Consider the following 67138-nt stretch of genomic DNA (forward strand, 5'->3'; position numbering starts at 1 on the left):
ACTATCATAGTGATTCTGTCCGTGCATACAGTTAGGTCTAAGAATTAACCTGATTTAGGACAAACTTTGATCAGTGTAAATATAGCAGTTATCATAATAGACATTTAGTTTTAAACACGTAAATTTTGGCATGGCCCGAGGCCTCAGGTGGGAAAGTCTAAATAATTAATACAAGTAGATCGTCCATCATTAACATCGACGCTCTGGGGTTTCTTGTGACAGCCCAGATCACGGTATATATAATTTTTTTCAATGCTGGACTTGGCGTCCTTTCCGTATTATAAATATTTGTTTGGCTGGCTCGAAGTCCGTCGTTTTTTATTAAAGGAAAAAAAAAAAACAAATTTGTTTAAATATTCACCAATATATTTCGGCTGTACTTAGGCAACCGTTTTCAGGGCACCAACACAAAAACAAAAACCAATTAACATGAAGATAAATTAAATTAAACAATTACTTCAAAATATTAAAACACATTGTTTTACACATCTGTGCTCTTTGAGGTAAAGGTTCATACTAACTAGTGCAAAAGAGGCATGGCCAACTGATTCGCTCCGCCAGCGATTGACGATTCATTTTAGTATATTAATAAAAAGTTGACGTCTGCCTTTAAATAATCAACGAAATTATTTGTTTATTTCGTGTTTCGTAAACTTAGACAAAGGGAGCGGAATAATTAATAAAAAATAACCCCTGGTTTACAGAACCGTGAAAAAATATCATCTACAATCGTTTATCGATCAGTAGAATAATTTCAATCGCACAACTAGCAAAATAAATTCTAACTTATAAAATGTATTTCCATATCCATGCGTCCAACAAACAACAAATTTTTTAAAAGTTTCATTCATTTTTATTCATAAAAATATCTTTGTCTGAAAAAACTAAATTCTTTATAGTTGTATTTAGGTACGGACGACTAACCCATTCGGTATCAACAGCTTTAATATTTTCTAATGTTCCGAGTTTAATCTGATAAAGTTTAAGTTGAAATCTGGGTCCGATTTCCGTTAATTTTATTTCCTTGTTTATATATTTATATTGATGATGTCTGAATGATATTTTGTCCTCATTGTTAATAAATGAAATTATTCTTTCAGATTTTTCTTTTGGTACAGGAAACAAATGTTTTAAAATGTTTACGGTTCTTAGACCAATGTTGCTCTTAAAATTACTGAAAATTAAGTGCGGTTTCTGCTCACTCATGGTCCCAATATCAGGAATATCATGCCGCATTGTTACGTCTGTTATATTAAAAAAAGCAGTTGGTCCAAAAGGCAAATGACATATCACGAGACTATCAGGTATGCCACGATGCTCATGTACTATTATAAAGTCTGTAACATTATTAGCTCGACAGGCTTGCATTAATGTGTTTAATTGATATTTGCCTCTATTCATTTGTTGGGCATTAGGAAATATTAGTCTAAGCTCTTTCATAAATATTTTTAGACGTGACGACGGCTCATGTGACGTAGTTAACATGATTTTCGGGTCCTGGCAACCAGCATATTTGTATTCATCAATGTGAGACAAAGTTTCGCCTTCAATATCTAAATTATACAAGAAATAAAATATATGTATATGTATTTTTTAATTAAGTAGAATTTAGCTTAATTTAATCTAATGAAGTGGTGATAAACTTCAATCTTTCGAGAGCTTTTACTAATGCTATAGGGGGAATATTGTATAGAGGTGGAGCTGAGGCCGTCTATGTCGCTTCATCAGCCAATACTTTGAAGGTGAAGCTTTTCCCCTTGCATGACTTTCCACTGATTTTTGTTAAAAATCATATATTTGATTGTCCTGCTGAACATCTCTTTGTGCCATGGAGATTTTAATCATTTCATGCAATTTTTGTTTGTATACAGAAAATTTGGATTAAATAGTTGCCCGATTTAATGGTATAATTTTCATAGTCATCTGTCCGTCTGTCTGTCCGCCGTCCGTATGTATGCTCTCAGGGATCTGACATCCTTAACGGCTAGTCTTTAAATGTAGGTCTTTCGATAAAAATAGATATCGAAATCCTGTTTTTTGAGCAGATTAGGGGTATTTGGAATTAAATAATTATTAAAAATTAACATGCCGCAAACGTTAATAAAAATAATTTGTTTGCTTGCACAAATAGCTAATAAACGTATAAAATAAGAAGACTTATTAAATTTCGGACGGTATATCGGACAAAATCGACAATAAAACTAGATATTAAGATATAGCTTTATGGACTTCACGTCGATAGTGACTACCAGTTTACATATGGACTCTATGGGTTGAAGACGCCTGTAGTAAACCATGAAAAAATAAAAAAAAACTTATTTGTTTACTTATTTCCTTTGGGATAGACCAAGAACTGAGCGTCTCCATTAATTAGTAGGACCAAACGGCCCTTACATACATATACATATACACAAATAGAATAGTGTGTTTATGTATACCATACCTGGATAATATTTAAGAGAATTATACATGTTAATGCCGTCTAATATATTAGAGGACCCAAACGATGTTTTATCTTTTAAGTTTTCATTTATGATCTTCATATTCTTTTTTTTTGTTAAGACCCGTTCATTTATTGACTTGTTATATAGGAATTCTCTTCGTTGTCTAGCTTGTTTTCTTAACATTGTAAAGTCTTTTTTTCTTAACTCAGCCACGTGAATTCTAAGACGATATTTAGGTAGTTGTAATAATATTAAAAAGTTCGAGTGAACAGGTTATTCAAATCAACTGATGAACTAATTCAGTGATTCGTGAATGTGTGTCAAGTTAGCGTCCGTTACTTAGAGACGATTTTTGGAACATGGTTATGAAACATAATTCATATATTTACCTATTTGAGTTATTAAAAACATAAAAAAACACATTTTAATTGAATAATTGTGAAATAAATAAAGATATTTACCGCCTATACTTAATAAGTTATGTATTTCAGCTTTTAATATGGCACAACCAGGGCCGTTTGATATAGGCTAGAAACCATTCTTTAAATAAATCAAATTAGGGATAAAGCCTTTCATTAAACTTAGACAACTTTTAAACTTTGGTCCAAAGCGTGTGTAAAGTGTTGAGACTTAAAAAAAAATCCATCGACCTGACGGCAAGAGCCATACATATTGACCATATAAAAGCAATTAAAGCCTAATAGCCTCTTTCCACTGGTTTAGGAAATGTCACATTGTCAAATTTCACATATTACCGTTCCACCGGTTGTTGGTAACGTTTGAGTGGCAAACTTTCCGCTTCTTTAAATAAACAGCTGATCGAGTTTCTTTAATTTACTTAAGCGCCGTAAAGTTCTTCTTCCAATTTTTGCGCTTTTGCAGTACGGACTCAATTTTACTCTTTACTCTTTTCGAGATTTCGGCATGTTCAAATTCTAAAAACTGGGATTATTCTAATTTTAAATTTCCTTTTTAAGGTTGCCGATTGCCTTCGTTGATATATCAGCTGTTTATGTTAGCGATACTTTACCATTTTGCACAACATCGAGAGAAATCTCGATAAATCATTGCAAAATATGGATAGGGCAGCTAGCACAAATTCCAAGAATTTCTGTACACATGTACACACACACATTCATGCGCGTCTGCTTCGAATTCTATCAACAGCATTGCAATTGTGATTGTTTTTACTTCGTTAATGGACCTAAATGCACCGGAGTTTAACATATAGGCCGAGAATTATTAAACGTGTTGCTTTTCACATGAAGAAAATCTTCTTGGCAATATGTATTTAAGATTTTTATTGATTTAAATTGTAAGGAATTTCCTGTTCGGGGTACAATACTCGGTCCTTCGGCGTTCGATGAAAAACGCAGCGGTTCCTGTCGGAGCTCGTTTCAACACACACGTAAACTACTGCTAGGATCGTTCTCAGGAACGACGTAATAAAGTCTCGTCTCTCGATACACTACGCTCTTAGTAAGGGAAAGGGGGTTAGCCACGGTCCACTACCCTGCTCGGGGACCTGGTAGAAATTGGTTATTCGGGTTTACCTCCAAACGGTGCGAAGCGGCGGTGGTGCAACAGTTCCACAGATTCGTCCTCCGTTACTGGTTCGTAAGCCGCCGAGGGTTCCGGCGCCGGCTGGTCCATTTCCTCGAAAGGCCCCGAACTGTTCCGGAGCTGCTCGGCTACTGGGGTGTCGCACGCTGCCTCCGACGGTGACGACTCGACTTCCTGGGCTGACGGAAGAATTCCCGGATTTTTGCATTGACGGCGTGTGCTCGTCCGTCTCGAGTGGTAGAAGTTCCTCCTCGTTCACTTGAAGGTCCACCTCGTCGCTTTCTGTTCCGCGTATGGTGGCGACTTCCTATTTTCACAGCGCAGCTCACATTTTTCTAATCCTATGCTAGCTACGCTACTAGTGCAAGTCTAATCTAACTTTAGTACAAGGGTTACGTTAGGCGACGAGTGTCACTATCACTTTTCGCCTACTCGTAGGCGTCCATGGGTCATGGTCTCTCTTCCTTGTCATCAGCTATCTGTTGGTGGAATGGCTTCAGCTGCGAAATATTGACCACTCTCTTCCTTTGCTCGCCTGGCTTCGCTAGGCTCACGATGTTGGGAGATATGAACGTGACGACCCGATAGGGGCCGTCAAATTTGGGTGCCAGTGCTATTGCGCTATTATGGTTTTCACGGTCCTGTTGCTCCTCTGGGTATGGTTCTCGTTCGAACAGTACGGGGCGGTGTACTGGTCCTCTACACTCAGGGACTCCGGAAAAGCCTTGAATATACGGCTTGTAAATTGTTCCCCGTTGGCGCACTTAGGCACCCCGAACCTACTCAAAATCCTCTCGGAACGGTGTCTGCAGGTGTGTCACCGTGGCCCTCCTGAGGATGACCAATTCCATTCACTTCGAAAAGACATCAGTAACAATCTACTGCCATATTGCCATTTTAACCGTGGAAAGCGTCTGACAAAATCTGCGCAAATACTGCCATCGACTCCGCTACCTGTCTCTTCAGCCGGTTTGACTTGCTCGGTCTTGAATTTCTGGCAGATTTCGGAGCACTTCACGTACTTGGCGGCGTCGCGGAGCATACCCGGCTAGTAGTATCTCTGGGCCAACCTCGAAACGGCTTTCCTCACCCCTTGATGTCCTACCGTGGGAGCATCATGTCGTTCTTGCAAGACCCTTTGTCGCTGACCACTAAACAAACAAAGCTTCCAGGGAATATAATCCTCAGACAGAAATTTAGCTGGCTCTTCGGCGATTCTAACGCGGATACTCGGAACCCATTTGAAGGGGGCCTCAACCACCTCTGCTTGCTGACAGGTCTCTAGAGGATGCCTTAAGAGTGCATCCGCCATGATATTGAGCGTTCCAAGACGGTAGTCAACGTCAAATTGCAACTGTTGCAGTTCTAGTGCCCATCGCGTGATCCTTCCTGAAAAGCTCTCGATCGAGTTGAGCCATTTGAGTGCAAGATGATCCGTTATCACGTCCAACCGTCAATCGTCTGCGTCAGCCCTGCGCCGAGGCCATACTCACTCGCGTCAGTCTGCAAAACGAATTTTTCAGAAGAGTCCGGGCAAGCCAACAGAGGGCAGTCGTTTAGCTATCCTTCAATTGTCGCAATGTCCTGTTCTTGTTGTAATGCCCATTCCCGTCCATTCTTTAAGAGCGCCGTTAGAGGCTGTACTTGAGTCGCGAGATTGGGAATGAAGCGCCTGTACCATGACGCCATCCGAAACACTGCCGCAACTCCTGACAATTAGACGGGGCCCTAAGGTTACGTATCGCTTCCACCTTCTCTAGATCGATCGGTACGCCCTCCTCACAAATGACATTTTCCAGATAGACCAATCTTTCTCTGAAGAAGCTGCATTTGTTCCTATTTAGCCTGAGATTGTCCGCCCTTAACCGGCAGCATACCTCCCTTAAACCTCTTCCTGGGACTGTGAATGCCGTGCATTCGCGACTATCGGTTGCCATCGGTATTTGCCAGTACCCGTGCTTCAAATTCAGAGCGGAGATGAACGGAGATATTTTGTCTCGTCGATGCTGGGCTCACCTTGTGCACCATTCCAACTGCAGGTACAGCTGCATGATCGCTCCGCTCTGGCGACTGCTCCTGACCTCCTGCGTTCGTGTGAATTCTGGCCATTGCGCCTTATCCCTCCGTTCGCCGTGCCGCCTCTATGACCACCGTAGACTTTCCTCTGCAGCGCTACACGCCGCCTTTTGGGCTCCTTTAGTTTTTGGTTCAATCCCGAGTGAGGCCCCTTCTTCGTTCCCTTCTCCTTGTCTTTTTCCGTAAGTTGCCGAGAAAGCACTCCCGTTCCCTGCCACGGGAGGCCTTCTTTCGACTTCTCTATACTCTGTTGCCGAGCAGGTCCTCCCTTTTCCTGACCTGCAAGGCCTTCCTTCGGTTCCTTATTAGTATCCTCTTTATTTTGATGTTGACAAGCAGGTGCTCCCCTTCCATGACGTAGGAGGCCTTAATTCGGCTCCTCGCTCGTATCCTTTTTTCGTTGGTTTCCGAGCGGGCACTCCCGCTTCTTGACGCGTGAGGCCTTCTTTAGGATCTTTCCTTGTCCCAGGCCCGCGACCGGTGCTGTCACTGACTCTAGGACCTACTTCGAGACCCATCTACCAGCCAAATGCGTGACTGTACGTCCTCCGCTCTTCCCCGAATCGCCCACTTGCGGTTCCCACAAACCCACCCGTATAAGACGGACGTGTTTGGACATTCCCTGGCAAAGTGCCCTTCCTGTGCGCACCTACAACACGTTCGTCGCGGATCATACCCGGCTCGGGCCTCTTGGTTCATCATCTGGGCTACTTCCGCAGGGGCCGTTGCCGGCGGGGTGGAGACCCGTATATCCACAACGGTAGCTGTGGATCCGATGGGAGTAGATCGGAATGGTTTGAGGTACCGTCTTCGAGGGATGTACCGTTATCGCCCAGTCTGTGCTACGCGAACTTGTGACCACCTGACACCCTGATCGGCTTCCCGAGAATTCCTCTCTCTGTGTCATCACCGTCACGTACTCCACAGCCAGTTGCGGCAAGGTGGAGAGATATTGCCGTCGTACGTAAAGCTTGTATTGGGGGGCGGCATTCTCATATATCCGGTGCAACTGCTGCGCCGGCCCATATGTGGGACCGGATTTCGTCCTTCAGCCACTCGAAATGGCGCGGTGGCATAAGGAACTCAAGGAAGTTCCTCCTATGATGCGCGCTAGAGGTTGCTGTGGGCGATATAGAAGATTTCCTTCAACTTATTCACCTTCGTCCTAGGGTCGAACGCAATAGTTACGGACCCCGGAGTCACCTGATCGTACAGAGCGGCGGTCAAATGCGGATCCCTACTCTGCATCTGAAAAGCTGGCCTGAATGCTGTCGAGTCCGCCACACTTGTGTTGACCGCTAGAAGGAAAGAGCTTCCATAAACGCTGATGGCCTTCGACAAATTGCGCTATCATGGTCTTCACGGTTTTTTCGGTCGTCTTGGTAGGATTCTTTTGCGAACAGTACGAGCCGGCATACTGGATCTCTACACCCAGGGACTCCAGTAAACTGTACCCTGTAGCACACAAACGTGCGGGGCACCCCGAACCTAGACTAGAACCCCCCTCTTTGAGAAGACAACATGGAACGCCAGTAACTTTGTGTTGCCATCTCGACCATGGAAGGGGCCCGACGAAATGGGAATGTAGTCCTTGTCGTTGTTCTCGTTTTCTTAGTCGTTGACTGGCTCTTCGGCGATCCTGGCACGCATACTTGCGACCCATTTGCAGGGGGATCAGGCACTCCCGTTCACAGTCGTGCGAGAATTTCTTTCGGTTTTTCTGTATTCTGTTGTCGAGGCGATGCTCCCTTTTTCTAACATGGAAGGCCTTCCTTCCGATCTTCTCTCCGCCTAGGCTTTCTTGTATATCCGTTGCAACTCCTATGCCGGCTTCTATATGGCGTAATGCATTAGAGCCCTCAGCGTATTGTACAAAACGCATTCGCCTTCTCCTTGTCCAATCAAAGTTAAAGGACAAGGTGATCAATGATCGGAGAGGTAAAAATGGTGCTGCAAGGCTGCGACAACAACAACTGCAACAAATCAGCTACTAATGCTTGTCAAGGAGATGATTATCTTATATATGAAGAGGAGAGACCAAAAGTAAGTGCGCAGAGACCTCTTGGGTCTTCTACTGACTGCTAGGGGCAGCAATTGTCATTTTGGGCTTTTTCTAACGGCCAACGTCCGGTTGTCAAGGGCTTCCAAATATAAAAATTGGGGCACTGCATGTGGCTCCTCATGCAGGCTGCCATCACTAAGTCATTGCGTCGCATGACCAATGTGGGCTGGTTCATTCTATCTGTCTGGCTACGCTACTTTACAGACCCACACGGTGGAATTCCCTGAAACCACCACATTAAAATTACCGATGTGGCCCGGGAAACGCTGGGTAATTTCTTCTTCTCTTAGATAACATAGTATTTGATTTAAAGCATTTTTTGTTGTATATTTATATTCATGTAAGCCACTAAATTTTAAAATCATTTGAACACATTTATGTTTATAGTTTATTGTTTAATACATTGACCTATAAATATATACACTTATTGCTAATAATTCATTTTGTAGAGGATTTTGGAAACTTTTATTTATTTTTTTATAACTTATGTTTTATTGATAGTATATAAGCAAAAATTTCATTTTATGAAACTGAAATTAAATTGAACAACTTTTTTTAATTTCTGTTGTCAGTAAATTTACATATAACTGAATTGAGTACGTTTCTACAGAACCGAAAGAATGTCATGATAAAGGTGATTTTACCATGCTCTACCTTGCAATGGCAAATAACCTCCACACTGTTGCTGATGACCATTCGATATAAAATTATTTTGATTTCGATAAGCCATAGCTAAGCTATTTGACATAAGAGCATTATTGCAGGGTTGTTGTAACATAGAAGCATTGGAACCTCCAACTGTCCCACCGTAACTTGCTATTAGAGATGAAGATGTATCAGGTGAGTGAGAGTTAGGTGTATCTCCAGGGATCAAATTTAGTACACTCGGTACATTGGCTGTAACTGCAGCTGTTCCAGTTACACCATTTGCATTCCCATTGCTATTATTGCTGTTGTTACCAGAAGTTGTTGAGCTATTATTAAGCGTTTGTGGTTGTGCTGCATTATTTGCTCCAGGGCACGGCTTACCATCCTTTACCAAAACTGGAACAGCGACGCGTCTTGGCGAGCTTGCAGACTGAAAATAAAAAATTAAAACAGAATATGTTTATATGTATGTCCATTTCACTCTTCCATACTCTGAACCCAGATAAATTTACAAACATTCTCGCTTCCTTTTATAATTAGATATACAATACACATACACGCACGAAGGCTGCGCAGTTTAAACAGTTGCTATATTACTTCATATCTTAGCCATCCGCAATGCATTTCTTCCCTGAATAGCTGTGGTGTTTATTGCTCGATTTTTATGAAAGTAATCAGCGCATGATACCTATTTATTTAGTTATTTTTTTAATGTTAAACAAAAAAGTGTCTGCCTAATTATTTAATACATAAAAATATGAAAGTTAAATGCTAAAAGCCTAAATAATAATGCACATATTTCTACTGGAATCACCGACACGATGAACGCATTTTAGTTGTGTGGCCTGATCGATAACGCGCATAATAGCACGGTAAGGCGCGAAAACCGCTATAAAGATCGAGTAGCTCGGTCAAACATTGAAAATTCAAACTATATCGAACTATCAAAAAAAAAAATAACTGAAAGAAATGTCGACAAAATAGCAAGTTTGTTACTAAAATCCGCAAAAAATAGTAAGTGAGAAGCTCTATTCGGGATTACCGACTAGGAGACACCCTGAACCCTCTTCTACCAACACTGCGCTAAGAGATCGTTTGTTTTTGCTCTAATTAAAATAAATAAAAAAAAGTTCCCCCAAAATGGAATCTAAACCAAATCAAATTTGCTCTAGCTCATAACTCATAAGGATTTGCTCAAAAATAGGATTTTGATTTCGATTTTTATCTTTGCTTGCGAAAAGGGCAAGTTATATGATCTGAGATTAATGGGTTCATACATATGGACGGACCCACGGATATGGATCCATTTTTGATGCCGATAAATAAAATAAGTAAATAAAATACTTAATAAAATTCGTTTTTCTCGTCTTATATATATTCACAAAACTATGAAAATACTTAGAGCCTTCTTGTTATGAGCTTTAACAGAGCACACAAGCTCGAATGAAATACATAAGATATCTGTATATTAAGAGTCCACATGCCAAGTTAGGTGTGTCTAGCACCTATAGGTTCTGATAGACAGATGTTAATGCTGATTAAGAATATTCATATATAACTTGTGTATATATATGTAAGGCACAAATAATCATCATCGGCATACTTTATTACTAGAGAGTAAGACAAGGCTTAAGGTTATTACCTGATTGTGTTGATTTTGTTCGGCCATTGCCTTTTCCTTGGCTTGTCGCTTGCACTTATACCGATGGTTTTGAAACCATATTTTTACCTGAAAATATGAAAGCCAATTTAGTTAATTATCAAATGATTGGGTTTATTTAGATTGTTAAATAAGTGTATTAAATAAATAGGTGTAATTGAGGCAAGAAGCCTGACAAGTATTTAATTTCTTTGGATTAGTAACGAGAAGTTTTTGATCGAGATACTTGCTAAAAGAGAAAGTCAGTGAGTGAACGAGTATAAATAGTGAATTGTTAAAAAACGTAATAATTTCGAATTAGACTATCTCGTCGTTCAATCTAACCTACAACTAACCTAACAGTGCCGTGCTAATCTGTTTTAGCTAAACGAGGCCATGTCCCGTCGTCCGTGAGATAAGCCCGGCATTTGTTGTTTGTGCTCGACTATCCCTAGATTATTGACGTCACGGGTAGCCAAAGAGAGTCGAAGGTAAACTCGAGCAGCTCTTATTTATACGTTACGTTTTGCTTATCGTGTCTACCTGTGTATTGGACGTAACCTAACGGTAGCTATAGAGGGTCGGGTGTCATCCCGAGTTGCTCTTATGTTACGACCAGCCTATCACCTTTTATTTTGAAGGCAATGGAACGGCTTTTACTTAGTTATGCATCGAAAAAGCGCCTTTACATTCTCTCACTTTTTAATTACTTTGATGAAATTTTTATAGTACTGAAATTTACCAGGTAAAAGGTAAAAAAATGTAATTTGTACAGCTTGGGCAATCGAACAAATAGCACATATATTAATGAATGCATTTATGTGTTGATCTATTTTAATTATGCCCTGAAACCATTGGGAACACATAAGGTGACGACCTGTATGTCTATATTGTTTTTTTTTTGTTATTTAGATTGCCACACGTGTCCAATGTAGGGTTATTTGGCCGCCCACCTTACGGCGGAAAATGCCAAGTCAGAAATTTTACGTGATTTTGTTTTATAAGGTGAGAAATTAGAAATTGTATTCCTATATGTTGGTGTGTCTGGTTAGTGATGGAAATTTTTGTCGATTGGCTGTCTGTTGCTGCAGCTGAAAATTATGTGCGAGGCTTTATCGATCGCATGTTTCACATTGTTGTCAGGGTAGATGATTAGATTGAATGTTAAGCCTGAGAATTATCATTAGTCATTCCTCGATAATAGGGAGATCTGATATACATCAAGATCTGTTTGGCTTCTGCTTATAAAGTCATTAAGCTCCAAAATAAAGTTCCTAAGTGTTACATTTTCTTGATTGCTGCTAATCGTTCTGCACTGCGGACGTTGAGCTTTTTTTTTTCTAATCGTGTGCTCAGAGCTGCTTGTCGTCCTCCACGAGCAACAACAGACTTTTCTGAAGGAGACCGGCGTTTGAAAGGGTTCTTTGCCGTCTTATTAGCGTGTTGGACCTTGCTGGACCCCGAACCACTCTGAAGAAGAAAGTAGTGCTCGGAGATCGACCCCTTCCTTGCGGACGGATTGGAGGAAAGGTGACCCTATTGAGCAGGTTTGGCGTTTGGTTTTCAAATAGAATGGGATACCTAAGCCTGAATTCAGATCTGAGAGGTTCCCAATGATCATGCAACTATAAAAAGGAAACGTTTTTTTGCGGGCGTTGCATTGCGGATAAGTGACAACATGATCCTCCTTGCAATTGGCGAATGCGGTGCTTGTCCACAGGATGTCACTTTCGTGTGCCACTCCGCATTTGTAGCACGTGGAGCTATCCTTGATGTTTTGCGCCAAGTGTCCAAACTTAAAGCATCTGATGCATTGCTTAAAGTGAATAAACGGATGGACCTTCACCCACGAGTACAGAAACTTGACCTCCGGCCTATGGGGCTAGTTCACTATTAGGCGCTCCTTTTCCGTTCCTCATAACTCTATATGTGTGCATATTCTGCTTTACGCTGCTTTTGTCTTTGATTTTCGCTTTTCTCCCGCTGGTCGTGCAAAATGGTCGCGATGGCGTGGCGTCACTGTTTGGCGAGGTTTTGGTAATATTTGTTCTTATTGTTTCTTCCTTTTTTCCTAGGGACATTACTATTTGCCACTCTTTCGTTTTTTGTTTTTTTTTTTTTATGTTTTTTTGTTAGTTTTCAGTAAGAGGCGCAAACGACGTGGTGTCACATCTCGCGCGCAAACGACGACGGACGTTTAAAATCTGCTTTACGCTGCTATTACCTTTGCTTTTAGCTTCCGTCCTCATTCGTCGTACAAAATAGCCGCGATGGCGTGACGGTACTTTTGGCTCGTTGCGTCGCCAAGGACATCTCTTGGTGAGACCCGTCGGTCGTTGCACAGTCACCAATTTGCTCCTTCGGATGACCAAGTCTATAGTCCCTTCGTTGAGTTAGGTTAGTTGCCCGTTGCCTTCACTGGATGATGTCTTTCATTGCCCAAGGTTAGCAGCACAGCAGACTTATTGGTCACTCCTCTTTGACTCAGCTTCAAAACTAGCAGACAAAATTGTTGGCCGTGGCGTGGCGTATCTTTGGTGTAAAAAGGTGCGACACCAACCTGCTGTTGCTGATGGTGTCCTGGTACAGCTATTTCACCCAATCTGCTTTTTCCTCCGTTGTCTGTTTCTTTTTTTTTTTTGTACTGTATTTTTGCACTTTGTTGTCAGTTGTCAGGAAGTATGGGGGCTAGATGTCGCACGGATGGTACAGGCAAAGACCAACCGTCAATGCTAGACCCCGTGATCCTTGGGATGGACTCCCTCCGTACGATAGGAATGAGGATCCGCTCTAGGGGGAACTACGACAGAGGTCAGTGGATGTGGGCATGCGGGCCCAAGTGTGGATCAGCACCAAAGGACCTTGGATTCGGTAATGGGAACAGAAACGGAGACCCATGCCTTTGCCTATCTGGACGATATCATCACTGATGACTAAGGAGAAACATGTGACCACCTTGAAGGAACGGTGGCTGAGAGAGGTTAACCTGAGGCTAAGCCTGAAGAAGTGTCGACCCACGGTTACATACATTTGCACAAATACATTATATCCATTTTAATGGATTTAGGGTATAAAAAAAGTTTTGTCAACAGTAAAACTATACAAGATACATACTAAATTTATTGACTCTATTTCTTAAAACACGAAAAATGCCAAAAAAAATAACAGGATTTTGATAAAGATATTCATCAATTGCATGGAAACGAGCAAGTTATTGATGATTTGAAACAAAATTTTATGTCTATATAAAGCTTATAGTCGAGTCGATTCATGCATTTCCGTTTATCTTTTTATCCGCGCTATTCCTGGGAAATATAATATTTAGATATTTGAAATTTTGCACCCTAAGCACGCTCAAATTCGATTAGTTCAAAGTTTCATCGGAGTGAAACAGTGTTACATAATTTTTGTCCACGCCAAATAAGCTGTGGGAACAGCATAATCTCAGCTGATGATTAGCATAGTAAGAATACCATTCTTGGGTTATGAACTCGAGTCAAGTGACGTACACTTTGCTCTGTTCGCATTGGTGTTTCTATAGGTGTTGACGATCCCCTTGGTGCTGAGATCAGTACATCTTGATTTAGTGAACTTTTATTTCCAACTGTGCGCGAAGCTTTCGGTGTACTGAAGTTAGCGTTTTCGACGGCCTGACTGTCCTGTCTACTGTCGTTAGTTAGATCTGATCCAATGCTGTACTCTCTTGGTCTCTGATCTGCTAGTTTTGCTGATGTTTACTGGTGTTTAGTAAAAAGTACTTTCTGGATTCCTTCCCTCTATGTTTTGTTGTTGCTGTCCTCCTGCTTCAACCCTCTATCTCGGGTCTGGTTGATATGTCTTTTGTGGCATTTATTGATGTGTCGAATTTCATAATGATGGTCCCCAAACATCTAAAAATTTCTAAAACAATGAATGTATTCTGTAATCTCAAATTGCCGGTTTGCTTGCATTTTTAATATTTTTTTGCTGGTACATTTTCCTTGATGGTTTCTGGTCTAATTAAATCCAGTCGTGTACGTCGCTGGAGATTCACCAGTTGTGCTGCCCGGTGCGTTTCTACTTTGTTGCAATAATTCCTTTTCGTTTCATTTTAGTGTGTTGAGTGTTGTTTCCATTACCTGAAGCGCACTTTTTACCATTTGAACATTTCGGATAAGGGGAATGCCACACCTTGCAAATAACTCATTTAGTAATGCGCTTGTTTTTTGCCGTAATTGATTTAGTGATCGTAATGTCCAACTACTTTGAGTATGTAACAATCAAAAGTATCGTACCTTCAAATGGGCCAGCGAAGTCGATGTGAATGCGCCCCAAGGCAACTGACGGTATTCTCGATAGTGATCGGAGCATGTTTTTCACAGAACTAGCATGTTCTTGCCGCATTTTTGATGCCCTTATCGATTCCTGGCCAATACACGAAAGAGCGTGCTATACTCTTAATTTTAACTATACCCAAGTGGGCCCTGTGTAGTCCAAGATCAATTTTTGAAGCTTAGTCGGGATTATCACACGATGTTCGAAAAATGTAGCCATACGATATCTCATACTTGCCCTCTGGTGATTTGTATTTATTTCTTGTAATACATTGGCCTGTATCTCCAGTATTTGCGAAATTTTGCCGAAATTCTGGTCTTTTCTGGTTTCTCGTGCGACTAGCGAAGCTGTAAATGAAAGCTGATTTATTTTTCATTCTATGAAATTATTGAATTCGTCCCGATTTTCTGTGTTAATATGGATACCGTTATCGAGTGGTAATCGAGAAAAGTAGTCAGCATTTAAATTTTCCTTCGATGTTTTGGTAATTATTGAGAAAGTGAAGTTGCTTAAAAAGTCACCATAGTTTGCCATCCTAGAAATGCGCGTTGGTAGTGATATGGCAGGATGTAGAATTTATGCGAGTGGTTTTTTATCGTTTTAATTAATAATTATTAAATCGAATTTAGAGTCAAATATGGCTACTAAGGAAAGGAACGCATAATGCGTTTAAATGATCATAAATTAAATAGTAAAAAAAACCTAGAATATACAGAGTTAGAATGTAGACTAAAAATACTGGCCTCACATATAGATACAGCTTTAAGATATCAGACGAAACTCTTGACCCAGATGATGAGTATCGTGCCGAGCTCAAAGAACTCTGTATAACTACAAAAGCTCGTCTAAGGTCCGTTGTCAAGAAATTAAGACCTGCAACGCCTGCAGGCATGCCCGTTGCGGCACCACGCACACGTTTTCCGCATCTGGTACTTCACAAGTTTAGTGGAAGATACTCTGAGTTTAAGAATTTGATAAGTCTCTTCGAAACTCTCGTTCATAATGATCATCCGATCTTGAGCATAGAGAATTTCAGTCATCTGATCTCATGTCTGTTAAAGCTTTAGGCACTGTTAGAGCGTTTCAAGTCACTGAGGATAATTATTTTAAATTATTAGACAGCCTAAAAAGGTTATTCGACAATGAATGTCCACTATTAAATGAAAATCTTTGAGATCAATGGTTGACACTGTATCCGCAAACAAACCTAAGCGAGATGAGCGAGTCGTTAAGCCTTGAAGCGGCTGACGTTATCAAGCACAATTTTTGCATGCATAGAGAACCTTCAGTCAATTAAGTCTACAGTGTCGTAAATACTCGAAAGCGTAGGTTTTGAAATAACCAAATGGTTTTCGAATCCTCATAAGTTCTCCGCAATGCAAACGGATGGTTGTCGTATTTTGTTGTTGACATCCAAATCTAAAGTAGCCCCCTTCAAGAAGAGAACTCTTTCCGACTTGAGTTGTGTGCCGCTCACCTTCTCGCAGATCTTTGACATCGCGTCAGAAATCTCATAAGATTACCCATTGAACGGACGGTTCTTTGGTCTGATTCTGAAGTCGCGCGTCATTGGATTTGGTCACATGCTTCGTCTTTGACAACATTTGCGTCGAGTCCCTGAAATCCAAGAATGGACAGAGAAAGTTGAATGTACCTACAAAGCAAAACCCAGCATACATATATTGAATCAAGGGGGTGCGATATTTATGAAATACTTGCGTCGATGTGGTTCGATGAGCCAACCAAGAAGATCCTGGCCAGTTAACCAGCAGCTGATGACAGATGAGATGCATACTCTAGAAGTACGCAAAACAGCCTTTGGACTAGCAGCTATGGTAGACCGACCAGATATCTTGGAAACTATCAATAGAGGCTGTTTGCTGCAGAGAGTGTTTGCTGATGTGTTCCGCTTTATTAAAAAATGTAAGAACCAATAAGTACAATTTGAGAATACCCCTATGGCGCGCGAACGGAATAAAACTTTCGAGAAAATAGTTGGAGTCATCTAACGAGCTTAATTTATAGCTGACATAGATAGAGTTCGATGAAGCATGCAGCGTCTCAATCCATTTATACATGAGTAATTTGTGTTTTGGTGCTCCTTTTTGTTGTTGCGAGTAGGGAAAGACTTATAAAGTGAGTGACTTTGGCTAATCAACGTCTTAGCGGTCTGTCGTCAGACAGTGAGATCATGTATCCGTTGCTTTTGATGTAAACCTCGACTGCTAATAGAAATTATGGGAAATTTATCGGAAGATGGACTCCGAGCGATCCGCCCATTTTTGAACTAGCCAGTAGTGGAAAATTTAAAAGGCCGATCTACAAGTTGTCTCCGCTCACCGTTGAAAAAGCCACAAGTGCTTCATGGTGGCTGGTGTTCGCGCAAATCGCTCATTAATTCATTTTTATACCCTGAGCCCATTAAAAGTGGGTAAAAAAGGCATAATGTATTTGTGCAAATGTATGCAACAGGCAGAAGGAAGCACCTCCGACCACATGCGTTGATAGGCATGAATATCCGAGCCGATCTAGCCATGTTCCTCTGTCTGACCGTCTGTCGGTCCGTCCATTTTTCATTCCGTCCGTTTGTCGTCTGCGTATGTATGAGGGCAAGAATATCAGAACCTATAAGAGCTAGAGAATTAAAACTGTAGCTGTAGGTCCTACTTGCCAAGTAATCGATAAATATCAATATCGAAATTATGCTTTTTGATCGGTTTTGATAAATAATTAGAGCTATAGTCACCAAACTTGACATGTAATTTTTAACATAGTATGTATATGTATTAAATATCTTCCATTTTATAGCCATCACACCTGCCCGCTTCTCCCTCATAGATATAAATCAAGTGGATAAACCAATTTAAGCTGCCCACTAATATAAGCCACAATTTAAATGCAATTGACTTTTTGAAGATATAGAAATTTTCTATAGCAAAATTAGATCTACTGTAGAAACACAGAATTTGGGTGGCCTTGAGCTTGGGGCAGCAAGCTCATTTTACAAGAATTTTTGAATTCAAAGCAGACTCTCAGGAATGTGTGTGGACACGTATACAGAAATCCTTGGAATTGGTCATTGCTCTTATTACTTACCAAAGCTCCTCAAAAATCAGGATTTCGATATCGATTATTATCGATTACTTGGAAACGGGGTAAGCCATCAAATATCGGAAACAAACCTGATCTGTGCGGGCTAGGAGGACCCACAGCTAGTTGTCTGCTCTAGCTCTCATAGGTTCAGAGATCGTTGCGTTAATACGTACGGACATACGGACGGACGGACAGAAGACGCAGATGGCTGAATCGACTAGGCTATTGATGCTGATCAAGAATATATATACTTTATGGGGTCTGAGGTGCTTACTTTTGGCTGTTACATACATTTAGACAAGTATATTATACCCACTTTTAATGGGTTCAGGGTATAAAAACAGGGATAATTAAAAAGAAGCGTATTAGCAAAACGCAAAACACTTGGCCTACAGCATAATTGTTATAATACAGATTAAAATTAGTTGCCATTATATTAAACATTTTTATAGCCACATACAATTTGTTATTTTCTGTGGTTTCCTTTTTTAATAGTTAACTCACTTATCAATCGTTTGTGAAGTACACACATACATATATAGGTAGAAAGAACTCGTGTATAATAGGATATGTATTCCGCTTCATAAGTTAAATTATTTCACTACACCAAACACTTTTTCATTGAGCACAATACCAAGAACCTTTTATAGGGAGAGCGTGTTCAAACAATGAGCATATTTCAATACAAAAGTTGGGGTGAGTTTAAATATATTATTTTTCCCCCATTGTTCATTAATGCGTTTTTATCTTTCAAAAACATGCCACTGTTGTCCGCATACGTATTTCAATGTGCTCTAGAGATGCTTTATTCTAAGGTAATCACCACTCCTGTTTAGATGGGTAGGTATTGTATAAAATTTCCAGATAATAAAACTCAAGGGTGACAATGCACAACTCAAATATTTTTATTGTTATAACACGTCACACCCCGTAGCTGTTGTTAGTAAAGTAATTGCTTAACCTAATGACAATTATATTATATTTAAAGTGTAAAGTTTTGTTTTCGCCATTCCCAACATTTGTTCAGCAATGTAAACATGAATTAAATTAGATTGCATTTCCAATAGTGGTTTGTACAAATATATGTATATCTACAAGTATTTATTGGCCACAAACGGCATCAGTTTTACTATTCTTTATATGAATCGAAAACGTAGTTTAAATCATACTTGATGTTTTATAGACATTGGCGTCGAATTAAAAATTACGGAGGCGTTTTCTGGCTTCATAAAGATTATATATTCAAAATCAGCTTCAAAAGCCGTGGTGACCTTTCGTCTGTCTGCATACATAAATTTTCCCGGTGTTTACGAAACCGATAACGCTCGAATTTAGAACTAAATTTTCTGAGCATATATATAGATGCAAAAAATGGGCATACCAAATTGGGTGTTGTTATCGGATAATAGACTTTATGTCCTGACAAACAAAAGCAAGATTAATGGGCTCAAGGTATCTTTTTGGCACTCCCGATTAAGGCACGCTTGCTTGCTTTTATTACTATTAACTATCGGCTTACATGTACAAAAATCGACTTATAGGCCCTACAATAAAATTAGCTGAAACGTCTTAGTCATTGAAACCGGTTGAGGTGTGCATAAGTTATGGTTATATATTGAAACAAGAAAGAATATGCATCTTGAGCCAGCCAAACATAGTTTATCCTTGTACACACAAGGGGTACGGGTTCTATGTGAAGAAAATATGAGCTTCCCGTAAAAGTTTGTTAAAGATTTGAATTGTTCGACTGATAGGAAGCTATAAAGACATATGAGGAAGTCCGATGTTAATGAGATTTTGCTTGTATGCAAGAAACATAGTGAGCATAGTTAAGATACCTTAAATATATAAAAAGGTTCATAAAACATAAAAATTTTCCCTCAATTATTTCTATGGCAGATATTTTCATGGTGATCCATGGGCTGGTATTGAAAAAAAAAACCACAGATATTTTGATACCCTGGGGATACCCTGAATCCTGTTTTTTTCAACACCAAGTGCAGCTCGAGCTACGCTTTCGTTTGCTTTAGTAGTCATGAAATTAATTTATATAAAAAAAATAGTTTGCTCAGTAGGGCTCGAACTTACAACAGACCGCCCCCTCTAATCAACAGCCACACCAAAAATTGAGTCTAAATGAGAAAAACAAGAAATTAAAATAGCAGCACAGAAAACACAGAACTGATAATAGAAGGAAAAGAAGACGCGCTTGAATGTGTGTGTACATGTATACAGAATTTCTTGCAATTTGCGTTTGCTGCCCCAAGCTCTAGGCCAGCCAAAACAGGTTTTCTTTAATAAATTCTATATTTCTTAACCGATTTTGATGAAAATTTCTACAGGTGATCCTATTGTGTTATAGAATATTAATATATCCCTAATTGGTGGGCAGCATAAATTGGTTTATTTAATTGATTTATATCTATGAGATGGTAGCGGGGAGGTGGCGATAGCTATAAAATGAAAGATTCTTGACATATATATACTATTCTAGAGGCGACATGTTAAGTTTGGTGATTCTAGCTCTTATTATTTATTAAAATCTTACCGGGCACTAGAAGGATCTAGCCCTAAAATTCTCTATTTTTAAAGATTCTGAGATCCTTGAATTTGAACATTCGAACAGACTGACGGACTTGGCTAGATCGACTTGGCTGTGGATGCAAATTCATTATACGCTTTAACCCATTTTCAATAATTTCGGGGTATAAAAAGGTTGTATACAACTAAGCGCTCGTTTGCACTTTGATACCGATCCAGACGCATGCTAAGCATTCTGATTGTTAATTGCCTGTCATAAACCCTTTAAACCTAAAATATTTATTATTTCAATAAATTCATAAAAAGATCACTTACATTTTTGTGCATATCACCTGTGTTACAATGACCGTGCCTGTCGCCCAAATTTACGCACCTATTGATGAAAATATCTCTGTCTCACGACAACCCCTTAATCAGTTCATTTGCACACATTTGTGTGTGTTTGTATATGTGTGTATATCGAGCTCGAAATTCACAAATTCCAAAAATCTTATTTTTTGAGCAAATATGGTATATAACAAAGATAGTGCCACTTATGTTGCCCACTTATTTGCAAATGACTTTTTGAATATATAAATATATTCTATAGTATAATGAGATATACTGCTGAAACTTTCATCAAGATCAGTAAAGAAATACAAAAGTTATTAAAGAAAATGTGATTTTGCTGCGCAAGTGGTTGGGGCAGTAAGCGCAACTGGCAAGAAATAGTGTGTACATATAGGTAAACACACACACACACATTCATACGCGTCTTCGTTGAATTCTACTAACGGCATTACAATTGCGATCAAGATCGGTTAAGAAACGTAAAGAAAACGTCTTTTGGCTGGCCTCGTTCTTGCGGCAGCTAGGGAAAATTGCAAAAATTTCTGTATTCATGTACACACACACATTCACACCCGTCTTAATAATATTGTATCAACAGCATTGCAATTGCGATTGTATTGTTTTCTGTTGTTCTATTTTAATTTTTTTTTCAGGTAAGAGGTGTTGTGGCTGTTGAATAGATGCGGCGGTAGTAGTAGTCTATTGCAAGTTCGAGACGTATGGCGGAAACATTTTTTTTATTTTACATTTATTTGAATTGCTGCTAAACCGAGACTGCAGCGAGAGCTTAATTTTGTGTTAGGTCAGGCTATTCTTAAGTCGGGAGCTCATGTCTAGAGCCTCTTATTTAATTTGTTATGCTACAGGGTATTTTCTAGATAGTCCCTCCAAAGTACAGCTCTCTTTGAGATCACTCCTTGGCGACTTCAAAACAAACAAAAGGTTTACATGCAAGTATCAAAATACTATTGTTAATTTTTGTATTATTAAAATTATTATTATGATCATTGAGGAAAATTTAATCACAGTCTGTTGTAAAGCCGGTCTTACAGATGTGATAAAAGAAAGAAAAAATGATAAAAATTATGCATAAGAAGACTAAATGTCTAAAATGACTAAATGCTTACTTAATATTATTTTTGTTTTAAACAGTATTTTTACTGTATTCCTACAGAGACAAACTAAAACTTTAGATATTACCAGTAATTTATTGATTTATGTTCCTCAACAAACACTACTGCACATTGGTACACGGACAGTCCAGAAAAAGTTTTATTATTATCACTGCATTTAATTCGGTATAGTTGTTTATAATACATGTAATAGGCTCTAGTCGGGAGAACCCTCATCTTCCAAAACTGAACACATTAAAAATGAGTAGAAGGGGCATATTTGTGCATATGCATGTGAAACGCAGAAGGAAACATCTTCGACCCTTTAAATAATGTATATATATTCTTGATCAGCATCAATAGGCAAGACGATCTAGTCATGTCCGTTCATATGTTCAAAAACGTGTGGTTATTACACGTGACAGCTCAGCTAGCGCAAATTGCAAGAATTTCTGTGTACATGTTTACACACACATTCACGCGAGTCCTTATTGAATTCTTTCAACAGCATTGCAATTGCGATTGTATTGTTTTCTATGCTGTGTCTATGTGCTGCTATTGTAATTGTTTTTATTTTTTCAGTATCGATTAGTTGTAGGCTTGGCTGATAAGTAGAGGCAGCGGCAGGTAGCCTGGTTTGTTAAGAGCTCAAATCTTATCGGAGTTAATTTTTTTTTTAAATTTTTCTTATTACTGTTAAAGCGGACGAACGCGTATTGCGGGCTGCATTTGGTGTTGGTAGAAGAGGGTTCCGGGTATCCCCTAGTCGAGAGGTTCCGACCAGAGCTTGTTTCTTTTTAAATTACTTTACCTTTGCGCAACTCTACAGCCTATGAAAATGTTGTAAAAATATAAAACTTTCTACATTTTTTTTTTTAAAGAAATTCCTACTTGAAAAATATTAAGATTTTTGTCCAAAGAACCAACGCAAAGCAAGGCACATTTACCTACATTTTACCCCAAAAATATATAAATATCGACATGTTCATAGATATTCTTTGAAACTAAATTTTAAAAGATAGCAACACAAATATCTTCTATTTTAATTGCTCCTAACTTGGTGGTAAACCTTATCAATATATGAGTGTACATATGCATTCCCGATAGGTTTTTAATATTAATCTTTTTAAAATATCTTTTTATTTAAATATTAATAGTAAAGTATATTTAATTGCTTACTTGTGTGGGCGTCAAGTGAATAAGACTTGCTAAATGTTCTCGCTCAGGGGCCGACAAATATCGTTGTTGCTTAAATCTTCTCTCGAGCTCATAAACCTTAAAAAAATAATTACAAACACTATTATAACCTTTATTAGAAAATATTTTCTATTCAAGGTTTCAATCAGAATCTACTAGTACAAATACGTACATGCATTCCTTGTATATAACAATTAAAATATACCAAAGACCATAAAAATATAAAGATAAATATCGTCGAACACTAAAAAGCTTTTATGCAGATTGATTTTCAAATATTGAGTGTCCTTAATTGAGAGGACGACTGGATTAAAATACTTTGACTCCGATGTTGCAGACAGATATTTGAATACCCCACATTTAAAGATAAACAGAGCTGATGCGCATACATACATACAACTTTATTTAATTGCGCCCGAACTTCAGACCAGCAGCTTCAAAACAATTTCCATTAGGAATAACAAAAACCATTAATCAACACAAACAACTCGGCAATGAAATTGGCAGACAAAAACAAATTAAACAAGTAAGAGGCTTTAGTCAGAAGTTCCGGAGGGGATACCCTCCTGTTTTAGCAGTAATACTTACAGATAAATTCAAAAACTTTATATACTTATATAGTTCCCTAGATAGGACTCAAACTCGTAACAGACCGCGCTACTTGCAACCGCCTCCATCTAACAGCCACACCTGATAAACAAACAACTTTTAATTCAAGAACTTAAATTTCGACCGATCGTTCCTATGTCAGCAATATGATATAGTGGTCGGATCCAGCTGGTTCTGACAAATGAACTGTGTGGAACAGAACGAGGGACTTCTGTAAAGTTTCATAAAGATAGCTTTAAAACTGGGACACGTACATATGTATATTGGAAGCGGCAGTGCAAATCGCAAGAAATTTTCGTCTACATGTATGTACATACACACATTCACGCGCGTTTTTATTGAATTCTATCAACAGCATTGCAATTAGGATTGTATTGTTTTTTCTGCTGTGTAAGATCTAAATTGCTGGTGTAGCTGTCGAGTAGAGTCGTTTGCAAGTGTTCGATTTCTAGTAAGGGAACAATTTTTCTTTTAACTGCTAAAGCAAACGAGCGCGTGGCTTGAGCTGCATTTGCTGTTGGTAAGAGCGAGTTCAGGGAATCATCTTTTCGGGAGCTCCTAGAGTCTCTTGCTTGTTATATATTTTTGCACTTCCATACTGCCTTTTTTTTCTGAATTTTGCGTTTTTTGTAATTTATTTAAAAAGCTTTTATTACTTGTGCAAAATGCTATCTGTTGTGCAGCGTAAGTTTGTTAATTATTACATTTATTGAAAACGGCGTTAGTTCCGTGTTATCGTTATAAGCGTTTGTTTTAGTTATTTTTTTTGACGCTGCGTACAGTTTTTTGTGCGTGTATTCCCTGGTGCGTATTTCTGCTTGTGCATCGCACGATTAGAAATTTTTGCTGCTGCTTGTTGCTTGTGTCGAATATTTTTTAAACATTTGCTTTCTGCACCGTTTTCACTTCGCTCTGCGCTCTCTCTTCTGCTGTGAGAAACCGTACACGTTCAATACCCAATTCAATAACCTTAAACTGTTTGATGACTCACCAGCGCCTAAAAAGTTTACTCCTGGTGATTTGCCGTTCCCTAACACCCTTCAGTCTCTGATTGCAATTCAGCGCCCTATTATCTCTTTTGCTACTTTGGTAGCTGTAAGGTCTGCTGTGGACATTGGTTCTGTTTCGAAATGTAAGACATCGGTATGAGATAAACCAATTGAGCAAGTCGTCCGCTGTCATAGAAGTTCTCAAAGAGCGACAGCAATAATTAAATTTACAGCGGCCGCTAGAAGGCTCGCCGTCCGCACTACCGACGGTTTTAGGCACCATACCTGATAGTGTTCCCACTGTTCCACTTGTGGTGCCTAAGCCTCTAGTGGGCGTTCCACCGCAGAGACATAATTTAATTTCTAGGCTTGCCCCTCTCTTCTCATCGGATGATATTAAAGCTTTTATACAAAAATTCAAGTCCCAGGTATAACGGTGGAAAAATTGCCGGAACATTAACCTTCAAAGAATATATGGCCAAAAAAATCGGACTCCGATTTTGTGATCACCTGTACCCAGTGGTGCATCAATTTGAGTCGCTGTGTAAAAAAAAAATCTTTTCTTGAGCTTGCCTATGAGAACGTTAGAGGTCTTTGATCTAAACTTGGTAGCCTGTTTTAGATTCTCTTGCATTTAATTTTCACAATACCGGTTTTACTGTGACCTGGCTAAAGCCAGACATCTCCGATTCGTCTATTTTTAACGCCAAATACACCACTTATAGATGTGATCGAGCTTCCCGTATCGGAGGAGGAGTACTCTTAGCTGTTGAGTCAGCTCTTAGAGTTGGTGGCTGTAAGAGTTTTAATTGGAAGTTTGCTGTAAGGCTGTAAGAGTTCTACCTGGAAGTTTCTGTATCTTATTTTATGTTTCTATATAGGCCCACTATCTCACATGTCTCTTTACCAAAACTAACTTAACGCGATTAAATTGTTCGTGGGACTTAAATCTTCCATATGTCGATTGTTCAACGCCATTAGATTCAAATTTTCTCTTGGCCTCATTGTCAAATGAATATTTTAATGATTTTTATGAATTGTTCTTACAGCAGGTTAATCGGGTGCGCAATTCAAGAAATAGCTCCCTTGATCTGATCGTCGTGTTGGATTCGTTCGACAGCGATGCGTACATGATTGATCCGCTTACACTTCCTGAAGACCCTTAGAATCCAATTCTGCATATGGTTATTGATCTACCAGCCCGAGTGCCTATCAAAGAATCGGAATTAGTGGAACGTATCCGTTTTTTCCGAAAAGCTAATTTCCTCCTTATCAAGGGAACTATTGAGATGAAAAAGCCTAAAGTCGGAAGTTTAAGATCTCTCCAGTTATTCGGTTGCCAGATCAATTTTTCTGCGCAAATTCCATAAGCTGTATGCTATCTTCGCGTTTGTCGCCTCTCATAATCCTAAGCAAAACGTAGGACATCTTGTTTGTCATCTACGGTTAAGTTTGCAGATGAGAGCAAGAGTGATCCAGGCTCTGCTGATCTCTCAAGTACAGGCATTCTAAAATTTAAGATTATCCCTAAAGCTTTTGAGAGAACTGTAATATTTATGTCACTTTATTATTTCACTATCCCAGCGTTGATATGTTACCACTAGCCTTCTTGAAGGTACTTTCCTAAAAAATCAATGGTTTGAAGGAAATAATGAATTTAAGAAAAGAGCTGACGTCGTCTTTATCTTCTGGGTTGACTAGCCAGTTAATTTTACCTGTCCCTACTAGACTAGCACGTAATTATATACCTTTATCGCTCAAACTTTGTTCAACTAAATATGAACCGTTTCGGGCCGTCTGTGATGATTACAACAAGCATTACATAGTATTCTGTACGAAATTTTGTTCTGTTAAGCAAGTAGTCAGCCTGCAAGCTTAGTTTGTTTTCGTTTTTGTTAAGCGACTGATGAGTCGGTTGGGTGAAAAGTGGGTGGTATCAAATTTCAAAAGTGCGCGCAAAAATAAAATATCAGTGAAAGGTCTGTTGAAATTTGAAAGTCGCTTTGAGTATTACTCAAGAAAGGACAGGCTAAAGCGAGAAACACTTATTTTATGAAATCATAATGTCCAAAATGTGTCTTTAGTCAACGTGAATGACACTGTATATAGACATTTTTTCGCGGTAAAACTCCTCTGAAAATAGAACAGCTTTTAGGGGCAAGCATCGTGGTTTACATCGCTGATTAGGAGGTAGACTTACGTTCAAAATTTTAAGCTTGTAACTTTTATAGGTTTTACGATCAACGCTTTGATATATACGGATAGACGGATATGGCTAAATTGACTTGGCTAACCAAGAATATATATATGTGTACTTCATAGGGTCATAGGGTCAGCTTCCATCTACCTGTTACTAACACTCGTACAAATAAACATACCACTTTGTACTTATTTATGAATGGGTATTAATCGGATAATTAAAATTAGGATTGGTAACTCAAACAAAAAGAACAAGTAACAGGATACAGTCGGGAGTTTCCGACTGGGGGATACCCTGAACTCTTTTCTACTAACACCAAATGCAGCTTGCTCTACATGCGCAGTAAAAATAAAAAATATGTAAATTATAAATTAAAGAATCTCCATCTACTTTAGTTCTTAAAACCTAAGAGATTTACTCCAGAAAATTAATGTCGATTTCGAATCCTATCGAAATCTTATCTGCGCGGGCACCAAGCGGATCTACTACATTCCCACAAATACGGTTCCTAAGAAGAGTCTATCACAAACTGGCACATTTACGCCATATTACAGCGTTCTGTTTTTATTCAAATAATTACGAAGAAATTCAAACCATTTTTTCTTATCAGTTCCAAGCCGGCTAACATAGTTTATTTGTTTTAAAATCGTTGTTAACTTAGTAAAATTCGTCAAAATCGCAAATCGCGAAAGGAAAAGGTGTTTGATGCGAATCGTAGGCTACAGACTAAATCCATTACTGCTTCTTCTGAGTACGTTTAAAGTATGAGTGTTGAAAAATACTCTCCTGCCACCACGAATTGAAATTAATTTGAAAATGCGCAGGTTACTCAACTTATTGTTGACATCGGATGCCAAACTTTGAGTATGAAGCTGCATCTCGCTCGGCGCACGACGTTGCAGCGGCTGCTGCTGTTTCCTAATATATGTATGCTAGTTTTAAATCGGTGCAGCCCACAAACATATGTGTGTATGTATGTGCCTCGCTCTCGTTCATGGCTTTGCGCACTTGTGTGCATGTCTTTCTCCCAGCATAGCTTCCCACAAAAGCCCGAGATCTACAAGCATACATATGTTTGTGTTGTGTGGATGTGCGCACAACTATGAGAAAATAAAAACAAATTATAGCATTATTCCGCAGCCAATAATTAAGATGATTTTTAAATACGAAGCTGATGTTAAGCAAAAATACAAAAATACTAATCAGAACCCTGTGCCGAGCTACCTTTACAATCACTCTAGCTTCTTCCTTACATACATGCTGAAAACACACATACATAAGCATGCACACACACACGCTTTGTCGCACAAATGTGCGTAATACAAAAACGGAAGACTCTCTCTTCAACAGTTAGTTTTTGCAAAAGGGGGTAGTATCAGTTAAGTGAAAAGTAAGGGAAGAATAATGATTAAAATCTGCGTTTACCTTACGAGAACGAGAACGAGAACGTACACACCATTTGTTAATCGATTTGTAAATTTGGACCTCCTCTGCAAAATCAAAGCCCTACTCCCTGCGCCTTATTTCAGCATCTTGAGCTCATACCTGGCAGGACGCTCCTTCAATGTGGCCGTCAAAGACCGAAGTTCGGGTGTCAAAGGCCCGGTGCTGTACACGCTGTATACGGCCGACCTCCCAATATGAGGACAATGGAGTTCAAACCTCAGTCTCGCGAGATTGTTGGTGGCAACGTACGCGGATGAACCGTTTTCCTATCTTCGCACGACCACCTGCAGGCTGCAACAAATGCAGTGTAATGCAAACGGACTGCTGCAGGTCGAAAATTGGACAGCCAATTGGAACATCGCCATAAACTGTGTCAAATCCGCTTGCGTCACATTCACGATACGCCCAGACAGTTGCCAGGGGCTTCAGTTCAATGGAGGAACCATTGAGCACACCAGCTCATTTTGCCACTTGGGCGTCCACTTGGAACGAAGGCTCATAAGGGGATCCCACAGCACAGCAACAAGAGCAAAATGCCTAAGAAGGCTGCAAAAACTCGACTGGCTCTTAAAATCGCACTGCAAGCTCCACATTTCCTCAAAGACGCTGCTTATTAAAACGATGATAACGCCCATCTGGACATACGCCATCCAAGTTTGGAGCACGGTGACAGCACACCAGCATAAGAGTGGCTAAAGCCAAGGCAGCGCGCAAGGTCGCCGGCCTGCAATGGTATGTACCAACCGTCGCCATTGAATGCGATTTTCGCCTAACAAAGGTCGGAGATCAGTTAAACTTCTTTAGCAGCCGATACGCCCACAGGCTGCTGCTGCAGCTCCTGACCCCATCAGTAAGAGGCGTATTATTTAATCATATCCTTATCCATCACAATAAATAATTTCATTGCATATATTATAAAAGTTACAAAATGGCCACTATACATAATTCCCTTAGTCGTTCCGTTGGTAGAGATCAGAAAGCACTGATCGAATCCAGCAAAAAAAATAAATAAACTAAAAAAAAAAAAAAAAAAAAAAAAAAATAAAAAAAAAATTTATAAGCACAAAACTTGCAACGGGAAAACACTACTGATAAGCTATATGTAAAATATGGATATAAAAAATAAGAAATTATATTTATCTATTGCTTAAAAAAGGGTTAGTAAACATTTTTGAAATCGACGCGTTCATAAATATAGACAAAAGGACAGCTGGAAGACAGACGGACATGGCCAATAATATATATACTTTAGGGGGCCGGAGATGTTTCCTTCTGCCTGTAACTTACATTTACATTGGATATTAATTAATCCAAATACTTTTGTGGCGATTTATTCGGATCGGATATGTGGGTCAAGGGTAGTAGTTTTAGTCTTCTTCTTTCGTCTGAAAATTGCCATAACTCTGATTTTTAGCGTATTTGCCTTAATTCATAAGCATACAAATAGTAATTAATTTTAATCAATATTTCTTAAATCATTTTTGAAATCATCAAAGAGACATTTAATAATTTAGGTATATTATGCCTAAGGTATCTGTGGTGGCATTTATTTATGGCTGTACGTCCTGAAATTGTTATCCAGATTCGTATACATTTCTTCTATCTAACCCCATACATTCTTAATTTAAGTGAGAACAGGAGAATTAGGTTTGCACTCCATTACTCAAGTTGTACAGATTGGGACATTATCTTATCTGGCTGGCTAATTCGCGATAATTTATTGGAAAATGTTGTATAAGTGAAAAAAGCGCTTTCTTAAGAATTCCTTATAGTGAGTTCCATTTATTTACAATGATACAAATTGCAGTTGGCATGGTATACAATATATACCATAATCCTTTTCGCACAGTTAAAGTGGCGGGACACAAACTGTTTTTGCTTTTAAATATCTTTATTGTAAAAGTTTTAACTATCAATCCCATCTAAATTGAGTGCTTCTCATCAGAAATTATCCTGGATTGCCGCTATGTTATAAAACAGCAAAGCTCACGACAATAGCAAAATTCTCGTCCCAATTTAAGTGCATGTCCCCGTATAGGCGTATAAACAAATAAGTGCTTATCGGCCACAGTACAATAAAATGAAATTTAAATATTTATAACACTATAATGAAAAAGAATTTGCTATTTACAATACACTTCAATGCCTAACTTATCAACAACAAAAATAAATACCTTTTTGGGAGTATATTTGCATTGTACACATGTGTGCGTACATTTGTCGTTCCACAAACACTACTGTCGAATATACTGCATTCATATATTTATACATCTTCATATCTTGTTCGTATGTGTGCAAACATAACCAATGTATTTTCTTAGGTACATTTGTATGTGTGTGCATGTACGCAAATACAAATATGTGAGTTCAATCAAGCAATGGTAAGAAAAAAGTCCTTTAATACACTGTTCAAAAAGTGCAGACCATTTAAACGTTTATTGATTTTATCCTGTTTGCTGTCCAGTTCCGGCCCCTTAAAATATATTTATATAATTCCTAGATCAGCATCAACAGATGAGTTGATATACCGATGTCCTGCCCCCTTTTTCTATGCAAGCAATGTTCATACTCGGCCTTTTCAAGTTTTATATCTGTAAATTCTTATGAACATCAGACCACCATATAATATAAGTAGCGGCAAACGGAACCATCGGAACAAACTGATTGGTGATTAACTCACAGACCAATGTTCACGCTAACTGCGGCCAAGGGCTTAGGAAATTTCATCCATAAGTATGGAAAAAAAAGTTTCGGGCTAAAAAAAATTTTCAAGGATTCTTATGAAAATTGAACTATTTTACACTTGTTACGGGATCCAGACTTCTTTCGTGGAAAATGGCGGTCAATGATTTTTTTGGCGAAATTTTAAGTATTTTATGAATAATGTTATTTTCGAAGCCTTTCATTCATTAAATATGTATTTCTACGGCTTAGGAATTAAACTGTGGGTAATTTGCTGAAATCGGTTGTGCAAAATAACTTTTAGCTTATTAAAATTCATCTGATATGTGTTTAACATTTTTCGCAATGTCCACCACTTTTAATTGCAAAGTGGTGGCGAAGTTTCAGTTTCCGCGCATCCTGGGCGGAAAATGACGTTAAAGCTTGTATAAGGGAAGTTTTAAGTTACATTCGATCAGTTTCAAACTAATTTGCAAAGCTTTTGTTAACAGGAAAAGCATAATTTTACTCACGTATACTACGGAGCGGGTAAGCCGCCATAATATACATACATCATAATTTATATCTTTGGAGTGTGCAATATTCTATGATCCGAAATTTTGAAATATAGCGAACATCTGTTAAATGCAAAAGCATTTTATTTTAAGAGTGCCAAGTATAGCAGTTCCCCTATGTATACTATATACTATATATGTATCCATTGAAAATGAGTAAGAAGGGTATACCCATTTTGTACTAAGACCCTCCAAATTAGTGGTATGTATTTTTGCCAACTAATATTTGTTTTTCAAGACGACCAGCTCGTTAAAAAAAAAGAGCTGAAGAGCTAAGATATATAGATTACAAATATTTCACTTTTTGGATACTTTCCCCCATCGCCTTCAAAATACATAAAACTTATATTTAACGCTAAAGCCTTGCGTTTTTGTTTTTAATAACTTTAGTTTGCATAAACGGGATATTTATTTGCGTATGGCTTAATAATTTCGATTGTTGGATTTAAAATCAATTTCATTCCAAAAGTATTTACACCTAATATCTAACCGATCTTAATGAAATTTTCAACAGTAGATTGTACAGTGCGATAGAATATAAATTGCTAAAGACAGCTATATGATATCCGCATCCGACATATGTATGTACTGCCTGCAAGAGAAAGACGGACCTATGCAAAATTTCAAGACGACAGCCTTAAGGCTAAGCGACTAGTTCGCACAGAACCAGCGGACGGACATGGCCTTATCCACTCGGATATATATTTTATGTGGTCGGAATGTCTCCTGCTATACCATACACATTTCATTACGCAAATATAATATTCTCTACATATAAAAATAGGCTCGCAATCTAAGGATGGAAAAGCTAGGAAAAGCAGCAATTAAAACTGCTTTAAGTCGAGGGTGACCGTTTAGCAAACACCTTAACCAGTATATCTTATGAATTTTATATTTTATTTTGTATAAACTATATGAACATCTGTAATGTAATGTAAAAAAAAAAGTAAAAGTGCGCTCGTCGGGAGTGTTCTTCTTCGAAGCCTTACTCGGAACTACCTTCAATAGATTTTTTCATATGATTTAGAGCATTGGATAGAGCCGGGCGTGACGACAGATATAAAATTACGGATTACCGGAAATAAAGAACCAAATTTCTAAACATCAAGTCACTTATTCTTTTACAAGCGGACGGACGTAAAGGCTAGATCGACTCGGTATTGATGCTGACCAAGATGTATATACTTTCGCAAAAAAAGAAAACATTTTATCTTTTTTCCATTTTCAAAGGGATCGGGGCACAATTAACTATACTTTAATGTCTCTTCTTATCGACATTATGAAAATAAGAGGAAATGGGAGAATATATCGAAATGGATGATAAGTTCGTATTGCGTATTCAAAAACATTTCGACTCGTTCACGCAGACGAGCATGGTTAGATCGACTTGCCCCTCATCCCAATAAATAAATTCTATACTATATGATAAGATATTACAAACCTGTGCTTGTGTAAATAGAACTCTTCTCTTTCGTCTTTGTGCCAAAGGAAATTGTAGGGGCTTTGCATCATTTACGCTGCATGCAGCTAAGCCTGTCATGTTTCCCATGTGGCCCATCGATCCACTAGCTGATGAACTCATAAGCCGCGATACTGTAACAAAAGATGGTTTCAGATTAATTTTTTGATTATTTGATTAATATATAGAATAATAACCGGGAGCTTTCTATTTTTTCCAGGAAAATTTCAAGCAAGAATCTGGGGCATAAATCTCTATTTTCATGCAGGCCCGGACCTGTATTGAAAATCGCGACAAATAAAGGCACGAGGAAGCCTGAGACATAAGTAAGTAAAATAGTGTTCAATATCAGAATATGGCGATATCAAGAATTGACAAAAGCGCCTTATTGCTATGAAATTAAATGCTGTGCTGTGTATATGAAAATAAATTTAAATTCTTGGGTTAGCTGTAGATATAAGGCGACGCCAAGTAGTTCAGTCGCTTCAATGTAGTTGCATGACCGCAACCCTGAACCCATTGTACAAATTTATGTAACAGGGAAAAGGAAACATTACCAAACTCATAAAGTATATATATTCTAACATATATTCTCATATATTCTCATGCATACATACACACACATATGCTGTGCTGTGTTTATTTGCTGCTATCTTAGCTCAGTTCTTAATCCATAATATTGTATGGCTGTAAGGTATAAAGCGATGGAAAGTCGTTGAAGGTGGCTTTCAGGTCACAACGTTTTTTTTTTTTGTATAATGCTAGTATATCTCCCTATCCATTAAATAGGTAATAGGTGGTTTGGTCAAAGAAGGTTCAGGGTATCTCCTATGTTTGTATATGAATGGAACACCATATCTTTTGTTAGCTATCAAAAATAAATTTCTTTATTTTAGAATTTAGTGTGAAGAAACATTTTTTTTTTAAATATGAGCCCTGAAAACATAGAAAATTGTTAAAAAGAACAAAAAATGCTAAAAACCGATCGTTGATATATCGTTTCAATGTTACATAGATAAGCTTTGCATATCTGAAAATAGTAAATGCCAAGTTTGGTCAAAATACCTCGATAAACAAAAAAGTTATTCATGCAACAACTAAATTTTTCACCAATCTTTCTTTTGTTCGTTATATAATATAGTGTTCCGAGTGGATTTAATAATGTAAATTTCATTCAATGCTTAATTACAATGTAATTTGATTGGCTAACAATTTAATAATGTCTACTCTACTATAATCTCTCTTATTGTAGTGGGAATTTTAATTTTATCCTGAACGGTGTAACGCATAGAAGAAGACATATGCGACCGTATAAAGTTTTTAAATATATATATATATATATATTCTAAATCAGATTCAACATCCGAGTTGATATTGCCATGTCCGTCTGTCTGCATCTATGCGAACCAGTCTACTAGTCAATTTTAAGGCTATCGTCTTGAAACTTTGCTGTTTTTTTACGGCTCCCTATATATTTCCAATTATCAACAACGCACCTCTATATAATAAAGCCGAAGTAGGAACGATCGGTCGATGGGTTGGTTCTGACATGGAAATGTATTATTATATTAAGATAACTTAACCACGCTTATACAATATATTTTGTTTTCAAAAATATTATATTTTCAACAAACTCCGAATTTTCGATCTGCACTATTCTCACATATCTATAAAAAAGAGGAATATATCCTAAAATTCTCGGGTTTTTCTGTGTACGAATGATTCCAAGTAGTCTTGAATCATTTTCATGGTGTCCCACATTCAATTACTTAAAGCTATATTGTTTTTGTTGCGTGATAACACAGATGGAAGCTGTTAGAGTATCTCCATCTGCTTCTTTCCTTTTATGACAGCCCTCTCAATAATATAAGTAAGGTAAATGGTTCAGAAGCGTCATATGTGTGAAAAATAAAAATCATCTTTTCATTTCTTAAATAAACAATGACAACAAAATAATTTAAAATCAATTATTCTCACGCAAACCTTTTTCATTTTTAGAAAAAATAGCATAAGAAACTCAACAGTGATTGGGTGACTCAGCACAAATTGTCATTTTGAATATATTTACCTAAAAGCAAAGTAAACAGTTTCAAGTGTTTAGCATGAACAGTTTTCTGCCTTTTCTGTTTATTTTTCGATGTGTTTACAAAAATTTTCTAAATATTAATATATTTACCTATTTACGTACATATGTATGTTCATATATATACATATATACATATATATACGTATATGTATATCTAATTCATTCATTCATATGTTTGTTACTGAGATTAATTAAAAAGAGATAAATTTGAAATAATAATAATCCTACAACGTTAGTTAGCAAGAAGAATGCCTTAGTGCACATCTTTAGAGCCAAAATTTTGCACATAAAAATCAGGTTTTTTATAAGTGGTTGGAAACTTTTATGGAACCATCGTATTTGCAGTATGTCGGATAGTGCTTGATGTTTCATATGACATAATTCGATTTCAAAATTGCAATTGCTGACGGGACGCTTTATGTGGCACATAGTTTTATGCGTACCGTTGCCATGTATGATCTTAAACTTAAGTTCTTGAATTAACATGCATAGAAACACGTTCAGGAATTGAGTTTTCGGAAAATAGAATATAATAATGTACTTGTGATATATCTTCAAGCAGACTGTCAAAAGGCAGACCTAAACAAATTCTCCCATTACATTCGCATATGAACGCTTATTATTATTATTAAAGTTAAGTTTGTTATGGTACAATGAACTGGCGGTTTAATATTTTATTTACGTACTTGCAAATCTGGGATCGTTTGCAGTTGATCCATACCAGGAAGCCGAGCCCCTCATATCCGTGTAGTGTCCTGCCAATGATAAATTATCTGTAGGTCCACAATAGCTTTGCACTCCCGGACTATGATACAATGACCCCATAGCATAGGGATTCGCCATTGTTGAAGTACTAATTGCTCCAGGGGAGTTAATACTACTACCACTTGAATTAGACCTGGAAAAAAATAAAATGAAAATTGTTTAATTACTATGGAAAGATATTTATATATTTTCCGTGTGGATAATTGTCCATAATTTAATAAGAAAAATTTCCCCAGTTGACAATGTGTGATCAAGAGATTAAGTGTATACAGCTTCGAACTTCTTAGCATATATTCATAATTACCTGGGATTAAAATTACGGCACATAGAGTTGTCAAATCAATGAAATGTGCGGCCACATTCATACACATACTTTTAAGAAAATATACATTTTTAAGAGAGAAGTGAAGTCACCAAGAGTAAGCCAAAGCAGTTTCTTGCAGAGGAAGCGAAATAAAAAACAGCGATGCCGTTCTACTACACATTATGGCCTTCTTACTCTCACGTTTTTTGAGGTCGGAGGACCAGAACTAAAGGAAATCAACGGCTACATTTGTTATACTAGCTGTCCCATTTGTATGTTGTATGGTTGTATGCTGTGCTGCGTGTATGCTGCAATTTTAGCTCTGTTGTTTTTCACAAAAATGCACTTCTTGGTGTGGCTATAAGGTATTGGGTAATACAGTTAGTTGTTCTGTCGGTTGAGGGTGGATTCAACTTTGACCGGTAGGGTATAATGTATTTGTGCAAATGTATGTAACAGACAGTAGGATGCATTTCCGATCCCATAAAGTATATATATTCTTAATCAGCATCAATACCGGAGTCAATCTAGCCATGTCCGTCCGTCGGTCTGCCCGTCCATACGTCGATATTAAAATCCTGGTTTTTGAGAAAATCTCTTATGTTATAAGAGCTAGATTCCCCAAACATGACATGTAGCTTTAGAATGGAAAATATATGCCAATTATCTTTGTTTTTATAGCTATCGTCACCTGCTCGCCACATACACACAGTTGTAAATCAATTAAATAAATACAAATTGTTATTGCCCACCAATTTAAGCCACAATTTTAATGCAATTGACTTATTGAGAATATACAAATAGTCTATAGCCCAATAAGAATCGGATAAGAAATACAAAAGTTAATAAAGAAAACGTGCTTGGGCTGGCCTCGAGCTTGGGGCAGTAAACGCAGATTGCAAGAATTTCTGTACACACGTACACACATTTCAACAGCATTGCAATTGTGGTTTTATTGTCTCTTATGCTGTGTGTATGCGCTTCTATTTCAATTGTTTTTTTTTTTTCATTTTAAGTAAGAATTGCTGGTATGGCTATTGAGTATACGCGGTTGCAAGTAGTGCAATCCATTACGAGTTCGCGTGCTGTTGATGGAACTATTTGTTTTCGTTAAATTATTTTTATACCCTGAACCCATTGAAAATAGGTAACAGGGTATAATGCATTTGTGCAAATATATGTAACAGACAGTAGGATGAATTTCCGATCCCATAAGTATGTATATTCTTGATCAACATCAGTAGCCATGTTTGTCTGTCCGTCTATCCGTCCGTCCGTCCATCTGTCAGTATACAGAAGCTATAAGAGTTACACAAATGTGGAATGTAGGTCCTCCCAATGCCCACGTATTACGAGTTTGTTTCCGATAATCGATTGCTTGCCCCGTTACCACGCAAAGCCCGATAAAAAGCTCGTTTTTCTTAGGAAATCTTGCAAGTTTTTAGTTCTAGTCAAGTTTCTTCTATTCAAGTTTCTTTAATTTTATAGCTGTCGTAAAAACCAATTTTACCTACCCACCTAAATAAGCCACAATTTAAATGCAATTGACTTTTTAAGAATACGCGAAAATTCTATAACACCATAAATCTACTGTTGAAATTCAAGATCGGTTAGAAAACACAAAAGCTGTTAAACAAAACGTGTTTTTGCGGGACACGCATGCTGTGTGTATGCGATGCTATGCGGAAATTAATGATTGGTATGGCTGTTGAGTATCGCCGGTGGCAAGGTGTGTGGTATATTACGCATTCGAGTCTCATTGGCGGAACTTTTATTATATCTTATTTTTAATACGGCTTATGAAAACGAGCTCGAAACACGAGCTGCATTTGGCGTTGGTAGAAGAGGATTCGGGGTATTCTCTAGTCGGGAATTCCCGACTAGACGCTCTTACTTGCTTAAATTTATTTTTTGCAATTCTAATATATTCACTCATGCCATAGAAAGGATGAAGAAAAGTGTGAGGCTGAGGTAATTTGGTGTTTTGAAGGTTTAGGGTATCCTCTTAATTAAGTATAGAAGTATTTTGCATAATACGAAGCTTAACAATGATATTAAGCGATATGATTGCAACAAAATTATTATCTTCCATCTATCGACTGTCAACTAATCACCTCTAGATGAATATGCAACATTAATATAGAATACATATTTTTAGTTAGAATAAAGATTGCTAGACCTGGGGATAAGTTTAATGAACGAGTACGAGAAATATTGTTAAGAGAATTGAGGTTTTAACAGAAAGAAGCGTTAATTTTTATACCCTGAACCCATTTAAAATGAGTAAAAAGGGAATAATGTATTTGTGCAAATGTATGCCTGGGGTCTTCAACAGATTTACAAGCAACACTGTTGTTTAAAATACAGGTTTTAATATATGAGGTCAGTCAGCAAAAACTAATAGTACCTTCTAAAAATGTTGGCAAATATAATAATCTGGGATGAACAGAGCATGTCCTTAAAATATTTGTTTGATTTGTGAACCATTGCATGATCTACAAGATCAATCAGTTTGCATAAGCAAGCACACTCTAAGCGTAATTAATCCTTTTCTGCTATTCAGCCCAACATAACTTACCACATAATCTTAAGACAATACCCCAAAGTAAAACCCAGGTCTAATGTCTAATGGCACATCTTGCTATAATACAAATAATAATAGTAACAAATAAATAACAGAAAAATAAATGAATACCTATAACATACCCATAAATAATTGAGAATATGATAGTTTATATTTTAAGTTTTAAGTAATAACTCGAATCTAATAAGCAAGTTAGTTTAACTAATTAAGAAAATCTTTGCAGCGCTATATAATCAATTTTAGAAAACGCGGGGCACAAACTTATGCGTCGATAAGTTCCAGAAGACATCCGTATAGTTCAGACAATGGCGTGTTTCCTTTATATAAATTGCCCTATCTAAATAAACATGAAACAAGAGTACTCTAGTCGAAAGTACCCGACGAGGAACTAGCCGAATCCATATTTTACCAGCATCAGAAAAGCTTGCGCGCAATTTAAAACATGCAATTCTTACATATTTAGTTGATTGGGGTAGAAACTAACATTATTGAAAAAAAAGTTCCCTCCTGCGGTTTCAAACTGTGCCAGTTTAACAAAACGAACTACTTACTAGACATTGCCTTATGCAGGAGGTACCCTGAAGGAGGTACCCTGAACCCTCTTCTACCAGCACCAAATGAAGTAATGAAAAAAAAATATTATTAAAAGTTCCCTCAACTGGACCAGTAATCGACCGACTTGCGACCGCCTCTACTATTACTACAAAAATTAATTTTCAACGAACAAAAAAATCAATTAAAACGAGAAAATCTTCGGCACGCCGATGATTGAATACCCTTGTAGACCGATCATTTTTATAATACTCATAATGCTATTCTCCATCTATGAAGAACTGGAAAAATAGTTATTGCCGAGTATGGTAAATATATCTTGAAAAACAAAAAGTTTTCCATACAACTTAATTTTCTTAGCTACATGATGGGTAGCTATATGTTGTAGTCGTCCGATATTTATAGGATGTTGCTCAAATATGAGACGCATAGTAAAACTAATAAATGCCGAGTTTTTCATGTAACAACTTAATTTTCGACCGATCGTTCCTATGACAGCTATATGATATAGTAGTCCGATATTAATAGGATGTTGCCCAAATATGAGACGCATAATTAAACTAATGAACGCCGAGTTTGGTTACGATATCTAGATAAATAGAATAGTTTTTCATAAAAAAACCCAGTGTTCGACCGATCAAAAAAGGGACATATGAAAAGTTCAAGGACGAAAGCTTTAAACCCGAGATAACCGTTCGCTTAGGAACAGACAGACGGACATAGCTATATCGACTCGGCTGTTCACACTGATCATGGTCATATATACGTTATGGGGTCGGAGATGTCTCCTTCTATGCGTTAAACATTTCGGGACAAAATTATGTTATTGATTATCGGAAACAACCCCTTACTGCGCGGGCACTAGTCTCTCAAGTCTCAAGCCTAGTTCTTAAAGGTTTTGAATTCGATGCGTTCATACATACGGACAGACGGAAATGGCTAGATCGACTCGTCTGATACTGATCAAGTCTTATATATTTCATAGGTCGGACATCCTTTCTTCTGCCTGTTACATACATTTCATAAAACCATTATACCATTTTGCACATTTTCAATGGATTTTGGGTCTTGAAATTATTAAAAGAAAATAAGAATTCTCTCTCTGAAGCTTGAGCTCCACACTATCTACAAACTAGATTATTAGAGTTTAAAATTGCAGCCTACATATACCTAACTATCACAATTGTAAATCTATTCATATATATTTTTCGGCAGCTAATCTTTGTATTTGATTGAGGATTGATTATTCTAACATAATACGCAATCTATGCTACTAAGTTTATGAGATTCTACATGGCTTACTCCTTAAGTAACCATGAGATATGATCAGGAATTTGATATCGACTTTTATCAATTTCATGGATCCGGGACGAGCATTTTATGCAAAATATAAACAAATTGAATCCAGCTCGTAAAACACGGACACACAATCTAGTTCCCTTATACCTCGCTCTTATGTGTTCTGAATCCATTTTAGATTTACAACTAATTTTCAATGGTTTCACGTGCAATCAAGTTTTTCCACATTTTCTTTCTAAAGGGTGGACTTTAAAAATGGTATTAATTTCCCCACCCTGAATACCTCGAAGTGGGTGTTCTTTGTGCACAAGTAGTGCGAGTCTAATAAATGTCATCGATAACTTTATCCGTTTCCATGGAATCGATACAAATTAATCTTGAACGTTTGTTTTTATACCCTGCACCCATTAAAAAAGGGGCTTAAAGGTATTTGTGCAAAATGCAAATGTATGTAACAGGCAGAAGGAAGCATCTCCGACCCCATTAAGTTTATATATTCTTGATCAGCATCAATAGCCGCGTCGATCTAGTTATGTCCAGTCGATCTAGTCTGTCCGTCCGTCTGCCCGTCCGACCATATGTATGAACGCAAGGATCTCAAAACCTATGGGAGCTGGAGACTTGAAATTTTAGATGTAAGTCCTTCTAGTGCCCGCGTAGATTGAGTTTGTTTCCGATAATCGATAAATTACTCCGTTTCCAAGCAATCGACATGATGCTTCCAGAATATTATATATGTGTCAAGTATCTTTCATTTTATACCCGCTACCGCTACGCTAAATCAAGTTAATAACCAAACCACAATTTAAATGCAATTGGCTTTTTGAGAATACACAAATATTCTATGGTACAAGAAGATATACTGTAGAAAATTTCATAATGAAAGAAAAAACCAAATTTTAATGTAACTGTGCAATTACATGGGGCAGCTAGCGAATTTCTGTATATGTGCACACACACACATTCTGCGCGTCTGCTTCGCATTCTAACAGCATGGTAATTGCGACTTCTTTCTGTTCTGCTATTTAAATTCTTTTTTTTTCTAAATATTACTTAATTATTAGTGTGGCGGCTGAGTAGAGGCATAGCAAGTGGTGCGGTATGTCGCAAGCTCGAGCCCTACCGGGGAAAGTGTTTTCTTTTTTTTTTTGTGGTGTGGCTGTTGGGTAGAGTCGACATTGACATTTTGAGAAGATATAAGTATTCAATAGTACAATAAGACTCATAAAGATCTGTTTATAAACACAGAAGTTATTAAAGAAAACATGTTTTGGCTGGACACGAGTTTGCGGCAACCAGCGCAAATAGCAAGAATATCTGTATCTATACATGTACACACACACATGCATGTGCATCTATTCTGAATTCTATTAACAATTGCGATTGTATTGTTATTTTGTGCTGATTTTTTAATTCGTTCTTTTCCCATTAAGACTCAATTATTGGTGTGGCTGTAGAGTAGAGGCGGCGGCAAGTAGTGTGGTCTGTTGCGAGCTCGAACCCCATGGAGGGACCTATTAATTTCTTATTATTTTTTTATTTTTATTACGGCATTTGGTGTTTGAAGAAGAGGGTTCAGGGTATCCCCTAGTCGGGAAGCCCCGACTAGAGCCTCTTACTTGTTTAATAATGAACTTACCGAAATGGAGATGGCGGGTTACCGTTTATTTCCAGTTTGCGGTATGATTCCTCTATTGGACTTAGAATATCAGTCACACTAAACGGAGTTGAGTGGTTGTTGTTGAATATAGTACTGTGATGCTGGGTATGCAAGTTCTGAAGATGTTGAATACTAGACAGACTATGGTGGTGATGTGCAACCGCGACAGCGGCCGCCGCAGAAACCGAGTTCTGTGTTGATGTATCGTTTGTATTATGTTTTAAAAGTGGTTCCAACTGCTGCTGCTGAGAAGCCGCTGTGGGTATAAGTATGTCTTTTTGAGATAAACTCATAACCAAATCTGCTTCATTACCCAAACTAGATTCCTCTTCTTCAGGTTTTGCTCGAAAGCACCGGCGTTCATTAAATGATGTTTTAGTTATATTTGATGCTGACATACGAAAATTTTTACTCTAAGCGTTACTTTCAAATTTGTTGAATCTACAAATATAAAGAATAAACATATACAATTGTTTTGATTACATAAAACGACTAAAACGACATAAGAGGACTATGTCCGTTGAACTCAGCCATTTTACCCTGTCCCATTGAAATGGATAAATAGGATTATGGGCTTGTGCAATTTTATGTAACAGGCCAATATTTTCGACCTCATAAAACATATGCTTGACCTGACTTTTTGTCCGATCTTAAAAATTATAGTAGCTAGAGATTAGAATTTTGCATATAGGTTCTCTTCAGCCATTCACAGATCTAGTTGATTAGAAGGTATCCTATACATCGCTCCGAACTGTAGTTACAAAATATTTAAAATTTTTTCTAAATATTCAAGCCGGTGCATATTTCTGCTCCAAAGCTTGAAACCCAAAAATAAACTTGCTAAGGGTAAATATTACAAGAAATATGCTAAGTGCATTAAAAGGCATGGAATGGTCAACACAAAAGTGACATGCAGCATTACAAAAATTGCTGAACTCAACTACTTAACAGGTTTTCATGTTGAACTTGAAAGATAAGTTTCCACCTTTCCCGTCTATTTTCCGCCAAGTAGGGGTGGAATTTCCGAAAAGTGTGGAACACGTTACAAACAAATTGTTTCAAAATCTGGGCAATTTCGCTCATTCAAACGTTGAACCACATTTTTCACCGCTTCTTTGTCTGCTTCCCACCAAACTGCCACATTAGATTGAAACGCTAGAGAGCTTTGAAAATATGTTTAAAGCCAATGGGTATAAACTTAAAGCTGCTTCCTAAAAAGCCTTCGACGTGAATTTAATTATCAATAAGGTGGAAAGAGTTTGAGTTTGAGGCAGTTATAGTTGAATCAGGGTATACACATGTAGGTAGCTCTTGTCGGGAGCTCTCGAATGGCGATACCCTGAACCCTCTTCTAGGAACACCAAATGCAGCTCGCGTGACGAGCTCGTTTGCTTTAGCACTAATACAAAAAAAGTTTAAAATGAAAAATAACTTCCTCAATTGAACTGAACTCATAGTCAACCGAATAAGTTGCCACGGCGATACCAAAAATTCATTTTGAAGAAAAGTAACGAATTTAAATAGCAGAAAATATGTATAGCACAGAATACAATTGCAATTCCAATGTTTATAGAATTTTAAAAATACATGCATCTTGCACTTTGTGCTAAATACAGCATCACATCTGAATATAAGCCCATGTTTTTTGTAATTTCTCTTCAGCAGTAGATTTTTGTGGCATATAATGTTCGTATATTCTCAAAAGGGCAATTTATTTAAAAGTGTGGCCTTTAATTAATGTACAGTTCTAATTGATTTTTTAAATATATTTTTAATTATTGGATTGTAGAGGGGTGCCGATTGCAATAAATTAAAGATACTTGACCTGTATATACCAGTCTAAAACCTACATGACTTTGGTGACTCTCACTCTTGAAGTCTAAGAGATTTGCTAGTATAACAGGATTATCCGAAATAAATTTGTACTGCGCGGGCACTAGTATGACTTTCGTAACAAATCAAGTCTAGCATACAGGTTGTGAGGTCAACTTGTTCAGACATACTGTCAGACAGACGGGCAGACAGATTGACATGTCGGCTCGGCTATTAATGCAGATCAAGGGTATATAGGATTCGAGTTACTTCCGTCGACCTGCTCCAAACATTGGCAAACAACTGATGTTTCGCACAAGAACGCATTTAGTTAACATAAAATAAATAAGTAAGTATATACAAACAAAAGCTATATCAGGCTTAAGACCAAAGCAATACACCATTTGCCAACTTATTTAATGGACAAGTAAGAACGGTGCAGTCAAAAGTGATCGGTTACAAACGTCAATCACATTTTTTGATTTAAAGCGCTTCTCTTCGGATTCTTGAAACCATTATGAATTCCGCTGCTGATTCTGCCTGCGACACACTATGGCCAATTTATTATTGAATAACTAGTTCTTTATTATTAAAAAAAAAAAAGTTAAGTGTTCCTAATCTTTGTACATAAAATACAAATATATTATGTATGGGCTGCATATACATAATATATGTGTATATTTCAGATTAAAAACTAAGACAGCTAGATACACCCAATTGGTATGTTTGGTACTTTGACGCGTTGGCTTGGAACTAAGGTCCTCCTAGAGCACACACAGATCGAATTTTTTGAAAGGGCGTACGGATGAACAGACATGCGGACAAACAATGGCTACATCTACTTGAGTGTTGAAGTTGATCAATAAAATATTATTTAGGGGTTCTTTTTTTAGTCATATTCAATACGTTTGGGCGTTACTCTGCCTCGTTTTCATAAGGCATGCGCAATTCAGTCACCCACAGTTCAAGCCATTATGGCAAAACTCGATATAGACCGTCGGTTTTTGTACCCCCGAAATTACCAAAAAAAAAAACTTATCATTTACTGATTTCAAAACTCACCAATCATCGAATCATTATTATGCTATAAGTTATCAACATTATATCGATATATACTTTTTAGCTAAGCCATTTTCCGAATTTATTTTACCAAATACTTGGTCATGCCTTAGTTTATAAGTAGACACCCCCAAGGGGGTGGCTTTACTTATAACAACTTTAATATACATTCGAACATTTTATAATTTATGATATATTATAACGAGAACATAAGGATATCTTCGGCACGACGAATATTTAATATCATTAATTCGCCTTACAGTTGTGCATATATTTGAGAATAGTAAAGCTCGTAAGTGCTGTGTTTGATCAAAAAATTTCGTTTAAAACAGTATATTAACCCAAACAGAGAACAATTTTCGCCCAATTCTTTCTATGGAGCTTTATAATATTGTATTGAAATATAGATCCGTTTTTTTACATTTAAATGAAGCATATTGTAAGAAGTAATTGTTGGGGTCGGTCAAGATATCTCGCTAGACAAAAAAGTTTTCTTTCAATAATCTATTTTTTGATCGATCGTCCGTATGGCAGCATAATACACGAAATTAATAAATGCCGAGGTTGGTATCTTGATAAGGAAGAACCACTTATTTAACGACCGATCGTTCCTGTAGTAACTATATTGCATATTGGCCGATCCGGCCGGCTGCCACATACATATGAACTGCCTTCAACAGAAAGACGAATATTTTAACAGTAACTTAATATATACACATACATATCTATGACACTTTTGTGCATACAGACCTATAAGCTCGGCTGTTGTTTTTGTTAATGCTTTTGACTGTCACATATTGAATAAACGATAGATATATGTTCTGCAAAAACTCTACTAGAAGCAAAATATCAAATTTGCTGGCTCTAGCTTTTTAAAATCGGGTATTGACCAAGAGTATATAAACTTTTTGGGGACAAAAATGCTTCCTATGCCTGTTACATACATTTTCTCAAAGCCCGTATGGCATTTTTACCCATTTTCAATTGGATCAGCGTATAATAAATAAAAATTAAAATTTCATTTTATTAATAGTTTAAAATTTTCAGATAATATTTCTTCATACTTTATTCATTATTAGTGCACTTTTGAACTTTTCAATCTTCCGTGAAGAAATTTTTGAGTATCACTGTTATTGAATTTTATAAATTATACAAACTAATGTGATGCTATTATCAACTATGTTTGGTATACAATAATTTTAGCACCAGCATTGGCTAAACTGTAAGCAATTGTTTACGGTCATTATCTTCTTTTAACAAAGCACTAGAGTATGTAACACAAATTTTTTGTTTCTGCTGCACAATATATGTATAGTATGTAAAATTAAAGACATAAGCCCACGTCAGTGAATTTATTATGAATATCCACTCGACACGATTCCGTCAAATGAAATAAGAGGTCTGAACAGTACTGACGAGTACTCCTCAGATGGCTTCTGGATAGCCCTCGAATAAGTTTTTCCTATTAACGATAACTCTGCACTGTTGGTACTGGCTACATACTTCGTTGAACAAAACAAACATCAAAATATTGCCTATTCATTTTAATGAAACTAACCAATAAGAGAGCAGAGACAACAACGATGGGCTGGCATTGGAATTCAGAGCTAACTGGCTTTAGGCCGCTTAAATAATGCTTGCCTCCTCTTAAACATACTTGTTTCACTCACTCTTTAGAACGTGAAAGGCAATCACGTGCGTTAAAAAGAGAACGATGTCATTATATACAAATATTCTTTGCTGCTTCACTCTTTTTGCTTAGTTCACCAATAGGAAGTGACTTTGTTTCAACCCTCATGGGACTTGAGGTCGCATTTTTGAAATTAGTTCAGGAATGTTAAATGCATTTTTAAATTGTTAAATTTCCCTTACTATTGTGTATAAAAATATCATTGCTTGCTAAGCTTGTATTTTCACACAACGCAACAATGCTTCCACGCACTTTTCAGAAGTACCAACTCAAAATCGTGTAAAAACTTTTGACGAGTCTGTGTGGACTGCTTTTACATAATGGAATTGATAAAAAAAAAGTGGAGTATCTATATCAAATTTAAATCAGTCAAATATCGTATTGAAACTCTTTTAGGTACACTAACTTTAAAATATTACATACAGTTTCCAGTGGATGCTTTGTCAGTGTCTCAGTTCTTCTTTGAGCCGAATGCCATTTAGTTAAGTTTATACATTCTCACTACTATATTAGATATTATAATAATAATTATAATAATAAATATAAAAAAATATTAATAATTTTAATAAAAATAGTAATAGTAATTAATAAAAGGTTTTGCCTTGGCAAATAGTTGGTACTCTAGTCAACAGGTCCCCACTGCGGGATTCTTCGAAAGCCGCGATTAGTTCCAACCACAAACGTTCTAGTTTACGCATCGGCTGCGCCGCTTTTTCCGCCAGCCCCACAAATATGCACTTCGTTCTTGATTGTTCGATTTTTATATAGTTTTATTTTTTTAAGATAAATATTCTGGATCTGTGTATACTATAAGAGAGTCTACATATCAGATTTGGTGCCTCTTACTCTTAACAAATCTGAGATACGCTAAGAACACGGGATATAGATATAGATTTTTAAAAATTTTATGGAAGCGGGAAAACTCGTTTGAAGATTTAAAACAAACTCGTACTGACGCATATAGAGACCGACCCGGCTCCTGATGTTGAAGATTAAATTGGGCATTAAGCTTACGGTTTTGCAAATTTAGGAGAAGAATAATGATAAAATAACCTTTTGCCACACAAAATATTTCTTCTTATAGGTCTATACGATATAGATTTAAATCATATTTTAGAAACACAGTAAAGCTATTATCGACGAGTTTGATCAAATTTCGTGAAAAACAAGAAGTCTTTTTACATGTCCTTTGCAAAGTTTCAGAAGTATACCTATAAGACTGAGAGTTCGCATATTAACAGCCAAAATGACAATGTTAATACTGATCTAGAATATATATAATCTACCGGGTCTGAGATGTCTTTTATGCCATAGCAAATTAATTACAAAATTATTTTCAAATCTATGTCGGGAAAGTCCGACTCTCAAATACTACGAAACTGTCGAACGCGATCTGCTTCGAGCACGTACACCCGCGAACCGGAGCATGGCCAATCCCAGACGAACAAGAATTAAATTAACTTTTTCTGTTTTTCAAGAATTTTATTTATTTTTTTAAAACCAATGATAATTCTATGGGAGATATATAAATGTCATTTGTTCATACATACTCATTAAATGTGACGAATGTGCGAATGTGTGCATATAATATACAACACACTTGATCTTTGTGGGGAGTGAAATTTCCCAAATCGCTAAAACACATATACATTAAGTTGTTCTATGGAGCTTTAAGTTGTGTGTAATTTCAATTTTTCGATATTGAATGATTTTTAGCAAAAAATCGTATTGTATTATAGAATATTCGGATATTTTCAGAAAGACAAAAGCATTAAAATTATCATATAATTAGCAAATATTTCTAATTGATTTACTACTTTAATTTATGGTTATATGGTGGTTGCAAGGGGTAAGGGATTGTGGCGATAACTACTTGCTCTGCATTTAATATTCTAGAAGTTAAATTTTAAGTTTGCTCAATCCGGCGATGAGCGATCAGCAGTGCTTTACAGGGGTGGTAAAATCCGACGCAAGGGTTGGAGAAATTTTATTTGGATTCAAACTGGTGGCTGATAATAGACGGGAACGACTATGTTGCGGCATGCAGTCAATCACTACTGAGTGAAGAAATAAAAATATATTCAATGTTAAATTCTCAGTAGTGTGGTGCGAGCGAAACAATCAGCTCTGCCGCATCTATTGGTACTGACTTGTATATGTAATTAATAGAGGTGGCGAGTTCTTGTTTTGTCTATTAATGAGATTTAAAACAAACCATCAATGTGAACATTAAATGGGTTTATGGTTTAAAGTGTCGAAAAAGACACTCAAAACAAAATTAAGCTTATAACAATACCAAGGGCAAACGTATGGATGGGCCAACATAACAGATGAACACGACGAGGGAATACTTTAAAGCTCAGAAAAGTTAAACTCGAAAATTATATTTTGATCATGTATAAGATGCACCAGTGCACCAGGTGCAGAGTTTCATTAATATATCTTGTAAAACAAATGAGTTTTTCATACAAGAACTTTATTTTCGACGGTAACTCTGCAAGCTATATGATATAGATATATGATCCGTCTGATTTCAACATGAATACTTTTCGTATCAGAAAGATTGACATTTACCTAATTTTATGACTATAGCTTAAAAACTGACGGACGGACATGGTTATGTCGACTCGACTTTTGATCTGATCAAATATAAATATATGTATACTAGCGGGTATTGCCCGGCCTTGCCCGTGGCCCTTATAAAATAAATTATCTCAAAGATCATTAAAAATGAGTTTGAAACCGATCAGACGGTAAATAAAATTGTTGTCCGCCAATTTACCATTGTTGTGGGTGAAATTTCACATGTCGCTAAAATACGTTTGAAGCAAATCGGACAAAAGTCAAAACTTCATCAAAAAACTCTTTGAATCGTACTTTCCACCGAGGAAGCTCTGATTTTTCGAAAAATGTGCAAACACGTCTCAAATGATTTTCATTGCAATGAATTTGAGCGCAAAAGTCACCCACCAAATCTCTGACCCCCATTTCCACCAAGGAGGAACGCAATTTTCGAAAAGTTTGTAACACCCCTAAAATGAATCTTTAAAAATGAGTTTGAGGCCAGTTGGATGGTATACAAAAAATTTTCATACAAACGTTTTTTGCGATTTTACCACACTTGCGGGTAGATTTTCCCGAAACACCGTCTTAACGTGCACCTTTACCACATGAGGTAACTACATTTTCAGCTTCCCAGTTCGTACGGTATGGGCTTTCCGTTGTCCACCAATCAGTCAGTCAGTCAGGACCAACAGCTTTATAGCGTTTATACAAACGTTTTTCGCTAATTAACCGCTGTTGTGTGTGGAATTTTACAATTCGCTGAAAGACGTATTCATTAAGTTCTTATGTACTGTTGCAAGGCCTCTACGCAAAAACGCGCACCTTAGTTTGAAATTGTCAGGGCATAAATATGTAATACAAACGGGTGTTGTTGTATGTACAAAAGCAGGATCCATAAAGGGTTACTTAACTAATTCTTGTAATTGCTAAAATTTGGTATGTGTATATGATAAAAACGAAAAGGTAATTAGATATGGAATAAAAAATAAATAAATAAGGGAAATCCCTGATGATTTGCCGTTTAATGCTATGGCATTGCTCTGGAAATTGCTTAATCTGATGGTATTTGGCATTTGCCAAATTCTGCTCTCAGGTATACTTTTTATTTATTTATGAAGGAAACGCTAGAAAACTTGACATTTTCTGGCTGGACACACTTTCATTGGAAGCGACTGAGCCTTCAAATAAGGAAGCACCTTTCCACCCCTGTACCTTAAATATTTTGAGCCCGGAATTTATTTTACAATTTCTTAAAACTCATCCAGTGGTATTGGCAGATCCATCTGGCAAGTTGATTCTACGAGGCTCCAAGCCTTACAAGTGATTAGCAAATTCGAGCAATTTTTCTTGCTGAATTTACACGAGCGGCCAGCTGAGCTTTGCATTGAGATATTTTGCAGATTAGGCCTGTTGAGGTATTTGGTTGCATTTCAAAAGTTGTGATCAGCACGTTCGAGCCCGGCCGCAGGCAGAAAGTATATGACTCTCTTTTAGGCGGCCACAGTTCCATTAGGCGTCGCCTTGTCCAACAGAATTACGGATTTGTGCCATGTCCTTCGAAGCCTTTTCTTCTCAAGCAGGTGACTCTCAATCTATGGTGACTAAGAATTCATATTTTTTTTTGTTTTTTTGTCAACTCTTTTCGCTGAATGCTCCGGCTTAAATGACGCGGTTGCTCTAAATTGTTGTTTTAACACCCTTCAACCCATTGTCTGCTTCATCTTAGCTGACCTGGCTTACTCCTAGACTATCAGACCTACAAAATATAAAGTCCAAATATTTTCTAAAGCTTAATAAGTCTGGGTGGACTGCTGACTTGGCTTAATACTCCATAGCCGAGTCTTTTTTATTATAAATCCAGCTCGTTTTTCAAAATCGGAGACAGCTTTATTATATTGTAAACTTAAGGTTTACGTCTTCAACTCAGTCACCTTCTTTTCTCTTGTGATGGATAAGGCAACCAATGACTCTGTTGCAGCTTTTTGCTCATTTTTCTAATTTACTTACTCCTTTAGAAATAAGTCCTTGGGACAGACGTCCCAATAATAACTCAGCCTTATTTTATTACTCCTTCTTTTTCTAAACTTGCTGCTATTATTTCCCATTCCTCTCTCCATTCTGCTATAAATTCTTTAAAATCTTCTCACTCTCCTGGACCTGACAATATTCCTAGTTGTCTAGTCAAGAAGTGTAGTGCTTCCCTACTTCGTCTATTGCAAAAGCTATCCCTTGAATCTTTTTACTTTTCTTACCACCTTATAGAATCTTATATAATTTCTCTTCACAAGAAAGCTGGAAAATCTGATATATCCAATTACTGGGCCATTGAAAAGCTGTCCGCTAACTTAAATTATTTGAAATCATAGTTGCTTCAACTTTGCAGCATTTCCGCATTGCATTGTCTCCCCTGCGCAACATGGGTTCGAGAAGAATCGCTTAACTACGACCAATCTTCCTGAATTAACTTCATTGTTAAATAATGATTTTAGAATACAAACAAATTTCATTTACACTGACTTCAGTAAGGCTTTTGACTCTGTGCACCAAGAACTTTTATTGTTGAAACTTGACCGTTTACGTTTCCCTACCTCTCTATTGCTTTGAGTTTCTTCTTATTTAAAGGGTAGGGCCCAAAGATTGATGCTGAGATTGACTACCTCAAAACAGCTTCATTTTAGTTCTACCTCAAGGTAGTTCAAATCTTGGATCTTAACGCACATGATATGAACCTAAAGCTTTTCGTACAATTGTGATACAATGGCAAATAATTCCTTGCAGCATGTGCTAACAGTTAAGGACCTGTAATGATTATAATAAATGTTATAGTTACTTAAGATTATTTATATTTAAGCAATATTTTACCATCTAAAAACTTTCCTCTTAGCTACAGACTATAATAACGTCACTGCCCGGTCGGGCGAATTAAATATGTATCTCCTTCATATTAGAAAAATGTATATTCTGATAGGACTTTTAGTTTTTAGTTGTGCTACTCTTTTGTATTATATACTAAGGTTGACACTCATTTTGTCGACCATGACAAAATATATAATTAAGTATAAAATGTTAAGTTAGATACGGAATTATTGGTTTAATATACAAAAAGATCTTCAATCTTCAACAGATTAGAAAGCTTCTACTCAACGGAGCTGTGATCAGCGCTAAATTTGTTGCATCATATCTCTGCGATAGGCACTAGAAGTACCCACAACTAAAATTTCAATTCTCTTTATCTTATAGGCTCTGATATCCTTGCGTTCATACTTATCAAGAATATATATACTTTTTGAAAACATCTGCAAAGATATAATGCGTATAATTGGCGAAGCAAGAGAGAAAGAGAGAGAGAGAGAGAGAGAAAGATGTGGATTGACCAGGATATACTTGTATCGGCTAATGACACTTATTAAGAACATAGTATGTACTAGTTAGGTAATTGCTTTATAAATCGACCTCTTATGAATGATAATTAGTATATACTATGTCTCACAAGTTTATAGACCAATTAATTGATTTGATAAATTTCTCCTACATTAATTAAATTTAGTTCGAATTTTAAACATCTCGCGAATCAAAAACGAAACTTTTGGTTAATCCATTATATTAATATAAAAAGCAAATAAAATTGAGAACATTTTCGTAACATTGAAATTTTCTGCAATAATTTGAGACTTATAAAAAAATTTTCCCATCCAGTCGGATGGATGAATTAAAATTGAAGCACTCAGCACGACATTGTTTTTCAGTTGAATGATTATGTTAGCTACGATCTTCAGAGGAATTAAAAAAGCAGAAAGAGCAATCAAGAGAATTACAGTCACCCCTAAAATACGAATTCCTCTTGCAGCTTTTTGTCTATAGTAAATATGTAAGTTCATTTTAAACTTATATATATATATATATATATATATATATATACATATATAACATACAAACATATATTTTATATATATTTTTTTATTTATATAATGAAATTTAGCACACATACCGCCTCTCTGTTGCTGGCACCCCCCGCCGGAATGGGCCCCTATATCATACAAATCTCAAGATTTCTTGACCAATCCAGGCATTTTTCAGTTTCAGAATTTTCATTCCATTCATTAGGCAAAGTCTATGAACAGAGGATTACTATATTGTATATGTGGCATATGAATGATAGATAGACAATTTGGTTATTTCTACTTTTTATACCCTGAACCCATTAAAAATGGGTATAAGGGTATATTGTGTTTGTGCGAAATCCAAATGTATGTAACAGGCAGAAGAAAGCATCTCCGACCCCATAAAGTATATATATTCTTGATCAGCATCAATAGCCGAGTCGATCTAGCCATGTCCGTCTGTCTGTCCGTTGGTCCGTATGTATGAACGCAAGGATCGCAGAACCTATAAGAGCTAGAGAATTAAAATTTAACATGTAGGTGTTCCTAGTGCCTGCGCAGATCGAGTTTGTTTCCGATAATCGATGGCTTACTCTGTTTCCAAGCAATCGATAAGAATATCTATATGTTTTTTGGGCAATTTTGGTAAACAATAAGAGCTAGAGTCACCAAACTTGACATATAGCTTCTAAAATAGAATATATATATGCTTTTGATGTTGGAAGAAGAGGGTTCAGGGTATCCCCTTGTCGGGAGCTCCCGACTAGAACCTCTTACTTGTTTTACTTTAAGTGTAATGTGTAATGTTTGTATATGTATATGTATATGTATATGTATATGTATATGTATATGTATATGTATATGTATATGTATATGTATATGTATATGTATATGTATATGTATATGTATATGTATATGTATATGTATATGTATATGTATATGTATATGTATATGTATATGTATATGTATATGTATATGTATATGTATATGTATATGTATATGTATATGTATATGTATATGTATATGTATATGTATATGTATATGTATATGTATATGTATATGTATATGTATATGTATATGTATATGTATATGTATATGTATATGTATATGTATATGTATATGTATATGTATATGTATATGTATATGTATATGTATATGTATGTATATGTATATGTATATGTATATGTATATGTATATGTATATGTATATGTATATGTATATGTATATGTATATGTATATGTATATGTATATGTATATGTATATGTATATGTATATGTATATGTATATGTATATGTATATGTATATGTATATGTATATGTATATGTATATGTATATGTATATGTATATGTATATGTATATGTATATGTATATGTATATGTATATGTATAAATGCAAGGATCTCAAAAATTAGAGACCTAGAGACTTGAATTACGGAGCGTAGCCTGTTTCCGCGCAGTTGAGTTTGACAAACAATAAATTGCCGGTTACAAAGTAATCGAAAACAAACGATATCGAAATTCTGGTTTTCGAGCAAATCTCTTAAGTTATAAGAACTAGAGTCACCAAACATGATCTTTTAGAATAGTGTATATGTATACAATTTTTTTTTCATTTTATAGCCATCACTCCCCATCCGCTACCACCACATAGCTACAAATCAAGTTAATAAACCAATTTGTATTGCCCATCAATTTGAGCCATAACTTTAATGCAATTGACGTTTTGCGTATATAGATATATTCTAAAGTACAAAAAAATGTAAATTCAAAATTTAAAAAGCCAGATCAGTTAGGAAAAACTGAAGTAATGAAAGACAATGTGATTTGGTTGCTTAGGTACCAAGTAACCATAGCTCGAAAAATAACTTTAAAAATTCGATTATTGAATATTTTTTATATCATTTTTAAAGTATTGGTTCTGTAACATAGACATATATATTTTAAGACCGGTTCTAGAATCATTTCTATCTTCTTACGGTATTCAAATCAAAATCATTTAAATTGTAAGAAAACAAGACAAAGACAGAGAGTGCAGGCACTGCATATTTCGTGATATGTTTGCTCCAATTATTTCATAATATTTTTTATTAATTCTTCCCATGTAATCTACAGTTTGGCTGTTCCATAGAATTCATCTTATTGATATCAATGGCAATTGGCATGGACGGTTTCAGAATTTAATGGTGTAGCAGCCTTTTATCTGCACAGACAATCCTTCATCAAGTTAAATTGAGGCACGTATGATCACATATGGAGAAGCCGTCTGATTATAAGGTAAATAATGTCTAATTAATGCAATCATGTTAATTTAGGCGTGTGGAACTATACAAATTACCTACAAGCAAAGAGGAAATCATAGTTTTCTAAGTTACAATCGGTTATGAGACTCTCTTGTAAATAACAAACTATTTATCCAAATTTTCTTTAAAGTGAATTTCATATTACTGTACCAACTATGTTGTTACCTAGGGCAATAAATACATATTAGGGGCTCGGAGAAGGGTTTCCTTGTATACAACCAATACGTTTTAATTTTACCCACAAGGATTAACGAATTTTTCGCAAATATAAATACAAAAATTTTTTTTGGAATATATTTTACGCTGTATATATATTAGCATTTTATTCTGTGCCAAATTGTATGTATAATTAAGAAGAGAATGCACACAAATGTATTTGTATTTTCATGTATAAATATTTTAATATTGTGTGCTCATGCGTCATGTTTCTATTCCATACCATATGCGTTGTGTGAAACGTTGTAGTTCGTAAGGAGGCGTAGCTTGTAATTGACCAATCACGAGCCTCAAGCGAGTGGTTGTTGACTTATGCTCCTCCCCTATATGCGTTGAGATGCCGCCCATCCTATGAAGTTTACGCGATTCATAAATTCTTTGGGGCACATACACATATTTATTCTGTAACATATATAATTGCATGAAAATTTGCCAACAGACTCTACGTAGTCTAAATTTAATTATTGAAAAGTAAAGGAAGCCAGGAAATATTGAGAAAGCCATACATTCTTATTTCTAACTACATTATTTTAGGGAAACCTTAAAATGTTTCCCTTATATTTCATTTTATTATTTTGACTTAAAATAAAATCAGTTCTTAGCATAAGCAATATTATATTTGTGCACACGTAGGTAATAGGCAGAAGCAAATTCAATTCAATTAAAATTAATTTGAATCTTTGGTCCATACAAAGATAAGGTAGTGTCTGTGTGTGTTCAGGAAACCCATTTAACATGGTAAAAAGGGTAAAATGCTGTTGTGTTAATGTGAGTAACTGACAGGATGGAACTATAAATATTCTTAATCAGCATCATCAGTCGATCTAGTTATGTCCGTCCGTCCCGTCTCCCAAGCTATAAGAGCTAGAGACTTAAAATTTAACGTAGATCGAACACAATAAGATTTACTGCTATAAATTTCATCAAGATCGTTTAAGGAACACAGAAGCTGTCGTGGGAAAGATCAGGTGAAAAGTAGGTTCTTGTTTGCAAAACTTTTTGGTTTATAAAGATATCTTAACCAAACTCAGAATTTATATTTTTTACTATGCTTCTCATATACATGCCAAATTTATAAGCGTAAGTTCTATTTAGTTCTTGTTTTATGTTTATTAAGATATTTTATTGTCCAAATGTTTGTAACAGGCCAAAATAAGCATCTCCGACCCCATATAGTATATATATTCTTGATCAGCATCAATACCCGAGTCGATCTAGCCATGTCCGTCCGTCTGTCCGTCTGCCCGTCCATCCGTCGATATCAGAATCCTGATTTTTGAGCAAATCTCGTAAGTTATAAGAGCTAGAGTCACCAGACTTGACATGTAGTTTCTAGAATGGAATATATATGCCAATGATCTTTCTTTTTATAGCTATCGTCACCTCCCCGCCAACAACACATAGTTGTGAATCAAGTAAATAATTTGTATTGCTCACCAATTTAAACCACATTTACTTATTGGGAATATACAAATAGTCCAATAAGAATCGGATAGGAAATGCTAAAGTTAATAAAGAAAACGTGCTTGGGCTGGTCTCCAGTTTGGGGCAGTAAACGCAGATTACAAGAATTTTCGTAAACAGATACACATATTGAATTTTTTCAACAGCAATGCAATTGGGGTTGTATTGTCTTCTGTGCTGTGTGTATGAGCTTCTATTTTAATTGCTTTTTTTTCATTATAAGTAAAAATTGCTGGTATGACTATTGAGTATACGCGATTGCAAGTAGTGCGGTTTATTACGAGTTCCCTCTCTGTTGATGAAACTATTTGTTTTTGTTAACTTATTTTTATTACTGCTAAAATAAACGAGCTGCTAGTGGGAGCTGCATTTGGCGTTCGTAAAAAAACGTTCAGGGTATCCACAAGTCGGGAAATCCCGACTTAAAAATTGTTTCCTTGGTAGGAAATAGGATTTCGATATCGATTTTTATCGATTAATTGGAAACGGAGCAAGTAATCGAATAACAAACTGTCTCAGCACGGCCACTAGGAGGACCTACCGCTAAACTTTTAAGTCTCTATCTCATACGTAAAGACAGAAAAGTCTGCGTTTCTAACGTGAGCACCGGCTATGTTGGATTAATCTCACTGTATTCTAAAGTACAACGAACCGAAACAATGCGTTGGACTGTCGCCCCTCCAGGACCCTTCAGTACCAATTGAATGAATGCTAGGCGAAAGCAAAACATTCCCTCATTGGTGGGAGATCCAAAACCTCAAAAATCTATGTTTCGGTTGAAATCCAACTCCACGTCGAGCAAAGCTCTACCCGCGATTCGGGTATATATCACATTCCCAGAAGGGCCACAACCAAAAAATCAGGACGGAACAAGTTGCGCGAGCTCCTGGCTACCCTTGGGTGGGTTGTCTTAGCAAGCATTCTACTATCCAGTTTAGCCTTCCGACAGACAAAGAATGGGTCATCTTGTTTCGCCGCTCGATAATCAAATCAATCAAATCAACTTAGGACAATCATCACTGCCAAATAACAGCGGTAGTGCCGACTCCGAGTGGTGTTGCGCTGATGCGCACACATCCAACTAATTTGCCATTTACGGCAAAGGCAAAGTTAACGCACAAAACGCTTATAGTGCATGAGCTAAATACATACAATCAATAACTATATAAAAAAAAAAAAACAAAAATAATTTAATTGACAGAGTTGACAGTTTAGACCGACTATAATTTTTATAGACAAGAAAAAAGAAAAAAGAACCAAACTAATGGCCAATAAACATCAAGATGCATCAAATGGTGTCGGTGAAATAGAAGCAGATATTGGCGACAAAATGATACCCAATCAACCTAAACACCTTTAACAAGAATGATCCCAATTACGGAGCACGCCAACTCGAGCCCTCTCAACCAATACTTTTACCTGCAAAGTGATTACCACTGTTGCTCATGCCAACTTATCTTCCACAGCTATCCACACGGATATCCATAGAGCGACTACCACTACATACACAACCTACAAAAGCCCCATTTCCCGCCCGCGCATCACGAACTTTACTTCCAGGCGGAAGTCTATCAAAGGCAATCCAATGCCTACCAAAAATAGTAGAAACAATTGTACGTTCACCAAAGCCGGCCTTCGCTAGTAAATTGTTCCACCCTGGGTCAAACCCATCAAAATATTGAAAGGAGCAATTAAACAAAACCACCAAGCAGGCTCCACTGTTCAACAGACGTACCAACATACAAAAATCGTTTTGATCTGCTCCAAGTTGAAGACGAAAGCATTGCAGAAGGTTCCATGACGGAAGCAGACGCATTGCGCTGCATGAACCGCTCACCAGCTGCTCAGCCCAGGTCCGGACCGCCGGGAGACCTACCCGCTTCACGTACAACAGGCAAAGTATTCCTTCCATCTACCACTCCTTGAAACAGTCTCTACATCTGTTTAAAGAACCATAAAAAACCAGTCGGATATACAAGGATTCAAAGCTGAACTGAATGACATGATAGATCTAAATATGCCGATCTTGACAGCCGAGGATGTCGACGCTACTGGATCAAGTACATACGGCGGCTGCCAACGCTGAGCCAGGTCAACTTACAAGCCTACCTCCGTCGTTGAAGGCCTTCTTTTCCTGAAAAAGCGACTGAGAAGAGGATACGTCCCCAGAATCGACAGGATCTATCGCCGGATCGCCAACAGGGTCAGGAAGGAGATGATTTTACTGAGAAGAAAAGCCACAGTCACAATGCTAGAGGAAGCAACGGCAGATGGGAGCTCCGAATTCGCGCTGTGGAAACTTACCAATCGATACAAGCGACAAGCTGCACCAAAGGTACCCGTTTGTCTCAATGGCAACCTGGGCTAGGTCGCCAATGGACAAACCCGAAGCCTTCGCGTGCAAGCTGGAGGAGCAAAGTTTCAAGCCGTGTCACCTTCTGAAAAGTTAAGTAGGAAATAAAGAGCCTAACAAACAACAAAGGCCCTGGAGTAAATCGGTTGGACAACCAGACAATTAAGCTACTGCTAAACAAGGCGGTACTATTCCTCGCGGTACTAATCGCTTAATCCCGAAGTTCTAGTTTGGGTTTCACCTCAAACACGGTACCCCTGAGCAGCTCCATCGGGTCACAAACTTTATTTTGGACGGCTTTCAGCATACCTCTACATCCAACAATTCTTCCAACGGGTGTGGCACGCAGGACTCATCTCCAAGATAAAGGGCAAATACATAAAACATCATTGCGAACTTCCTGAATGGGAGGACACTTTCGAGTGGTACGGGCTGACATAGCGCCTCATAACAAACACATAAAAGCGGGCGTTCCACAATGTAGCGTTTTGGGTACTACACTTTACAGCCTCTCCACGACGGTATGCCCACGGCAAGCGAAATGGCCTCTTTCAGTCGGCAGGATCTCCTGGTGGCTAGGTTTGCTCTTCGAAAACTGGGCTTGTAGGTGGAAGATCTCACACCCTGCGCAGGACTCCTGCCCTGGACTTTTTTTTTCCATGGCGAGCTCTTAGAGCAGGTGCTTGACCATAAATACCTAGGGATCAGACTCGACAAACGAGCTACGTTCAAAAAACATGTCACCGACCAACAACTTGAAAAGCAAAACATGCGTCTGAGCTGGCTGCTAAACCCAAATAACAAACTCTCGCTTCGGAATAAAGTCCTAATCTATAAGGTAATACTTTCCCCTGTGAGTCGATATGGACTGCGAAGTGTACGGAATTGCCGCGAAGGCGCACCTTAACAAACTTCGCATCATCCAGCCCAGGACCTTACGAAAAGATTCTAGAGCCGAATGGTATATTGTCACATGAGACATCGCAAAGGACCTTAAGGTTCCTATGGTAGGAGCTACCTAGTTAAGCTCCTCAACCACCCTAACGTCCTGGCAAGGAACCTGCTAAAAAGGCAAAGAAGAAGGAGACTTAAAAATAGCCAATAGACCTGGCTAAATGCCGCCTTTAATGGGTATTGAACAAATTTTCGGCTTTTCTCCTAATTTTGAAATCAAACATAAATGTTAAACATACAAAATCTTATTTTCCCTTATTTAACATTATTTAGTTAATGGCACTCTTGTCAAATAATATAAAGTACACATTAGATAGATTGTGCTGCGAGGCTTCAAGCCGAACGATCAGCAGTTCAGCAGATCAGCAGTTCAGCAGATCAGCTGTTTCTCCATCAAGGCCCAACGTGCTTGGTACGATTACATTGTACGATAATATGATTGTATCACTAATCATACGACAGCTACTAAGTTTATAAGTAGCAAAGTTGCGTACGAAGGGAGTTAGAAAGCCGTATGATTTGTGCGACAAAACAGCATGCATATAAATTTATCCGTATTTCATGGTCGCAAAAAATGGTAATATTGATTGCTGGCTTGGATTTGCTGAATGACGTTTGACCATTTTATTACCTGTCGACAGCAGAACGTTTGGTGCGTACCAGTACTTGCATATGTAGATCAATTGGGCGATCGGTTAAATGATTTTATGGCCAGCGGAAATGCATGAAAACGTAAAATATTTTAAAGCGAATAACCCTAAATAAGCGAATAACCCTAACCTGTCGAATGACAATCAAGCACACAGCAACATAATCTCATCAACGTGAAAAGCCTTTTAATATTTCATATGAGTGGGTAAAAGCCCATCTATTTGTTGTAAAGTTAGGTATAATATAAAATAAATACAGCTATTTGAATTTATATATATGTAAGTGCTTATCTTTCTTACCCTCCGAAACCTTAAAAAAAGATGTCTATTCGCTCAATTTACTCACTTCTGCTTTAGAGCTTTCAATCATTTCCATTTCATACATATATTAGCATTTAGGAAAAGTATAAGTTTTATGATCCTATGTTCCCGCTTTGTCGTGCCCCAAAATTTTTTATTTTCGGTACAACTTTCCGATAATTAATTTAAAACTTTTGTTTTATCAACATCGGAAAAATAGATATCGTATATTTCCTATAAAATCTATCAGTCGGTGACAAGGATTTTGTATGGCGGCAACTATAGGTCTAAATTAGTATATTTTCCTCTTTATAACAAACAAAGTCGTTCTGCGTCATTTCCTATTTTTAATTATAGCATGGTATGAAAGGTTATATAGGTGCAGATGCACTATGCAAACAATAAAAATATTTGCTTTAGGGATTAATCAGCGATTAGAGTTTAAGCTGTCTCACCTTTACTAAAATGTTGTTTTACGTGCACGTGTGTTTCCTAGGTTTTCTTTGTTCTTAATCTGAACGGTGCATCAAATTATTAAACAAATATTTTTCACACATTAACATCCCTTAAAATACAATTTATTTTCAACGTCTGGTAGTGTCGTTAAGTAAAATGATTGGACATACAACAATGGCGCATAAAAATCAAAATCGCTAGCAACGTGCTTGAAACACATATTAACTTACCCTCTTCTTTACGCACGTGGCTCAGGACACGTGTTCACAATTCAGGTTGAATCCACGATTAAATTAATCGCTGATTAGTAATGGACAACTTTACTAAGAAATCAGTTTATAAGTTTGAAATACATAGAAATATTTCAACATACTATATATCTTCACACGCATGTACATACGTGTACATATGTATATGTAGAATGTATATGTATGTTATATATTTTATGGCATTCAAAATTCACTTAAAGTCGAATAACACCATCTTACACTTTTCATCATTGACTAAGAAAGAGAAATGGAAGGCGCTTGGATCAAAAGCTCTGTTGGTACAATTATTAATAATTATTTTCTTGAAACATTATATACCATTTCTATAAAAAAGGGTATCAGTGCTGCGACCCGCCTAATAGTTGTTGTATGCATGTCTCATCTCACACATATTGGTGCAAATCTGCATAAATGTACATATGTGTATGTGTATGTGTCTGCCAAGCCAAGGGAAGTCTATGAATTTAAGAAGATTGCAATATAATCTTGCGCATGTGACCAAGGCTTTTTATGTGCGAATAATGCATTTTCTTTTGCGCTTATGATCTGCCCACTCACACACACTTGTGTGTGTATTTATGTTTTTAGAGCTCGAAGTTCAGAAATGCTACAAAATTAAAATCTTGTCAAACTTGCAAGACACAGACAGGCAGGCAACCAACAGGCACACAAACGCATAAATTCTTTTATTTATATACAAAATATGCAATTATTCGCGAATTGCGATACCAACATATTTTAAATGCACACATGCCAACGCTTGGGTACCTTTACCGATGATAACGAGCTTAAATGCAAAAATTTCAACGTGGCATACATTATTTCATATTACTCGTCCTTTCAAAAGGGAAGAAAGCCACCGACATTTGAGAAAAATGGAATTTGTGGGCAATTTTGCTTGTGCGGACACATACACGCACGGTCATTAAAACGGCAAACACACAAATTGAAAGAGCACTGAGAGAAAACCAAAGCATTTTCCTGCAGTGTGAGGGAATAAACAAGAGCAGCGATACCGATCTATCATACAAGTCATGTGTATTTCTTAATCTCTTGCTGTCTGATCGTGCGAGCGTGTCTCGCACCCGAACAAAAACGAAGGCGACTTTGGGCAAGCCGCATATAAAACGCGAGGCTCCAGCGTCTTCCACTGGTTGTCCAGTCTATATATTTTTGGGTTAGTGGTTTTGAGCAACTACAGAAAATTTCAAAAATTTCTGTGTATGTATGTACGTACACATTTATTTGCATATTTATTGAATTCTATAACAGCATTGTTATTGCGTTTGTATTATGTTCGGTGTTTTGGGTATGTGTTGCTATCTTATAGCCTAATATCACTACGCTCAAAAAATGTTACATTTTCGAACTTCGGGCTTACATTGGCAAGTGTCCGTTGTCTGTAACATGTGTATGGAAAAAGTACCGCGTCTTCAAATAAATAGATGATTTGATCTACCTAAGCGCCAGCAAGTTTTCCTTCCAAATGTCAAATAATATGAAAATAGTCGGGAGTGCTCGACTAGAAAATACCCTGAACCCAAGTACAAGACCACAAAAATAGTTTTAAATATAAATGTACGTAATAAGTATATATTTATTTATATTCCTTAAAAAAATACTCAAGTTTAAATTAAATATATTTTAATTATAAGGACCTATACATATATATATAGAAACTTAACGCTGTAGCTTATATAGCTTCAAAATGATGGACTGTACAGTAATTAGTCAGGGTGTCATTAGCTTTACCTTTTTTTTTTACTTCTTTCCTTATAAATTCGCAAGGCGCAGCAAGCTTCAAGCTTCACGCCATCAAACATATGCATTTTAGCTCCTTAAGAAATCGGGTATAGACTTGATGACATTGATTGACTCATCGCAACAAATTAAGGCATTGCTTTCAGTAATTTTAAACTCAAAGAAATTTAATAAAATGAAAAAGTAATTTGCAATTTCAATTCTGCAACTGGTTTTTGAAGTGCTCTGGTCTGAGTTACAATAAACTGAGCTACCAAACCAGCAGTTTAATTATTATAAGCAATTTTAAAAACTTTCAATTTGGTGATCCAGTTTTTGACGGTTATTATTCCAACAAATGTTCTGGTATAAAATATTTATTTATTTTATTACAACAAATTAAGTTTTCTATAAAATAAAAGAAAACGATTTCTGATGGCTCACGTAAAGGTTCTTTCTTTATTGGTGTGTCGTCCAAATCGCGAGCCCTACGTTGGGCGCCGATTAACCAATTAATAGCAACAAATTGGAAAAAATATAAATGAGAGTATAGATGTTATCGATTTATTTGAATCCCAAACTAGAACTAAAGAACAACTGTGAACTTATGGTGCTGCCGCGGTCAATTCTACCGGGTGCGCCAGTGTTGCAAGCCGTGGTTTTTCTTCAATGTGACCATCTTCTAGATCTTCTAGAACAAATCGCTGACTTCACTTTCCTGCTCTCTTCCGTATCACTAGCAGATTTTGGGGTTGTTGTAAACCGTAATTTGAAGCTCTTCCAAGAATTTTCGAGACGCATCGAATTTAGAAACTCGGCGCCATTTTGTATTTTGTCACGCTGCTGTTGTATTGTGATTTTCAATTTATTTTGGGTTTCAATTGTCTGCTCTTTGCTGCTTTTAAGTCCAAGTTCATCTGCAGCAACTTTTCGTCAGCTCTGTTTTTGAGCCCTTTGCTGGCAAGTTTAACAATGCCAACAAACTCTTCAACGCTGCTATTGACACATCATTTTTATTTTTTTTCCTCATTTTTAGAGTTAATCCCACTTCTGATATTGTAGTATGTGATACTAATTTACTTAACTTCTTTTCGGGTTGTCTCTTTTTACTAACGTCCCGTTACTTTTAAAGATGTAAACGGACTTTTGAGCATTCAGCACCACAGGTTGTCTAGGATGTTTAGAGTCTGATCATTAGCATTATACTTGGCAAGGCGGGTAAATAGAAAGAGGAGCTTTAACATCTTAATTGTTCATCAACTACTGGTTCACTTTCAGAGCTTACTTTGATTTGTGTATTCCTATCCCTTTTCTCTGTCTACACTTTATTAAGTGACGACTAGGTCCGAAGGAGCAAAAAAACCAACCCTTCTAGCATGGCCGGACCCCTGTTTAGACAGAGTGTGCTCCGTAAGATTTACTTGTGTTCGTTACAAAACTTATAAAGTAAACATTCATTTTTGTCACACAGCATTAACATGGTTGATTCAGCGAGCGCTATCACCGTTCGACAATGTTGCTGGCAGGAATCTTTAATTTTGGTTCGTGAAATACCCATGCCGAAATACCCAGGCCTTCCAGAGCCTGCCTCTACTCTACAAGCATTCATGCCGGGGAAAGCTATCAATGACTTAAAACAAATCGGATCTACAATTGCTACCCATTTCCAGTCGGTTTTATAATCTGTATATATAAAACTTTTTGTCCTAACTCACTGACTGGGTAATTGTTGTGCAGTTAAGACGTTGACATTTTTCGAAAAATACATTCCTTCTTTGTTGAAGATTGTCCAAGATTTCGTGGGTGATGTTTCGCGCTCAAATTTATTTCTAAAGATCTATACGAAAATTCATTTAAGGCACAATTTATAGAAAATCCAGCTTTCTTGGTGAAAAATGCATTTCATAGGTTTTTTGGCCTAAATTTAGGTTTTCTCCTATTTGCACCAGACTTATTTTCAAATCTCCACATAGGCACTAAATGAATAAGTGTTTCCGAGATTTGTTGAAATTTCACCCGCAACAGTGGTAAATTGGCAAAAAATAGTTGTATGAAAGTTGTTTTGCTTAGCGTTCGATCGGTTTAACTTTAAAGATCTTTGAGAGAATTAATTGGAAAGATCTTTACGAAAATCGATTTGGTTCGTTTTTCGCAAAATTCTCATATTTTGGATGAATAATGCAGGTCAAAGGTTGAATAAACGAAAGTTTTTTTTCTGCTTTAAGCTTCACACTCAATCGTAGACTCAACCTTTTGGTTTTCGTTTTTATTCGTTGGGCTGCAATCTCATTTTCAGAGGAGGCAAAAATACGTTTAAAATTGATAACTACAAAAAAAAAAAAATAAATAAATAAATAAAATACTAAGATTGGGTCAAGGTTGCGAAATACCATCTAGTACTAATATAAATTATAATATATAATAAATAAATAATCACATATGTAAATATTTTAAATTTATTTAATTTAATAATTTAACAAATTCCTTGAGCACTAGGATCCAACTAAATATTATTAAGAAAAAACAATATAAGCGTCTATTCAAAATCCATTTCATTTAGGATTCATGTCAAGGCACTTGAATAAATAGTGTCGAAAATGTTCGTATTAAAATATACTCCTGCCATCTAATGATAACATTGATCCTGGTTTGATAATATTTCTAGTTTTATTTTCATATATGATGTTTGTATGATAACATATATACCAAGTGAGCGTTTATATTGACTTCAAAGAGCTTAAATTGTTTTCACAAGTACTATAGGCAACGCCAACGCCGAAACCAGTACCCAACCAAGCAGGCCACACACGTCTTTTAAAAAATATTAATGACATCACTGATCCAATAATAAGGCCGCCACCTGTGAATAAAAAATATGTACGTTAGTATTTTGTGAAGGTTGACACTAACTGGCACGGCCTTGCCGGTCTAGATTTTTTTGCTTCAGATTTTTAAAAAAATTTGTTTCTTATATCCCGCTACTTGATTTTTTTTATTTTTTACCAATACTATTTTAAAGTGCTCTTTTCAATTTATATTATAATATATATACAGGTAATTGATTCTAAAGTATATAAAAATCCCGAATACGCTGAAGTCGCAAATATACTTGTACATTTTTTGACTTTGTTTCTAAGTTGTGGGTTTTTTCCGAAATCGGAAAATCAATATTCATTAATTTTTAATGTAGAGCTACAAGTCAGAAGCTGATCTGAGAGAATT

The 67138-nt window shown here is 36.9% G+C and overlaps 3 protein-coding genes across 13 annotated transcripts in view; all 3 read right to left on the reverse strand.

Annotated features, from left to right (window-relative positions):
• Positions 1–830: 830 nt before the first annotated feature.
• On the reverse strand, positions 831–2712 carry LOC6629301 (U3 small nucleolar ribonucleoprotein protein IMP4). The gene is made up of 2 exons (XM_002052929.4): positions 2444–2712; positions 831–1553 (listed from the first exon to the last, which is right to left on the reverse strand). Exons 1-2 carry the CDS (start codon positions 2625–2627, stop codon positions 844–846), a joined length of 894 nt encoding a protein of 297 aa, XP_002052965.1. The 5' UTR covers positions 2628–2712; the 3' UTR covers positions 831–843.
• A 5855-nt stretch (positions 2713–8567) lies between these two features.
• Positions 8568–46498, reverse strand: scro (scarecrow). Of its 11 annotated transcripts, XM_015171798.3 has the most exons (8): positions 46144–46494; positions 42522–42649; positions 42188–42464; positions 35731–35942; positions 32941–33092; positions 23002–23097; positions 10436–10522; positions 8573–9223 (listed from the first exon to the last, which is right to left on the reverse strand). In XM_015171798.3, exons 2-8 carry the CDS (start codon positions 42604–42606, stop codon positions 8786–8788), a joined length of 1347 nt encoding a protein of 448 aa, XP_015027284.1. In that variant the 5' UTR covers positions 42607–42649; positions 46144–46494; the 3' UTR covers positions 8573–8785. The 11 variants fall into 11 exon arrangements, with proteins under 11 accessions (XP_032288774.1, XP_002052963.1, XP_032288779.1 ...); XM_002052927.4 differs by having other exon boundaries at positions 8570–9223; positions 42188–42649; positions 46144–46496; XM_032432883.2 differs by lacking the exon at positions 23002–23097 and having other exon boundaries at positions 8568–9223; positions 42188–42649; positions 46144–46497.
• A 20066-nt stretch (positions 46499–66564) lies between these two features.
• LOC26531850 (MICOS complex subunit Mic10) overlaps positions 66565–67138 on the reverse strand; it is a 1849-nt gene continuing 1275 nt past the window's right edge. Inside the window, exon 2 of the mRNA XM_015172465.3 lies at positions 66565–66776. Coding sequence (XP_015027951.1) covers positions 66634–66776 — 143 coding nt within the window. The 3' untranslated portion in view covers positions 66565–66633. The remainder of the gene's footprint in view (positions 66777–67138) is intronic.

This window comes from Drosophila virilis, chromosome 2 (assembly GCF_030788295.1).
Source record: "Drosophila virilis strain 15010-1051.87 chromosome 2, Dvir_AGI_RSII-ME, whole genome shotgun sequence".
Lineage (NCBI taxonomy): Eukaryota > Metazoa > Arthropoda > Insecta > Diptera > Drosophilidae > Drosophila > Drosophila virilis.

Excerpts from the sequence above, each read along its gene's own strand:
- LOC6629301 (XM_002052929.4), bottom strand. The coding sequence starts at position 2,627 with ATGTTAAGAAAACAAGCTAGACAACGAAGAGAATTCCTATATAACAAG. Across the intron at positions 1,554-2,443 it reads TTCTCTTAAATATTATCCAG|ATATTGAAGGCGAAACTTTG; the intron begins GTATGGTATACA and ends TGTATAATTTAG.
- scro (XM_002052927.4), bottom strand. The coding sequence starts at position 42,606 with ATGTCAGCATCAAATATAACTAAAACATCATTTAATGAACGCCGGTGC. Across the intron at positions 10,523-23,001 it reads TTCACTTGACGCCCACACAA|GTAAAAATATGGTTTCAAAA; the intron begins GTAAGCAATTAA and ends TCATATTTTCAG. Across the intron at positions 9,224-10,435 it reads AACAAAATCAACACAATCAG|TCTGCAAGCTCGCCAAGACG; the intron begins GTAATAACCTTA and ends TTTTATTTTCAG.